We start from the raw sequence: 72,089 nt of genomic DNA, 5'->3' as shown, positions 1-72,089 counted from the left end.
TTAGGCTCCACAGCACACATAAAAGACACTCTGGGAGTTGGAAAATGACGAAGCTGTTTTTCCATACGTATGTGTTTTTGTGTAATGTCATATTGCTTACCGGGTATTCATACAGACAAGCCAAATAAATTAAATGCATGTATCTATGTCATAAATTGAAGTAAACTGTAGAATGGAAATTTATTAAAGTAATTATGTCAGTACCTTAGAATGGATATATATTTTGTTATCGAAATGAATTTTTATGACTGGCCGTCAATTATTTAAATCTATTGTATGTTTATATTGTATTGTGATATGGGTATTTGAGCAAGAATACTTAATTGGATAAACATAATACATATAATATTGTTACAGTGTATTCATAACTGAAAGCTAAAGATAATCAAATACACAAATTAATTACATACTAGCCAATCTGCTGAACAAAGATATGTCAATTTATATTTCAGTTTCAAAAATAAAATGTATTTCCTTTAAAAGTCACATACTATAGTATAGAAACACTTATGTTCCCAAACAATCAATGTATCATTCATTCATTAAGTCTACAAACGTGAATTATTGACACTTCTTTGTGTTTTGTAAAACGTTAAAAATACTACACAATAGTCTTCTATTATAGCTATTGATCAAGACAAATCCTCACAATAGTTTACACTCATTGCTTAGATGGTTAATTTGATATGATTGATTTTAAATACACACATTAATTAACGCCAAGTAACGCGTTATCAATACTATACGGTACATAGATAAAAGACAATTATGTATATTGTATAGTATTTTATTTAGTATAATATTTTATCATAGCATTATATTCACCGGAAGAATGTTCATGAATTTTATTTTTGATCACACAAAACATGTTTATTCAAAACATCTGTAAGATTTACATAAACATCCAGTTTCTCTTTGAATTAATCATATTTAACTTGATGTGGAGGGTCGTCCTGCTAATTATAGCTTGCTTTAAAATACCTGATTTTTAGACTGATACATCTGGGGAATACACCAGCTTGTTCTGAACATATTTCATTATTCACAGTGACGATTTTACGTTGCTGTTTAAAGTATTCCTGTTATTTTCCTAAATCTTATATCATTTCATTTGGTCCTTCGGTGCTCCACTTAGATAAAGTAGTTCCCTTAGTTCACCTCTTTCTTTGCTACTGAACTCACCCAAAGAAACCAGTTTATAGCCGTTTTTAAGATTTTGGACTTTCAGACTCTGGAAATTTGCAGCTATCAAAAAACGAATAAAAGATACGGTTTTTCGTAGTTCCCAGCCAATCGGAAACAATAAAGCAATCTGCATAATAGTGTTACCACTTTGCTATAAGTAATTTAAAACACGGGAGATCGTAGCTAGATATTTCTATAGATATCAAGATAGTGTAAAGCTGATCTGCCATCATTATCCAATATGTTAATTCTTGTATACCAGCTCCAATGAGTTTAATTACCAGGGTCCTGTTTCTCGAAATCTTAACTAAAGATAAAATCCAAATTTTACTAGATACTTCAGTTTTGATTGGTTAAGCACTAAAATCAATCTAATAGTATCCAATCAAATTACTAACATTTGGATTTTATCTCTGTTAAAATTTCGTGGAACAGGCCCCAGAGTTTGTCATGGCTGTTAGCATCAAGACGGTTCTGCCATTCCTATTCCGAATGTTTACGGCTGCACCAACATCAATTAAAATATCAACACAGGTCATGTATAAGGGATATAACTTTCTACAATCTCTCGCTGATTCTACAGGATTTAACTGTCGTTGATTCAAACCATGCTTTAACATCGTAAATCCAATTAAACATAAATGTAACGCTGTATAACCGTTGACATTCTGTATTAATATCTACAACGGGTGTTTCTGTAAAAACTTCCAATAATTTATCATTCAACAAAAATGCAGCAACCATTATAGGAGTATCGCCCTGTACACTGGTATAGTTAATATCTACTGTACCAGTATTTATCTAATAAAACATGTCAAGAGTGTATGTATAATAATAATAATAATAATAATAATAATGGACATTTATAGAGCGCCAATATACAGCTAGATTAGCTGCTCTGGTGCGATGTTACAATATATTTGATTCTAGCCAGTAGATGGTAGATAGTGTCATTATCATCTGTTGTATCTGTAATAAGTGGTCGTATCGTAATCCTATTAGATACTGGAAAACTTCTAATCGTCCAGACTCCATGGATAACTTTAGGGTATTGATTTTAACATCTGCAGCCCATCGATAGGGTGACCCACCATAAATAAATATCCCCATATATCTCGACAATTACGCCACAATATTTATATATATGCCAAGCCTCAAATCAGTTTCACACAAGTATAGTCATTAAATAAACGATCATGTTGTACTTAATAAGCTATGACCATTAATCATGTATAAAAAATAGACTGAAAACTGGTTCCAAGAGTCGTCCATAACATCCAGACACTTTTGAGTAAAAGATAGGTCACGTGCCCTTGTTTTGAAATTAGTCTCGCTTAACCAGTCTATCGACCATTCTACGTCTGATTGACAGGTCGGGATAATCAAGACTACTTTTTTACGAAACATAACAGAAAGCTAGAACAAGAAATTGAATTTAGAAATAAGCACGTTAGGTAGCTCAACAATCGTTTTAAGAAGCTTGTAAAAGTAAAATGAAACTACTGCTAGTATCATGTTCCTGTCTAACCCGAGTGATTCAGAGATATTATTTGTACTAAACCAAAAGAAGCCGCTCTTAACGGTACAATTAATGATAAAGCGATTTAAAAAATGAAACGAACGTAATTTCTAAATCTGCTGTAATAACCAAGAAGCTTAATTTTACTGCTATTCAAAATCGTCAACAATAAATTTTTTACGGCTGTAATAGTTGATAGATTTGTAGAGAATTGCACGTGCCATGGCTATTTATAGTATCATACTGTCAGAAAGTTGGTCTCGGCACGGCGAATGTGCACGCTTCAGTGGTAGTCTCGAACTATCAGCGGTGGACTGTATTTCTGTGAGTACATGGGTCACCCTACCATCGAACTAGATGTCTTATACACGTATGTTATTCTTAATCCATGCAGATGGTTTCTTATTAATTTCATATATATTGTCCACAAGTTTACTAAATTGTCATTTGTGCTTGATAACGATAAGAGGATACTTGTCGAAACGTCGTGCTTTTAGAATAAACTAGTGATTGTATCCCATAAAAACTGTGTTCTGTTAATTTGTTCCCTGATCGCTAAATGCCACTTAAAGAATATGTTTGACATGAATAGTTTGTTATGTCCCCTAATCTAAAGGCTAAAGAATAATGCTTACGTTCTGCTCGTTCCATCTCTTGATGATGGTGCGCCCGTGATCCTATCCTCCATATCTGATAAAATATATACAACTTATTGAGGATTGAGGATTGAATTCCCTCGCCAACATACAACTATCAAAATAGTGGTTGGTACTGTTGAGGATAGAACTCAGTATTTATATAAACTAAGATGAATATTCTCAAAATGTCCACTCAACACATTCCTGGATACCCAGCTATACCAATATTGAACATTCTACCCCAGCCATGGTTTTCTAAAGTTCCAACATATCACTCTACTTTCATATATCTGAAATATATTGGTGATTATGCTATAATGTTGATAGATATAACAATCCTTACCACAGTTTCCCCAAGTTATCGCCCCTAAATGAATGGTCATATTGAATTTAATAAGTTATAACCATTTATGTAATAACCACTTTATCATTAAAAGTAGGAAGGGTGGATGGCAGCATAATTGAACGATTGCGCATTAGATCATAACGTCTGTCAATAATTCAACTGATGTGGATGTGATACCTAGCGGGTACACGACGAGGAGAAGGGTCGCCTGTCCATCGTCTTGGGTTTTCTCCAGAGGCCTACAGTTTCCACCCACTTCTTAAGATCCTACGCTACTCATAAGAATCTTAGAACATCTTAACAGGGGCTGGGCTGGGCTGACCTGCCATATATTATGCACGCAAACTCTAATTGATTTAGATCGAAAATCAATAATTCCATTGTGACAACTATCCAGAAATCAATTTATATAATTGTATTATCGGTATAAAAGTTATCACCTTATTACTGTGGAGTTTCTGAAAGCCATATGTTTTGAAAATAAAAGGGCCAAACTTATCTGTAAGCATATATATATTTATGTTCTTTTGTTTTCTTTCATGTAATCGGTATGCACCAAGATCTATTAGATTTTTTGTAAAGCTGAATGTCGTAATAGTAGTTATTAAAGAATACCTCAAGTCAAGACTGCATGGTGTATGTATATTCTGCATGTCATGTTTGTAATGACCATTCACATATTATGAGTGGTAAACAAAGTTTACTTATGTTTTCAGAAATCAGACAATTCAAGAATAATGAAAGGTTATTGCTGTTATTCTCATCAAATACTTTGCACTGATATTTATTTCCAATAACTAATAATGGTGTTTTGTAGTACTGGTCAAGACGTATTATATTTGTGACAGTTCCCAATGAGTCAAGTTATTTGTCGTGAGTGTGTTTGTATTTAGACTTAAACCGTTGTACACAGTCAGAATGATTTTACGTTAACTAAGTAAGGTTTACTTCGGGGTAAGTAGTGGCTTGTCTCCGATTGGCCATTATTAACTAAGTATTGTTTTACGTGTATATACACCCCTGAATACATCATCGTTGATGCCATTATTGAGATAGGCCATCGGACGACAGTGTAAGACATAAACAACCCTTCCCGATGCGACCGAAATACATAAACGTATGACCATTGTGTATGGGAAGCAGGGCTGTCGGTAATTTTTCACAGATGATTAGCAGCACTGCTAATCAAAAAGTCAAATTTTGCCAAATTTGATTAGCAAATTTAAAAATTGATTAGCAGTTTTTCAGTTTCAACATAAAACGCCTAAATAACAAGATTATTTTAATTTTAATTGATAACAAATGGTTAAATTTCATTCTTAAGATTTTTGAGAATTTTAGCACTTCTACAGGTAGCTGTGAACATTTCCGAATGAATGTAGACTTTTGGTTAGGCCTTATGTCTGGGCAGTGACTTCTTATTTCTTCTTTAGAAAACAATTTCGTCTGCTTTTTATCGTGTGTTATTATTTTTGTTCAATCGTAAGCACGCGGTATTTTACGAATAATCTCGATTATCTAGACGTACGCGATATAAACAATAAAAGTTTACGGGAATTCTTACTTTGATTTCTCATTTTACAATACGTTTACACATATTTATTTTTTATATTTTATTTACAATACGTCTGGGATACACTGAATTTAATTTTTTTCAAATTGAATACTGATATAATTACTCGTAATTGACATGTTTCGCAACGCGAGTGGTACTACTTGTTTCCCTATTTCCGGTTTAATAGTCCCGATTCATAGAGTTATGTCCCTGTATTATATAGTATAATGAATTGAGTCTGGGTAGTTTGAGAAGAAAATGTCACACGGAGAATTCCATTTTGTTTATAAAATTGATATTTTATATACTGAAAGCGTTGAGAAATGTGGATAAATCTTTGTGTCAATATCCAAAATGACAGGCATGTTAATGATTCGCAGTTACTGCGAATCAAAAACTTTAGATTTTAATTTTTGATTAGCAACGGACAAAATATGTATCGCAAATTGCGCTGCGATACTGGTTGTCGGCAGCCCTGATGGGAAGGAAGCCCCTGAATATTCTACTGTTGTAAAATGATTAGCTGAGTTTAAGCAGGGTCGCAGCTCCTTGAACCGACGATGGTGTGTCCTCACTGTGCCCACTTTTGATTAATCCAATTAAGGTCTAATTAGGATTAGTGGATTAAGCGGATTAGGATTAGGTGTTATAGGTAATTAGATAGAAAAAAAACCCAAATATTTTATGTAATTTATTTTTTATTTTTCGATGTTTTATATATATTTAATAAAAATATAACATACATGGATATATCATACATCACATTAGCACTTTATAATTTAATGAAAATATAACAATTTTCGATGTTTTATATATAAAATATTTAATAAAAATATAACATACATGGATATATCATACATCACATTAGCACTTTATAATTTAATGAAAATATAACAATTTTCGATGTTTTATATATAAAATATGTAATAAAAGTATATATACATATTATTATATCATTAATACTCGACCAGACACTCGATTGGTTTGTTACGGAAGAACATGTTCAGTATGCTTTAACGTTGAATCATTTAAATCAACGGCACACAACATTAGAGATAAATACATACCTGATACTTCTTCTTGATAGATGGCACAGACTGGTTTGGTTTCCTCTTGCACCTTGGTTTTCATGGCAACGAGAAATTTGTCGACTGCCACCTTGTGTGGGTTAGCAACATGGTTGTGGTTTCTGGAATATTTGGTAATAAAGCCTTGGTGGGTGTTCAGGGTTGCTGGACAACCTTTTATACAACATCTATTTAGTAGTTATTGATACCAAAGAAAGAAAATAACCCTACATCCTCAATATAAAGCAATCGAATTATTTTATACATCTTATTCTGAAAACCCAAAAGATATTTGTCACCATTGCCTTTTTTTATTGTTTTAATGTCAAATACCAAACCATCTCTAAATATTGTTTTATTATATAGACTGGGGATCACGTGGCTAAGTGAGTAAGACGCTGGCTCGCTAGCCTGGAGGTCGGGTGTTCGGTCCCTGCATTTGCCGAGAAAGTTCATCCAGATTTTCCGGCGTGGTTTCCCCTTGTCAGTGATGCAGGATGGAGGGCCTGGCAAGGACAGCTGTCTAGTCGTACACATTGTCGTGCACGTAAAAGAGCCCTTGGCAGTTGGAATTCGATATAAAAGTAGGCCGTATCGCCGCTGCCCGGGCAAAATTTCCCTCATAGCACACTGTATGACGTATGCCCGTCTTCATTAGCCCAGGTTAGGAACAGAACAGTAGGACGTTAAACCCCATTTCATTTCATTTTATTATATAGACTGCAGTGTATTAAAGGAGTTATCAAATATTAATCGTAACAGTCGGTAATTATAAAAAATTCAAACGCTAACCTGGAGTGAAGTATTTGTGCTAGTTAGATGCCCGGGTATATTATTGTAAGATGAAATCAATCTTTATTTTTAAACAGTTGGTTAACATTTCAAATGTTAATGCCTCTTTTATATTAGATGGTCTTTTTCATCGATATGTTTTACAAATTTTTAATATTTTCAGTTTTCTTTGATTTTTATGATCGATTTATTTTATCTATCTTTAATTATTCGCCCTGTACCTTATATACTAGTTCTCTTTTATGTACTGTAGATTTTTTTTAATTCATAATCTTTTAACGGGAATATTTCTTTTGCTACCTTCATAGTGCATAATTAATGTCTTTAGTGCGTGATTGGGTTGTTATTAAATTTAGATATATACTATTCAAAAAAAGTAGGGGATATTTGATTTTTAAGTGTTATTAAAGTCACCTAATGAAACTGACGAAGAAACAAATGACAAAATGATCGTTAGACTAAATAAGGCACAGACTGACCATTATAAGGGTAAAATGATACCCGGGGTCAAACAGCAAAGTTACCACAGCATCACAACCAAGTCAGTAACGGGTAAATCCTCCTCTGTTTGCCAAACAAGCATTGATCCGACGTGGCATACTCCTAATGAGACGTCTAGGGTCATTTTAGTCCAGATTGTCCCATTCCTGTTGCAACGCAGCAGCAAGTTCTTGGACATTGGCAGGACGTTGTTGACGTTGACGTAACCTCTGTCCAAGCATGTCCCAGACATGCTCGATGGGGGAGAGGTCGGGACTCAGTGCTGGCCAAGGTAATGTGGTGATGTTCTGCTGTTGGAGGTAACCTGTAACGATCCTGGCCCTGTGACATCTTGCGTTGTCATCCTGGAAGATGAAACGGCGGCCATGACGTCGTGCGAACGGCACAACATGGACTGCCAAGATGTTGTCCCGGTAGTACTGGCCTGTAACACGCCCTGCAACAACATGTTAAGCCGTTCTTCCACCAACAGTGATGCCTCCCCACACCATAACAGAACCACCCCCAAATCGATCATGTCTGATGACGTTAACGTCTTGGAAGCGCTCGTTTCGACGACGCCACACCCTCCTACGTCTGTCCAAAAAATCAACAGTGAACCTTGACTCATCTGAAAACATCACATTGCTCCAGCGTCGATTATCCCAGTGTTGACAATCCCTACACCAACGACGTCTTGCCTGAATGTGATGATCTCTCAAACAAGGGATCACGCGAGGACGTCGGGCGCGAAGGTGACCCCTATGCAGTCGATTCCGAATCGTCTGGCCACTCACTCTCACACCAGTGTCTGTTTGAAGACGAGCGCTGATCTTATTTGCTGTGATGACACGATTTCTCAAGGCCAAGGTACGGATAAATCGATCCTGGGCTTGAGTTGTCGCCCTTGGTCGACCTGAGCGTGGTCTGTCCTGTACAGATTGTGTATCACGGTATCTGGACCATAGCCTGCTTATGACAGACTGAGAAACATTCATCGTCCGCGCCACAACCGCCTGTGTTGTGCCGATCTGTAGCATGCCAAGGGCACGTAACCTTTCATTTTGGGTAAGCCGACGCATATCAAAATTTGTTTTCTGGTCACTAAAACAATTAAACTGATGTTTCCACCCTGGAATTCAATGCCACAATGACTGTAACATTCAAAGTCAGAGTCGTGCAAATCTTGGGTTGGACCCCCATGATGATCCCAAGCATCACCTGCATTCCATGCGGTAGCTATTGGTGCGTTTGGGCGTCACATGTAACTGGAAATGTTTCTTCTGTTAGGTTCTATAGTGACTTTTTTCGTAGTCATTTGCATATTTTAGTATTATGCCCCCAAAATCAAATATCCCCTACTTTTTTTGAATAGTATATTTAAACAATATGTTTGTGGGCATGCGGTAGGGACATTGTGTTCATATATATTATATTCTCAGTTCTTCTTAAGATTAATTTTGGAAAGTGGGGATGGGGTTGGGGGATTTTGTTATTAATTGATTTTATTAGTATTGGAACTAATATTCCAAATGTCTCAGGGCTTATTTTAGGGTTTTTATTTTTTCCAATTTAAATAGCTATGGTTTTATTTTATGATTGTGGGGGGGGGGGGCGTCATTGTACAACACAATTTTAATAGTACTAGAATTTAGAATTAACTTTGTTTATTAACATTCCAAATGTCTGTTTAGTATTGATTTGGCATTAATTTAATTTTTCATATCATTTAATGAATAAATAATGATTTAACAAACAAATTTATTGTTATATCATTTATCGAACATAGTTAAAACTGCTTGGAAAAGGTTGTTATACTGGATATAAATTGGTAAAATACAACAAAAGTTTTTGTTGGTGGTTATACAAAAGTTTTTGTTGGTGGTTATACAAAAGTTTGTGTGAAACACAAGTTTCAACACAAGTTTGTGTGAAACACAAGTTTCAACACAAGTTTGTGTTGTTTGATAAATTTTAACACAAGTTTCCTGCTGTTTCAACATTTAACACAAGTTTCCTGTTGTTTCAACATTTAACACAAGTTTTTGTTGTTTCAAGTTGGTGTTGTTTCAACACAAGTTTCTTTTCAGTGTATGCATTCAAAAAATATCTTTCTGTTTATTGGGGTATTCACCTGGCATGTAAATCACTTCTATTTGTGTAATTAACATAATAGTGTTAGATTAAGTATTATTCCTATTTTGTAATATTTATTTTATATTGTAGGAATAAAGAATATGCTAAAGGAAACGATATTCCAGTTGCATAAATATATTTCCCAAACTGAAATCTGTAAACTCGACCTACTCTTATGTTTTAAGAAATCGTTTAATGCTGCAATCGTCAGAAAAGAACTGCATGTAGAGTATACTGAGGTTATGTTGAAATGTATTGAGTTAGGTTGGGATGAGGCAGTGATATATATGCTTGATCATGGTGTGGGTAATGATTGTTATGATAAGGTTATGCTGGAAAGCGTAAATAAATCTTGTTTGAAAGTTGTAGAATATATGATAGATCGTGGCGTTGGTGTTCATTGTATAGACGACAAACAACACAACCTCTTACACATTCTACAGACATGTTAACGCCTTGCATTGATAAATTAGTTAGTGCAGGTCTTGACATAAATGAGATAAACGACCATAACGAGACAGTGATATTAGCGGCTGCTGGGGCAGGTTTACTTCAAGCTGTGTTATATTTGATTGATCATGGCGGTGATGTTCATTCTGTTGATAACAGAAAACAAAACCTTCTTCTTAAAACGTTGCAACATTTCATTGATAACCATCATCAGTGTCTACAGGAAGAATTGCTATTAACTTTAACACAGAAGATGCTTGAATCAGGAATATGTATAGACCATAAAGATGAAAATAACAATACAGCTATAGGTAAAGCTGCTAGGTTGGGATGTAGGACCGTTGTTTTCTATTTATTAGATCGTGTTGCTGATATTTATGGCTTAAATGATGAAAAGCAAAATTTTTTACACCATATTATTAGTGCTAAATATCAGTTTGATAAATCCACAATTACAATGGACGAGGGATTATTAGCTTATTTTACGATGTTGATAAAAAATAAAGGAAATGTCAATCAACAAGATAACCATGGTAAAACACCACTAATGTATGCATTTGGGCAGGCTGGTGTGAATTTGTTGCTATACGAAAACCAGGTTCCTGACTTGAAAGTACTGCTGTATTTAAAAATTGACACTTTACTAAGCGAAGGTGTGAACATTAACGAGGAAAATGTCAAAGGACAGACTGCTTTAATGATAGCAATATCTGAGAATAGAAACATCAGTATAATACACCATCTAGTTTTACGGGGTGCAGATGTTAACATAACTATACTGAAGGTATCGTTGGAGTCGCAGCGTTTAGAGGTGTTCCAGTTTTTGATAGGATTAAGACCACGTATTACAGATACAACAGATGATGGTGACAATATCTACCATCTACTGGCTAGAACAAACTATAATACTACTGTCGAAGAGTTAAATTGGCTGATCAACCATGTCGACCCACCCACTGATGCGCATGTTACTAGTACAGTTGATATTAACCATACCAACCTACAGTGTGATACACCTTTAGCTAGTACAGTAGACATTAACCATACCAACCTACGGTGTGATACACCTATAGCTAACTCAGTAGACACTAACCATACTAACCTACGGTGTGATACACCTATAGCTAGTACAGTAGACATTAACTGTAGCAACCTAGAGGGTGGTGCGTCTAATACAAATACAGTTCATATTAACCATACCAATATACAGTCTGATACGCCTATTACTAGTATAGCAGATATTAGCCATACCAATATACAGTCTGATGCGCATATTACTAGTACAGTGGATATTAGCCATACCAATATACATGTACAGTCTGATGCGCCAAATGTACGCACCATAGGTATTAACCATGCCAATGTACAAGACGATACTCCTCTAATGATTGCTGCCTTTTTGTTGAATGATAAATTCTTGGAACTTTTTACACAAACACCCACTGTAGATATTAATTTACAGAATGTCAACGGTTATACAGCGTTACATTTATGCATAATTGGATTTACTATGTTAAAGCATGGATTGAACCAACGACAGTTAAATGATGTAGTGACGAGATATTGTAAACAGTTATATCCCATATACATAACCTGTGTTGATATTTTAATTGCTGCTGCTGCTGACTTAAACATTCGGGATAGGAACGGTAGAACTGTTTTGATGCTAGCAGCCATGAAGAACGACAGAACTCTGGTAAGAAAATTCCTTGGGACTGGTGCAAGAGTTGACATATTGGATAATGATGGTATATCAGCTTTACAATATCTTGATATTTATAGGAATGTCTATGACCTCACTTGTTTTAAATTATTTTTAGCATCGGTTGGTAACTCTATGCTGGATCTACATTTTTTTTGTGGTAATACTATTATGCAAACTGCTTTATTATTTCCAGTTTTCTGGGAACCAAGAAAAACTGTGTCTTTTATTCGTTTCTTGATAGCTGCAAATTGCCGTCTTCAGGGTCTGAAAGCCCAGCATCTTGAAAGCGGCTATAAATTGGTTTCTTTGGATGAGTTGAGTAGCAAAGAAAGAGATGAGCTAAGGGAACTACTTTATCTAAATGGAGCACCAAAGGACAAAATTATATCAACAGTGAATTTTGATGCGCAGAATATGAAAGATCACCACGGGACATCTGTACACCCTCGCCACAAAGACAGGTTTAATAGTTATTGTAATAGTTTATCTTTAGTGTGTCTGTGTAGAAGAACTATCAGGAAATGTCTTGGGTTAGGAATAAAAGAAAAGATACAGAATCTCGAGGTTCCTCATTTAGAACATTTTCTGCTATTGAAAGACGTCCTTCCTTCTAAATACTACAGTATTGATTTATTTGATGATGGTTTTAATGACTACGACGATGATGATGATTATTTTGGCTATGATTTAGATCAAGATAGGGATGGTGATTACAGTGCGTATAAATATGAATATTATACATTGATGACTGACAAAGAAAAGGACACATACTTAGAAGAAGCATGTGCCGAATTGCTAAGTAATGCATACAATCAAGAAAACAGAGAGGAGTTTGAAGAGGAAATAGAAAGGATGGCAGCAGCACGGGAGCGTTTTTATGATTATGAGGAGGTTGACGAAAATTTGTATAACCCCTGGTATTAAATGCCTAGTTTAATCATGTGGGTTGGTGGTGGGGGGGGGGGGCGTTCAGTTGTTTTAAATGAATTTATATTTTGACAGTGGTTTAGATACTTTCCTACTCCGTAAAAGCTTGACTTAGTGGTTTAACAGTGTTATTCGTGAACGTGTTTCAACTATTTCTTCTTCAAAATATATTAGCTCAAACAGTTGTTTGGGGTGAGCTGTAAATTTGTTGAAATACTTTTATTCTTCGTGACATATTTCACGACCAGAGATCAAATATTAGGCTGTCACTGAAGCCTTTGAGATTGATCACGTAACGAAATGATTCAACACAAATAGAATACAACAAAAGCAAAGATAGTTTTCTTAATATGTTGATTACAGTTGGCAGTTGAATCTACATTATGTGACAATCGTGGGACTAACTTACACACTCTAATGGATACGTTCTTATAAAAGTTCCAAACATCACTTGTATATTCTAATAACGGTGTGACAATAAAGATTGTGTTAAAATGTATTTTACTTTCCTTAAAGGTGCATTATGTAAGATTTAATTAAAGAGCTGACAGTTCTCGCTATAATAGTTGAAATATAGATAATGAAAGTGGAATATGTTGTACATTTCATTCAAATTACTTCATTCTTAGCGGATTTATGATCGTTTGAAGAACAATGTAGTCCCGATTGTCATTGCTGCAGTTGTTACGATAATAAACAAAGTCTCGATTATCCATTTTGTAATTATATTATTAACTACCAATCCTGTTTAAATCCGTCGAAAATCAAACCCATGCGAGTGTCTATAGAGTTGACTATGGGCTTCTCGTGTGCATAAATGTCTAATTATTGATTTATATAACATTTGAGGCCAAAAGATCTGCATTAGGCTGATTTAGCTCTTACATAATGCATCTTTAAAGAAGCAGGTTTTTACAGGTTATTCCCCTTCACATTATTTTGCAAAATAATCCTAAATATTTATGATAAAATAAATTAGCAAAAAAAGTTTTGATATTCTTTTTGTTTTGATGTTTTATTAGGATTAAAAGTTATCAACCATTTTCTTGACCAAACCGCCGCGGTGGCGCAGGAAATAAGGCACTGGCTTACTAACCAGATGGCCGGGATCTGATTCCGTTGGTGGTCGAGATAGTTCCGGGGATTTTTTAGTAGGGCGGAGGGCCTGACAGGTGACAACGTAAAACCGAGGCCACGTGTACACCCGTGCTCGTAAAAGGATGTTTAATAGCTGGAACCCAGTCGGTGCTGGATAGTAGGACGTTAAACTCCATTCCATTTCCAGGCATACACGATATATAAATCAATATAGCTGATAAATTTATTAGTGGAAATATGTTCAAACCTTCGAGTTGTTGTGATTAGATCTTTAATATACATAAAACAAAGTAGTGGACAAAGTCCAGAACCTTGTGGGACATCGGCATTAGGTTATAAAACATAATAAGTTTTTCAGTAGTTTCTATGTTATATGTTATATGTTATATGTAATTTGAAACTAGCTCAAGTAATTCAACTTTAATATCATTATTAAAAGTTGTATGAAGGACACCAATCACGCATGACATTATTCGTCAATAGTTATTGCGTAATCACCTGCGAATTGCTTTATTATTCAAGAGAAATGGGGTGGGAGGAAACCAAAGAACCCGGAGAAAATCCGTGAGGTTGGACAGACGTCACTACTCCTTGTTACGTACAACCGGGGTATCGAAACCACGCCAGTTGACTCAATGGGTGACCTTATGATACAACCCGCACTTGCTAAGAAATTGGATATCCAACCCACATTAGTCAAGTGTTTACATTCATTAATAGATATAATCTACATGCTAGAGAATTTTTGTATTAGTTGATAATAAATGGTAAATCAGGGGCGGATCCAAGGGGGGAAGGGGTCCAAACCCCACCCTGCTCAGCCACATAAAAAAATTGAATGCCTTGCATCAATGAAATTAAATCACAATGTGTTCCTACATCATTACAAAAATGATTTCTCTTTAAAAAGCTCAATTTTTATGTATGCCTATGTAATTTAGAGACCAGCTCCTGCAAAAATTCCTGAATTTCCGGAATATGGCAGTAAACAAAATATAAACATTTGGTTTAAAGTTAACTGAAAGATGTGTAATAGTTAATATTAGTCATAGTTGAAAGTCTCCATTTTGTATTGATCACGTGGCCGCCATGCGGTTCATTTGAAGGTAATGGGTCAATAACATACGATCGCAGTGGCCATAAACCCTCTGAGATTCCATTTGCAAGTATTTGTGCACATAAACGGTCGGTACTTTAAGTTGGACACAATCGCATCGGTTCGCTTTGGCGACATAAGCGAGGTTTAAGGTGTACGACCATATTGCAATGTGAAAGTAAACAAAAGGTGACGTCATGCATACTCTAACACCAATCTCGAGAATACGGGGCCTAGATAAAAGTTCCTTACTTCTGCAATATCGCCCTGGGTTGTAGGCTAGTCAGTTTAGCCCCGCAAACGAACACATTAACGATTAGGCGGTATGACGACAATGTGGGCGACACAAGGAGAAATTGCAAATTTATCATATTTCATTAAACAGAAACAAGTTTCTACTTTTCCTAGCACATGTCTATGATATCATAACTGCTGAAGCAGTGTTATACCACAAAGAAATTAGGGCTGACTTCTCTTTAAAAAATATAAGAAGTTTTAAAATAAAGATTTTATAATTTTATTCGATCTAGATACATGTTGGTGAACTAAAATAGGTTGAAAATTAAAAGACACAATAACATTCATATCACAGCATCATATAAACACATATCTTACAATAATAAACATTTACACAATCATATACATGTATATTGCACTTCTAGTTTTAATGGGGAAGCAACTCTGGCTGACTAACCAGTGGATCGATCCCGGTGTTGGCCCAGAAAGTTGCTGTAGTTTTTCCATTGGTTTGCAGCCTGGCAAGAACAACGTATAGTCGTAAGGGTGCGAAGTAACACGAGCTCCCGTGTACTCGTTCGTTTGCACGTAAAAGAACTCTTAACACGTTCCATAAATACTCACATCCTTTAATATATCGACTAAATACTATGTTCCATAAAACTCGCATAGAAATGCACCTGGGTCTGCTTAAAGTAAAGCTGATTAAATTTAGCCAAAAGATGGTTTAGCAAAAACTATTAAACAATATAAAATAAGTTTCTAATGTAAATTAAATACACGGATAGCTGAATTATTTGGGCGTAAATATAATCACATAATATAATCAATATTCCATTACTGTACTTCATTTTATAATTTTCACAAAATAAGATAGACGTGCATATAAAGGTCATCAAGTATAAAAAGTCTTCTAAATAAAACGGGGAGTCCCAATAAAAGCTTGAGGTTCCGTGTTCGATTCTGGTTTGGGTCGAGAAATTTCATCCGTTTTTTTTCAGCGCGGTTCCCTCTTGTCGTTCGAATTGGACGAAAAGCCGAGATCATGTGTACACATTGGCTTTCACGTACAAGAACAAGTATAAACAGTCCCAACAAAAGCTGGAGGGCCCCTGTTCGATTCTGGTTTGGGCCGAGATATTTCATCCGGTCTTTTCGGCGGCTTCCCTCTTGTCGTTCGAATGGCACGAAAAGCCGAGATCATGTGTACACATTGACAGTTTGAATGCCCGGACACAATTTCCCTCCTAGCACACTGCATGTCGTCTGACCGTCTTCATTATAGCTCAGTCGGTCCAGAAAAGTAGGACGTTTAACCCCCATTTCATTTCATTCCTCGATTGTTGAATATATACGAAGAGAGAAATGGAGTTTAACGTCCACTCAACACAAACTAGGCCATTTCGGGACTAACATATGATGCATCCACGATGTTGGCCAGGCGACCCTACCACGCCACTTGACTCAATGACCGACCTTATGATCCAACGTGCACGCGTTAAACCATTGGGCCACCCATCCCCCAACTGTTGAATAAGCTGAAGCATATGATGGCAGTCTCGCAGTAACACTTAATAGATTTATGTTTAATAAATAGATAAATAAATAAATATATAAATAAATAAATACTTGTAATTGGGTATAGTATTATTAGTCGTACTAGTATTATTATCACTGTTTTCACTAACCTAAATAAATAACAAGCACTTATATTTTTTTAAAAAAACGAATAACTTACCAAGGCACCATAAAAAGTGTTAGCTACCATCTCAACTTCTCAAAGAAATCGATAAAGTGGTATAACATGTTCCAGAAGGTGCAGATTGTTGTAAATCAAAGTATAAAATTCCCAAGTAGGAACAGTCAAAATAGTGATGGTGTCTTCTCTTTGGACTCGCATACTTTGGTGAGCATTTCTTACAAAAAAAATTAATACTTCCCAACTCTAATAAACTAATAAATTTGAGTTCATTCATTCGGAACACAACGAAATAGGATAACTAAATACAATCTATTGGTCAACATAACACAAATGTAAAACATATCGAAATATGAATAACAAAATAATATGATTAGTAAAACGAAGTATCTTATAAGAAACATAAAACACACTGAATCAGGGATGACAAAATATACAATTGATTTGTAAACATTAGACCCATTGGAACTAGAATAACAAAAGCCACTGACAATGCTAAAACTAGAATAACAAAACACGGCGGTAAACTGCTAAAATATACTGGAAGATGACTAAATACATACTACTAAAACATATTAGTGGCTTGGTAAAATATACAAATAACAAAATACATATCGCAACCATAAACTGACTGTCATTATATAAAATGAATTAAGAAGTAAATAATATGTATATATCATTGCACGCCATATCACTCACAACATTCAGACAAATAAATAACACAACTAAAGGTAGTATTCTGTTATGAAAGCTGTGCTCTCCTTATTTCATATTTGCTTGGGAAACGATTGGATGTGACGGCATTTACGGTAATTGCGTATTATGTAATTACATATTCGTTAATTGCAAAAGACAATTGTCAAAATATCTATTGAGTAAAATTAACAATTTTAAAATGTGTCAACAACTCATATTTACCGTAAGTACCATATGTTAAGGGTGATTACCGTAAATACAGGTATTATTTTCCAATTTAAGCTAGCAATAACGGTAAAAACGACATATTTACGGTAATTCCATGTAACGAGTATTATTTTCAAATTTAAACTAGTATTAACCGCACATACAAGATACGTGTAATTTTCTCAGTTTTCAATTCGAAAAGTCGTAATTACGGTAAATGCCATTTGACTAGAGTAATATTTTCAAGCTGAAAACTCGTAATTACCGTAAATATGACAATTTACAGGTCATTACCGTAAATTTTATGTCAATTTACGGGTAATTACCGTAAACATGACATGTACTAATCTATGAGAGGCATTTAGGATTTTAACTCGTAACTACCGTATATACGACATGATTCAAATACATGCCAATTTACGGGTCATTATCGTAAATACGACATGTACTCGTAACTACCGTATATACGAATACAGCAAACGATTAAACCCATAGCAGATGGGGTCGTAACTATTAACAAACATCTACTATAAATAAATATAATACATCTGGGTGATCTGTAAGATAAATATATCACATCATTCCTACAAATTTTAACACCTCAAGCTTTACATTATGTACACTGATTATGTAAATATATAACTATTGTAATGGGCAGGAGAGAGAATATTATACCGGAAACACTTCAAAATTATAATGAATAGAACGTATCATACCAAAATACTTCAAAATTATAATCAATAGAAAGTATCATACCCAAATTTCTTCAACATTATAATAAATAGAAAGTATCATACCTAAATACTTCAAAATTATAATAAATAGAAACTATCATACCGAAATACTTCAAAATTATAATGAATAGATAGCATCATACCGAAATACTTCAAAATTATAATAAATAGAATCTATTATACCGAAATACTTCAAAATTATAATAAATAGAAATTATTATACCGATATTACTTCCAAATTATAATGAATAGAACGCATCATACCGATATTACTTCAAAATTATAATGAATAGAACGCATCATACCGAAATACTTCCAAATTATCATGAATAGAAAGTATCATACTTAAATACTTCAAAATTATAATGAATAGAAAGTATCATACTGATGTTACTTCAAAATTATAATGAATAGAACGCATCATACCGAAAAAATTCAAAATTATAATAAATAGAAAGTATCATACCGATTTTACTTCAAAATTATAATAAATAGCGCGCATCATACCGAAATTACTTCAAAACTAATATTGATATAAGTATACAATAAAATATCTTTCAATAATAAAACAAGTAAAACACAAGACTAGGTTCAGAACAACCCCGTGGTTTCCAGGAGAAACGTCAAATTACAGTCCTGAACGGTTCATTCCGGTCATGAACGGTTGATTACGGTTAAAAACGTAATGTCTGCAAGGACAGAAGAAGACGAAGAGAAAAAGACGGCGATTATACTCCGAATGTTGCTAACAGACATGGAATATGGGTTTCTCTCTCTATTCCTGTCAAAGTCTTTGCCATAAATGCTCCTGTGTGCATGGTTGTAGAGCAACGAGACGAAGACGGAGACTCGAGCGAAAGGTAGATAACCCTTGACAAAAGACCTCAACCCAGCCCCCTATCTCCAAGTAAGAAAGGATATAGCGAAATAGTTATATTGCCGAATATAACATCCGCGGTATGAAATCATTATATTCAAATAAATCTGACAATTCTGACATTAAATATTGTAATGCAAACAAAATGTTCTATTCACGCCTCCATACACACATACTAGTATATGAATATACATATATATACACTAACTACTTATCACACTTCAATAAATACACATGTACATATCTACATAAATACTTAACACGATATTTCACGACTGGGGAAAACAGTTTTTACTCAACTTTAGACTTACTCAAACTTTTAACTCACTTATAACTTAACGTCGCTGACCGGCATTTGAAATTTTCGGAAAATATCAAATTTTTCACTGTTTATTCCATCCTAAATGTACTCTGTTGTATTATTTACCATTTAATTTAGAAGGCAAAATCAAACGATCGAAGGTAGATAATATTTGTGTCATAATGAATTAACACGATTTTGAATTCCATATTTCACAAGCAACAGTAACCGTCGTTTTGGATGTGTGTAAAGTTGAGTAAACAAACTGTTCATGGCCCTGGGCCCCGTCTTTAATCTCACACTCGATCCCAGCCAGAACTCAAAATATTACTGACGAGTACTTCAAACTGGGCCACACTACTGATTCAAAGGGCGGATGCTACTGGGGAATGCAACCTCTTCCAGGGGAAATGCATACAGACCTTAGTTTACACAGGATTAAAGTGACAGGAAAGATATACACAACCTAGTAAATGGACGGAATCGCGTAGTCCCCCGGCAATACGCTTCTATTTAAAACTTAAATTAACATCATTGAAGTTCAATGGTCCTGTTATTTATAGAATCAAGGGAGGTAAACAATTCGGCTTAAACCAGTCATTGGGTTTCGAGTCCTGGCTTGATGGATATTGAAAGATTTATACAGCCGTTTCACTGAACTGCCACACTTGCATGGGGGTGATGACGTCAGAGTGAACCATGATAGGTTTGGCTACACGCTGAGGTCTTTCAGCGGACTTCGACCTCCACCGTTTAGCATCTACACCAGGAGGCGCTGCAGACCGCGAATCACGTTCAGCCTGAAAGAAAGTATAATATTGGTAAGAGATGTAAAATAAACTGTAACCCAATGATCTCCGTCTATAGCTGGGAGCAAATAACAGCGGTGATGAATTTGTGACCTTAAATTACGTTCTGTTTTGATAATGAGAGAGAGAGAGAGAGCGAGAGAGAGAGAGAGAGAGAGAGAGAGAGAGAGAGAGAGACTAAAAGTCCACTCGCCACAAACTAGGTCAATTTAGGAATAACATTAAAGGTTCAATTTTATTTTGATAATTCTTTAGCAGCGGGAGGAAACTAGGCAATTTAACTTACGGCTGACGCTCTTTCGTCGTCTGTGGTGTTTTTGGAAGCTGTCTGTGGTGTGGTTGGTGTGGAAGGGGGACGGGGCGAAGACTCTTTCTGGAATGCTGTGGGTGGTTTATCTATATCACCAGTTGACTCGCTGCGACTTATAGATGCATCTAATAGGCCAGGATCGGTTGTCTTCAAAGATTCTTTGGATTTCTTGCCTTTTAATTTTCCCTTTATTGTAGAGAATATGTCTATGGGCGCGAAGCCTGTTGGTGCTGCAGGTGGAATCACTTGCATCCCAATCTTTAGTATAGACGAGCCAACAGTTGAATCCAAACTACTAGATTTCTTAAAGAATTTCCTCTTTTCTTTTGCTGTTTTGGGTCCTGGTGAAGTACCTCGTTCACGTTCATCGGGAAGAGTCTTTGGTTTTAGCAATGATTCCTCGCTGGGTATATTCATTTGATAATGCATCTTCTCGTCCATAGATGCCGATGTTCTCATGGCTGGTGCAGAAAAAGTTGTTGGTTGTGCGATTTCAGACATTTGACGCTGTGTTACTGGAAGACTTGATTGGTGCTGATGATGGGCAGTTTTTCTATCCGGCCAAGACAGGTATCCAAACCCTGGCGAAGCAGGTGACTGTTGCTCAAAGAATTTCTTACGTGCTGACCGAGGAGTGAGTCTGTTAAAGTTTGATGGAGCAGGTGCTAATATGGTGTCATCACTTTTGGATCGGTCGTTGTAGCCAGACGTAAAAGATTCGGATGTCGGAAAGGTTGGCGTGGTCGTAACAGAGACGGATTTGTTACTGGGAACTGTTCCGGGCATTGCACTACTGGATGGAGTATCCATAGACACACTTTTTATAAGGGTCTTAGGACGACTATTGTTTCTACTGGATGCATCATCTATAATATCTGTAGACCTGGACAGTCTGGTAGATGGAATGGTTAAACTGGACGGCTGTTGGAAGGGCGATGACTGGAGATGGGAAAACGAACCCCGGTCAAGAGAATCTGGGGTTACAGCTCGAGAAGATTGGGCACTACGAGATCCAGAAGAATAGCTTGGAGGTCTATCTGAGAGCCGTGGTGAAGGAGGAGGTGGTAGGATGGTGGCGGATGTTAATGGCACTGAACTATCGTACGTGATACTCCTTTGAATACTCCTTTGAACAGCCAATGCATTCGGATTGCTGGATGATTCGCTCTTCTCAGCCGAAAGCTGCTCCTTCAGAAGGCTCAATTCAGTACTAGACAAACTCCTGAAATAGCAATGAAATAAAATGAAGTTTAACTTCTTGTGAACAAATTTCAGCCATGTTGAGCTAACACATTGTTATTTATATTACATGTAATGTGGAAACCTGTTCAGCCATCGTGGAAGTCCGGAAAATGCAACTTGAAATGTCTGGATCCCTTAGATTTGGGTAAACGTTCGATTTAATAAAGTTTGATCTTTTGAATTGTAACCAAATTTGACATTTAACTTTCAGTGCCGGGGTCTTATTCACGAAAAAATATAAACTGAAACATTTAAATGGGCGGGGGGGAGGGGCTAAGAGCTAATATTTTATCTAAATAAGCCAATGGAAAGCTTCGTATTAGTCAGTACATACAATGTACCAATCGATGGTAAGTTGCCAAAAAATCAGCCGAGTGGTTTTAAAAAATCACTTTTAGATTAATAGTCTCCAATCCAAAGGATTAACTCGGCGAGTTTCCTGTTCTACGGTTTTAAATAATCAATGAATTGTTGATGAATTGTCCAAGCTTAAAATGTGCCCAAACCGCTTAGAAATATACATCCGGGCACTACATAAACTAAAACACAAGTTTAATATACGGTTATATTTTAACTGGAGGATCAACTACACCCACCCACTTTGTATCTGTTTTATTCAACCATTTATTGTATGTGATATATTATCACTTGAGCCCCCCGTCAGACCAAAGCTCGACGTGTTTGAAATCTAAAATATTTGGCGATCCAAGGAGACTCATAATTTCTAGTAGGTCGTGTTAGGGGGCTTTAGTGAACTACTTAAATGTTGAGATGCACTTAGACTGTAAATGTAGAAACTCAGATATATACAAAGCAGTGAATATTTACCTTCGAAATTTATTTTTATCTTCACCAGTTGAACTGGTTTCATTAGCCAACTGATCAGCAGCGAAAGTTATCTCAGCTACAGACTAAAAAAGCAAATCCATTCATATGCGTAATAAACGACAAATCATACCAGTAGTTAATTGGGGTATAAAACAACAACGACGATGCATAAAATAAAACGCAAAAATATTGTCTTGCATTACAGAAACAAATCGTCCTTTAATTCGTCGACTACGCATGACAAACCTGAAGTTGTATGGGCGGTGTTAGAGGTAGGGTTTTCGTCTTTGAAGTTTGGTGCCTTTTATCATTCTAGTAGTTAATATGCAAAGAAAATTAAATGAAATGAAATGGGGTTTAACGTCCTACTTTTCTGCTCCTAAAGTGGGCTAATGAAGACGGGCATACGCCATACAGTGTGCTATGAGGGAAATTTTGCCCGGGCAGCGGCGCTACGGTCTACTCTTATATCGAATTCCAACGCCAATATGTACACGGGTCCTCGGGTTTTCGTCCCATCTAACTAGACAGCTGTCCTTGTCAGGCCCTCCGTCCTGCATCACTGACAAGGGCAAACCACGCCGAAAATTCTCAATGGTCTTACTCACTGAGCCATCGGACCCCACCTCCCCCACGGTGAAATGAAATGGGATTTAACGTGTTACTGTTCTCTCCGGTTAGTAATTCAACGTTTTACTGGACCAGTGCTACGTAAAGTAACCATCAAAATGTAAACTGTTTCAATGGCATTTAGTAATTGAACTAGAGTATACAGGTCACAATTCTATGGAATACAATTTTTTAGGTTAATTGGTATTATTACTTATTAGCGTACAATTAAATCAGATTACCATTAGGTACACGTAATTAAGTTACATCCCTGGTTTGTCAGCATTAACTTAGCATTGTTGTGTACATGTATATATTGTCCTGTCATATTTTCATTTTTTATCATAGCTTGATAATGACTAGAGAAGCCTAGTCGAAACGTCGCTCAGTAAAAAGCAGTAATTGTATTCCATAGAATTGTGACCTGCATCAAAATGTAGACACTGGCGGTCAATTAATACAGTTCGTTTTTATAACAAAATGTTATTCAAAATCTTTAAACGGGATTGGGGGGGGGGGTGTTAGTCTAATAAAACCCTTTTCCTAAAATGGTACAGATAATAACCAACAAGTCTATAAGTGTCGCTCAGAAGAATCGTAATGTCGATATTCTTATTGAGGGGGTGGGGCGGGGTGTCAGTGAGGTAATGTTTGCAAAACCTAATATCTTTAGGTAAAAAATAAACTATGCCAAGTATCCATATCCATATATATATATATTATGCCAAGCATCCGCGTAACCGTCAGAGGAATAACTCTTTAAATAATATTTTTTTACATATAAAATTAAAAATAAATATTATGTTTTACATATAAAATTAAAAATAAATTACCTCTTTAATGTACTTCAGTATATTCTGCAAAAAAAGAAAATAAGGCACTTGATCTATTTATTCCACACAATGATAATAAATGACGTTAGCAGTATTAAAAGCGATTTATAACCACCATTGTGCGACCATTTATGTTTTGCAATATTAAATTCTTACCTGATGAAGATCACGTGATTGGTTGCCTTTGGATGACGACGTTTCCTGTTCATCTGCCGCAATTAGGGCGCCAATTTCTCTAAGTTTGATCAACTAAAATGCATAATAAAGTAAATATTTATTTGAGAAAATATTGAAGAGTTTAAATATTTGTATACATAACAAAATACCCAAACAAAGGACAAAAGGGTTTTGTGGCTGTTCTTAAAGACAGCAAAAATCTTAAATACAGTGTGCTGTTATGGAAATTTCGCCCGAACAGGGGCGCTACGGGCTACTCTATATCAAATTCCAGCTTCCACGGGATTATTTTGCGTGCACACTTATGTGTACACGGGATCTTTTGCGTGCACACCTATGTGTACACGGGACCTCGGTTTTTCGTCCCATCCGAACGACTAGACAGCTGTCGTTGTCAGGCCCTCCGACCTGCACCACTGACAAGCGCACACCACGCAGAAAATTCTCAATTGTCGTTCTCGGCGAACACCGGGATCGAACCCGCGACCTCCAGGCTAGCGAGCCAACGTCTTACTCACTGAGCCATCGGACCCCCCCACCCCCCGCCCCCACGGTCCCGCACAGAGTCAATATGGGGTTCAGAAGAGGACACAGGGCATAATTCCATGGAATATAACTTGAGAATCCTAATCAAAACGTTCTGTACGTTACTCAGTAACAAACAGTAAACATCAAACAGTAAACATATATGTAAGGACAACAATTATATGGAACATAATTACCGTTTGCTAATGAACAACATTTCGACTATAATATATAATTTTGTAATCTGTAGAGATGTCTGGTCACAATACACCTAAGTAATAAACGGTAATTACATTCCATAGTATTGTGTCCTAGTATTTCGACTTAAATTATTAAATGCCATACAGACAATATTTATCGTATTCCGAATTTTCGAATATGAGCTAATTTGGTCTGCATAGGTATAGAATGTCAATTTTCCCTGATAATTCAAGCAGGAATGTGATTATGGGTCGAATAAAGTATACAAACTTACGCTACTAAGTATATCATCGATGCGTTTGGTGTCGCGAGTATGGGCCAGTTTGGTTTCCATAATTCTTTTTCTCAGATCGTTCTTCTCCCTCAGCCAGATCTCCTGGTCTCGTTCTGATCTCTCCTGTAATTCTTTAAATCTCTGTTGCAAAGCTACAAACTTCTTTCCTAGAACCTCCAACTACAAATCAAACTTTAAAGTTACAATTTCATATTTTTGAATTATATTTTTAAAATGTATTAAAATAAAGCCCTAAAACAGATGGTATCTATAAACAGTCCTACCCTGTTAAAGAATAATCCTATTAATCCTATAATTCACTATTGCCAGTTGAGAAATTGGCAAAAATATCATTTTTAACTTCAAATCCAAACGTTTGAAGATATCTATTCCATGGTGGGGAATAGGAAAACAAGGGAGGTAATTGAGTTATTATTTACGGCGTGAAGATTTTTAAGTGTGAGAAAGATAACCTATGATCGTATAATAGTGAGTTGACTATGGTGGCCCATGGTCGCAATAGCGTTTTTGGGGTTATTTTTTGTATTTCATTTAAAATCATAAAAAATAAAAGTAAAAAAAAAGAAACATTTTTTTTTTATTTTGTAAAACAAAAGAAAAAAAAAATCTTTTTAAAATTTAAGAAAAAAAAATTCTTTTTAAATTAAAAAGAAAAAAAAATATTTTTAAATTAAAAAGAAAAAAAAAATCTTTTTAAAATTTAAGAAAAAAAAAAATATTTTTAAAATAAAAAATCTATATAAAAAAAATTAATAAAATATTTAAGATTAAAAAAATCTATAAAAAAAAATAACATTTTAATTAAAAAAAAATAAATAAGTGAAATAGAAAAAATCAAAAAAAGAATTCTGCACGTGGCCCATCGTCGTAATAGTGTCTTGATTATCCAGACTCAGTATAAAATCAGCCTACGACAGCTATCATTCGACTCGAGTGACCAGAAATACCTCGTGGCCCATTGTTGCTATAGTGTCTCGATTATCCTATGTGGCATAGCTCGAGCGACAAGAAACGAGTTTGTAGTTATCTCCCCTTCCGAAAGGAAAAAGGTAAACAGACATCAACACGTAAAACACAATTTTTCCACCCATGACGTCTATGGACTTGGATATATATGTATTTATACATATGCAAGTCAATAGAAATGTATAATTAATAGACTATAGAAGCCTAGCGTCATTTAGACTAGTTTATCCAGTCTAACTAGAACTAGGCCTACATACATAATGACGTTTGAAGTCATTGACTTTAATGACACCATTCGGCCTACTAGTGCGCAAGGCTTATGTAATGTTTTTAAAACACTTGGTCTCCCTGAGGTCGAATTTCAAAAGTAGTTAACAACTTTGAAACTAATCCTCGAAGTATAGGCCTACTACTACTAAGTAGCCGGGGGGGGGGGGCGAATGGTTAGCACGTGCGCGCTGTATCATAAAGCCTGTCATATCATAAAGCCCGTCATTGAGTCAACTGGCGTAATTTCGAATCCCCGGTTGTACGTGACAAGGAGTAGGGTGACCTGTCAAACATCGTGGGTCTGTCGTTCAGATTATCCTGTACGTGGGATCTATGAAGAACGTATGGTATAGACTCGAGCGACAAGAAACCAGTCTATAGTTACCTCACATCAAGCCACAAGTAATTTTAACTAAAATCTATTAAAATTAAATTTTAAGTTACAATCGATCTTCGTGAAACGCATAAATTTAAAATTTCACTTTGATTTTAAAATCTATGTTAGTGATTTTAGCTTCAGTTTTTGTGAAACCCCTGCTCTCCCTGAGGTCATCGCTAGTCCCCCGCTACGACCACAGGAACGGGTAAGAGGTGCGAAAGTGCAATGGCGGACAACATCAATTTCAAAGACAAAATTTAAATAGAGCATGATAGCCTACGTGGACTTCGTCTGGGGCCTGTTTTACTAAGATAAAATTCAAATTTTAGTATTTGATTGGATAATAGATAATATTAGATTTATTTTAGTGCTTAGCTAATCAAAATTGAAGTATCTACAATTATGTTGACGTGAGATAACTACAGACTCGTTTCTTGTCGTTCGAGTTTATACGTTCTTCATAGATCCCACACATAATAATCGAGATACTACTGCAACAATGGGCCACAAAATGTTTCTGGTCGCTCTAGTCTAATGATAGCTGTATACTGGGTCTGGATACACAAGACACTATTGCGACGATGGGCCACGTCGGGAATTATTTTTTATCTTTTCTTTTTCAATTTTTTTTTTTTCATTTAATTTTTTTTTTAATATTATTTCTTTTATATTTTCTAAAAATATATTTTATTTTTTTTATATATATATATATAGATTTTTTTTTTTCATTTTAAAAAGATTTTTTTTTTTTAATTTTAAAAAGATTTTTTTTTTTTAAATTTAAAAATTTTTTTTTTTTTTTTTAATTTTTTAAAAAGATTTTTTTTTTTTTAAATTTTTTAAAAAGATTTTTTTTTTTTAAATTTTAAAAGATTACTTTTTTTTATTTTGTAAAACAAAACAAAAAAAATGTTTCTTTTTTTTTTTACTAATATTTTTATTATTTTAAATGAAATACAAAAAAAAAAACGCTATTGCGACCATGGGCCACCATAGTTGACAACCTTTTGAGCAAAAGACATAAAAATAATTATGTTTTGACTTTCTTAGAAAATATGAAATTGTAACTTTACTGGTTGAGTATTTTAAAACCCATCAGAGTGTTACAATATCGATTGGCATGTGAAGATGCACTTTTCTCTGAAGTGCTTACATCAGGGTTGAGTTAAAACCCATCTTCACGTGCCAAGATGTCACGACATCACGCCTGGTATACCATGGCATCTGAAGATATAAAACCGTCCGCGAATTATTTATTACATTAAAACCCACTGTACGATATTCCTAGCGTATCTTAAAATCAGTCTTCACGTACCAACATATATCAAAAATGAAATGAAATGAAATGGGGTTTAACGTCCTACTGTTTTGCTACTATACTGGGCTAATGAAGACGGGCATACGCCCTACAGTGTGCTATGAGGGAAATTTTGCCCGGGCAGCGGCACTATCGCCTACTCTTATATCGAATTCCATCTGCCAAGGGATCTTTTACGTGCATTCCAATGTATACAAGGGACCTCGGTTTTTCGTCTCATCCGAAGGACTAGACAGCTGTCCTTGTCAGGCCCTCCGTTCTACACCACTGACAAGGGAATACCACGTCGGAAAAATATCACGATATCACGTCTGGTATACGTTAGCAAGTGTTTAGATAATGGTGGGTTGGAGTATATTAAAACCAATGTTACGATATTTTTAGACATGTCAAGATGCATCCGTCCGAGAATTGTTTAAATCAGAGTTGAGTTAGCGTATCAGAAAAAAAAACCATCTTCACATGTCAGTACGTTACGGTATTACATCTGATATAACTTGGCATATGAAGATGCATGGAAATGGTTATATATTAACAAAGTGTGGGTCAGTCACAACTAAAACGATAGGACGCCAGGTAATTTATTACACGCAATCGTCTCGAAAAACGACATGTATAAATTTTGAAAAGGATCAGATGATAAATAGTCCTTTGATTGTTCACAAGAAATTGTTAAAGGTGGACGGACGGACGGACCTACAGAAGAGTGTGCCAATTCAGAAGTACGAGCGCACACTATGAACCAAGAACTGAACAACCTGCCGCCATTTTGGAATCCATGCGCTATGGTCCAAACAAGGAACAAGCATGTTAATGTATTTTGTCGAATTTGCAGAGTCGTAGCTCCTTTTATCTCAGAGTAACGAGGGTGGCGGGAAGTGTTCTCAGGTGACGGACAATGTATATTTTTTTATGGTCGACAATTTTTTCACCGGGGGGGGGGGGGGCGAAATTTTTGCAAGGGGGGGGGGGCGACCCCCCTAGTTAAGGGCCTGGGGTCGCCTCAAGAAGAACCAAGATTACAAGGTGCTTCGAACCAATTCCTGATTAGAAAATAAAACCCTATAAACATAGTAATATTATAACTTCTTACATCAGCAAGGGCCTTTTCCTTTACTTTTCTTTCACGTTCATAATTTTGTCTTTCCAGGTCTGCTTGTTTCATTAAATCTCGTCTATTAGTTGAGAATTCCGCATCACGTGCTTTAATCTGCTGTTGTAGATCGAGAGCGAGGCTGTGAGCTTCTGATAGCAATCGTTTCTGTTCAGACCTTTCTTTCTCCCAAGTTGTTTCCATCGAGCTCTGTTTATCTCGAACTTTACTTTGGACTTGTGTTGTCAAAGTTAACTGTTCCTGCAACTACAAATCAAAGTAATTTTCACATAAAAATTCAAGAAATACAACCATGGAGATGTTTTTGAATTTCGCAGTTATTTGAAACAAATCAAAGCCAAAATCAAATATTCATATGATCTTTGATTATGGACATAAGATATTACTTTGAAACAATATTTACCAATCTGTATTAAATACAGATGTGTCGACACTCGACAATTGTTTTAGATTGGCGTACCATTATTTCAAATAATCGTACGGGCAATGTGCCAAGCGTACAATATTCATACTAGTTGAAATTTCGGACCCGCGTGACGCATTTCATTGCAAAGCACGTGCGAGTGTCTGTATTTTCAGTTGTTTAATGGTCTCGAACTCAATACATTGCGTAATATATTGAAACAACACTTGGAACTAACGTCCCTCGTGTTGCTTCAATATATTACCTTATGTCTCGCTCTCGACCATTAAACCACACATATTAGTCATTGGGTATTTGTTATGGCATTATTAATTGAAAACACTACAATATTACACATTCTAATTTGTGTATTTGTTATTTGTGTATTATACTGCTTGCATTTTAGAAACGGCCACCAAACTGTTAGCCTGATTATGGACTTCCCCTATGCAGTCTACTATTAACGGAACCGTTTGTTTATATAATAAAACAAGTGATTGTTCTGTTCATGTGTTTCTCAATCGCTAAATGCCACTAAAGATTACTGTTGACTGATCGTAGTTGTTGCGCGCGAGGCAGGGAATGTTAACCCAAGATACCCATTACCCAACATATTATTACAGGGTCTTTTCACTTGATGTTAGACCTACTTTAACTATTTGGCCCGTTTCCGTGTACTCGCTTTCCCGTGCGTTTCGCCAGTTACATGGAAACAGTCCTATTATATTTGCATTAGACCGATTTTTATCGCCTGTGAAAACCCGTGCGGAAACACCACGAAAGCGCGTATATGGAAAACGGGCCTGAATTAGTGACAGACCGGGAGGTCTCCTGACCGATTGTTAATCCCTTGCAAAGTACAATATACTATTGTGAAAGTTGAATCTCTAGAAGGTGGTTAAATTCCGTTCAAAATTTACAAAGATTTGGTGAATAGTAAATTTGTCGACGCACTGCAGACCATATATAGGATATGGTCAAGACAAGTCACTCCTGTCTGATGGATCCGTTATCTACCGTTCAAATTTTAATTTAGTTTTCTTAATTAAACGTTAAACAATTAATCTAGGTACACCAAACCATGAATAATTAGAAATATCCCCAAAAATGAAAATCACTCCACCATGATCTGGAAGCCTGGAATGGGTAAACTTTTTTGTAATATTTCTCGCAAATATGAGTTACTCGGGTAGGTCTTTTGTGAATTACTCAGTATGTACCTGGTTTATTTTACTCTGTAAGTTAGCTCGCTCTATTTCACCACTAGCTCTTTCCGTAGCACATCTGTTGATTAACTCGGATCTTAAATTATCCTGTTCCATCACCTTCTCTTTGAATTCCTGGATCTTTCTCTTCATTTCACGAGCTAATTCACGGGAATCTTCGATCTGTAGGAAAACACATAATTAAATAAATAGTCCCAGACATAACACGTGTAATTCATATTTATTTGACAGACTAGAATTTGACAAAAGCTTGGTTATTTGTAGGACTGTGAATTAACAATTGATAAAAAAAAATTGAAAAAGCGACCAACAACGCAATTTCTGAAATAGGTTTATAAAACACCCGTTCCCAGCGAGCTGATATCGCCAACAAACTACACCTGTTCTATTATTATTTTATAGGTTGACCGACTAAAGCACAACAGACCACACTATATCATGTGCCTATTTTGAATAAGCTATTTTTTTTAATGTACTTAAACATACATTATGCAAGAGCTAAATCTGCCTATTGCAGTTCTTTCTTTAGGTCTGAAATGTTATCTAAATTATTAATTAGACATTAATTAACTTATCGAGACCATAATCAACTCTCGGTGTCATCGCTAGCTTGTGATATTTACTGGATTAGGATCCGATTTGCTGCTCAACTTTCATTCATGATATGATTAAATCATGAACTGGATAGTTGAGACTATGTTTTTTTATCGTACAGACTTTAGTAATGATGATCGAGGCTAGGGCCAAAATTCAATCGCTAAATTCTCGACTCAGACTGAGTCAATTTGACTGAAAATTTCAGCAAGTTCCCTGTATATTATCCAATTTTAACTATGATATTGAGAACAGCTAGCTCTTTATCTAATCTCCCATAATGTATATTTAAGTTATTATTTTGAATGTACTTAAGTTATTATTTCGAATGTACTTAAGTTATTATTTTGGAGTTTACTTTACTTTGGAGCTCTATCACCATTTTACCCGTTGGTTGTGTTTATAGATGGACAGGAAACAGACCATTATATCTGATACTTACACACGTCATTGATTATTCACCCTGTTACCTCTTTGCTGTGTTTTATAGGGACAACGAATAGCATTTTCTGTACAATTGAAACTGTACAATATATAACTTACATAACTTAATATTTGGCAGTATCAGTATCACTCGCCCATTTTACCGAGGTGTCGTGTTTCATGGGGGTGGGGTGGTTGTGTACATTAAGACCATGTTATTTTGGGTATTATTCAACATCTTACCTCTTTTCCATGTTTTTCCAATCTCTGCTTTTCGTCTTCCCACTTGATCAGGTCCTGTGTGTAGGAATCTTTCAACTGCAACATTCCTTTCTGGGCAGCCTTGATTATCTCTTTATCTAATTCCCTCTCTTTCTCCAGATTTTCAACTGTAACTAGAGCCCGACTGTAATCTCTAGACATCTTGTCTATTCTGGTCTCATACCGAACCTTCATGGCTAGATATTCAGCTCTCAGTATCTTCTCCTCCTGCTGTAACCTATAAGCCATCTCAGCCTGCAAATAAAAATGCAACGGACTGGAGTTTAAAATCTTACATTTCTACACCAAGCGGGGAATCGAGTCTACGCAACTTGACTTAATGACAGATCCTATCCACCATTTTATCAGCAAACAACATATAAATGAAATAAAATAGGGTTTAACGTCCTACTGCGCTGCTCCTACTGGACTAATGAAGACGAGAATACGTCATGCAGTCTGCTATGATTAACCTTTTCACCGTCATATCGGTCTTTCGTCAAATCTAATAGACTAGATGATGTTCCTTGCCAGACCCTTCCTTCTGTAAAGCAGGAAAGGGGAAATAATGGACAATTCCACCAGTAAAGTTGACTGGCTATTGCTAGAATATATAGCACTGCGATAAACCTTAGTGAAAAAGTTTACAAATTTATATACATGTACATTTAACAAAAAATGTCACGGACAGTGCAGAGCAATCATATGTCTTTTTATAAATATCAAAAGTTTATGAATCAGTACATTCAGTGTGGTGACCAAATGATACGCTTTTATTGAGGATGTATATGTTCAGATTGAAATTGGGCATGGAATGGAAATTTGGGACTAACAGATAGTAATTGCATACCTGTGCAGTGAGTCGGTCGACCTCTTGTTGTAGCCTGGTACCAATCTCCACTTCCTCTTTAAGCTGCTGGCATTTCTCTGTTAGCTCCATCTGAAGGCCCACCACCTGTTCCTTCAGACCACGGGTATCAACATCATGTTCTGTACGTATATTATGTACCTCACAGGCCAGCTTCTCCTTCTCTTTGTAATATCTCTCTGTATCAGCTTTTAGGTTTAATATGATATCATTCCTGTCCATCGTCGTGTTGATCTCATAAAGACGCAGCTTCTCCATCAGGATATTCAGATCGGTTTGCAGCCCTGAACGATTCTTTTCCCACAGCAGCATTGCTTCATTCAAAGCCTTTCTGGATTTCTCCAGTTCGCCCTGAAGCCGGTCTTTTTCATCCCTGGCTTTTTGAAGCTCACCCTGCGAAGACCGAAGCGTCTGCTTTAGTCTTGCGTTCTCCTTTTCGATATCCGTCTCCGATCCAGTATCTCGGACACAAGATTCGGAGATCTGCTGTTGCAGAATAGCTATGATTACTTCTTTTTCCTTCACACTCGCCATTGTATCTTTGATTTCGTCCTGGAGAATGACCGTTTCTTTTTGCCTTTCCTCCAGATTTTTGTTAAGCTTTTCGATGTATCCATCTTTCTCCTTGAGCCTTTCGTCACGAGTTCGGACGTTCTCCCTCAAATTTCTAATGGTCTCTTCACGTTGCGACACCTGGTTCAGCAGAGTCTGGAAATCGGTATCTCTCTGTCGTATGACGTCATCCTATAAATAATCAGCACAATAAATAGAATTTTATTACAATTTCGCTTAGTTGGTATAGTTCCTTGTTTGTTAATCTAACTTTATGGACAACAAGGGAGTGGGGATACTATGTATATCACAACTACAATAAAAGATTACACCGAGTATGTAAAACTTAGTTTCGTTTATTGAGATGTTGTTCCTTTTTATACTACATTATAATCTACTTCTCTGTCGCCATCAACACGCATCAACACACCGTTCAAGTTCAATAAACTACCCGAGTTAAAGGATTATGATCCCTAAACTCACCAGAAACACTTTTGCATTCACTTCATTCCATTTCGTTATCTTTTATATATTTCAATAATTTTCCACCAAAACTCGGATATTGCTTTATTTTGGGTTGAATAAACCCTTAATGTCCAATCAATACACAGCCCCGTATATGCATACAGATTTGGTTAAACAGATTGCATGCCCTAGACTTACACTAGGGAGAAAATATCTCAACTGTCGATCAGTAGGGTACAGCATTACAAAATTTTTAATGATAAAGGTTGCTTGACAACGAAATTTGCGCCCACATAAAGAATGTAACATGGATAACTTTTTATTATATTGTATATAATCTTTTCTAAAATATGCATATTAATTTAAAATTATATGGTAACTTTTTATTCACAGGCCGTTTCCAAGAATCTAAAAAGCAAGCAAGGGCAATAACTACTATGTACATATAAAAACGACTGGGTGATAAACGAGTGTGTTGAGCGCTCACATGAAATTGTGGCCGACGTGCACTGACGGGCGGACTGGCTGACCGATGGACTGACGAACAAGGGGACTGCAATCTAAGACCTAAAAGGTAAATAATCTGTAAGATCTAAAGGTAAATAATATCATATTACCTGTTCGTGTAAGAAATCTTCACGTCTGTTTAAAGCCGAATTCTTCTCTGAAATCTCTGCCTCTTGTTCCGTTATTTTCTTCTCTTTGTCACATAAATCTTTCTTCAACGTTTCAAGGGTCTGTTTCACCACCGCCATCTCTGTTCCCTGGGATGTAATCTCATTCTCTAGGTCTTTTTTACTCTGTTCCAGAACAGCACTCTTTGATCTCCATATCTCGTTCAGCTGTAAATGAAATCAAATGGGGGCTTAAGGTCCTATCTTTCTGCATCAGCAGGTCCAATAAAGACGGGAGAACGCCATTCAGTGTCTTTGATTTCAGGATGTCTGATTCACTCATTTACACCGAGTAGTGCAGTTGGTTTCGAGGAAGGCAATGGTGCTGATTATGTTGGCAATATTGTTATATTACGTTAAGCACTCGCCATTATTATATGCTGACGAAGATGTTGACAATGACGGTTGACGACCATGATGATGATGATGATACATTAAAGATACCTTACCTCTTCGACTTTGTATTCCAACTCCTCGGCTTTCAGTTTGAATTTAGCACACTGTTCCTTTAATCTACCAATATCAGCTGTGTCAGCAATTGGAGACTGGAAAATTGAAATTATATATACTATTAAAAAACGGCATAAAATAATGTTGTATCATTGATGCCAGCTCCGTACGTCTAGCACTGGCTCAGTAGAAATGTCGGCGAAAAAGTACCACGCGATTTTCCTCTTCCGTGTCTCAATCTTTTCTGTGGTATAAGAACGGGTGACTGGCAAGGCAAAGCGTCTGGACATTCGGGTGGAACGACAAACCAAGATTCCCGTGTATACTATTACCAGAACGATAAAGATCCGCTCAAGGTGCAAGAGCAAAATGTTCCTAATAGCACAATGTATATGGAATATGCCCATCTCTGTTAGCATAGTTTGGGCACAAACGCCAAACACCATTCCATTTCATTTTCTGTCTTTGCAATGTATATTAAATATAAATATATGATTAATAATTACCCGTGGTCTGGGTCCTGGTGAAGCAGAGAGTGACTTAGCTGAAGAGACTTCCAGTTCGTTTTCCGGTGTTTTTTCATGTTCGGACATTTTCTGTTCCAACTTTAAAAAGAAAGATGAGTTTGAGAAACAAACTAATATACACAAACATGGTATTCGCAAGGAGCATATATATATTTGACCATTTGTTGATCGTAAACAGTTCATTCAATAGACTTTCCACTGGAACGTTTCCTGTAATGATAGCATTTACTAAATAACTGTAGATTTACCTCGTCACAGAGTTTCCCATAGTCCATTCTTAGTCTCAGATTTTCTTCTTCCATTATATTTAACCTCTCCTTGAATCCTTTTATCTGATCTGTAGCTATGCGCATGTTTTTCTGATGGTCTAATAACTGTAAAAGACAGGGACATATATAACACTTTGTGAAGTTAAGAAAGTTCATTTGTATCGGTGGTTAGACTATAGGGTGCTCGATTGTCAATCCGGAACGTTCAGAATTGCAATGGGGTGTCACGGAACTGAGCTACGTCACAGTTTTACCAGGCCCCAATACAACTTTAATATGAGCAGAATTGGTTTAGCTGTGGTGATTGTTCGGCATAGCATAATATTCAGTTCGCGCATGCCTTATTACCCGATATTCAAGTATTTACTCGATTGCCCCCCCCCCCCTCCAATCTGATCTGCACCACAGATAAGTGAACTTTCTAGGCCAACACCGTCATCTAACCAGAGTCCACTGAGCCAGTGCCGTACTCACCGTGACTCTAAGATTAAAACAAGGGGTAAAGGTCAGTAATACCTCATCCTGTAATAATTCCTTTTCACGTAGATGTAGTTTGACGTCATCGGACATACCAGACGTATGCGTGTCGGGATCAGCCAGACGCAATTTCTTCTCCACTGTATGAACTTTCTGACGCTCTTCAGCTAAAAGGCGCTCTAGTGACGAGATCCTCTTCTTAAACTGGCCCTAAACAGAAATACAATCAATCACGGTTTTAAAATCAAATACGAATTTAGGCCGCCGTAATTCAGAGCTGACAACTGCTAAATAAAACCTCGTGGCTCGTATAATTCCCTCTGGGCCTTCACATAACACCATTTCACTATTAACTGCTTTATATAAGGTCATGATCACAGATGTGTTTTCCAGCTTTTTCAGACCGGATTGTTCCACTGCTTCTTCTTATCTCGGGTCGTTTCATTTCAATCTGGGCAAGTCAACGGGATATTTTAACATATAATTAGTTAACGAATATTTCATAGCACATGGATTTATTAAAATCAAATACAATTCGTAGACTCTTATTTTTGACGTTTTTGTTCGGAATAAAACAACAAATTATCTTATACACAAGAGATATGGAAATAAGACCACCATGTCAACATTAATTGAAATCGAATGAAAAGTGTAGAATATACCGCGTTCGCAGTCTATGTTTGACGCGTGTCAATAAATCTGACATTGACAGATATAAGGCAACATGCCCATTTGCATTAAAACCCGATTATAAATGTTGACTCCATCGCGATCAAAAACTATTTTTAGGGTATTCTGCAATGTCAAAGTCAACAAGTTTTTATACAGTTGACGAATCACGTTCCAATTCATCCGCGATATCATAGATATGGCAACCAAGCGCCATTAAAATCCAATGAAAAATCTATCGCGTGCATAAGGAAGTGTGTACGTATGGAGGACGGGCAAACGGTCGGGCGGATATGGGTGACAAGAATAAATAACACCACAACGTTTAATGTCGATGTATAAAAACACCACACAATCGATTCTTACCTCCCAGTCCCTGTTGACAACCATAGATTTATCTCCCCCTAGTGATGGTAACGAAGGTGGTACGAGGAAGACGTCATCACTGCCGACACTGGCACCACTTAAAGCACTAACGGCACTAGCACTTCGTTCTGAAGGTGATGAATGATGTTGATATTGTTGTTCTAGTTCTTTCTCGGCTGTTTCAGCTCGTTCATTAACAATATCCAATAAATTAGTTAATACAGAATTTTTATCATGTATCATCTCCAGTTCCTGAAATTAAACCAAATTAAATGGGGTTTAACATTCTACTGTTCTGTAACAACCGAGATAATGAAGACGGGCATGGAGCATGTATTCCAGACAGCGGTGTTTCCGTCTACTATTCGAGCGAGAGACAGAGAGAAATGGGGTTTTTAACGTCCACTCGACACAAATTGGGCCATTTCGGGACTAACATATGGTCTTTAGCAGTGGGAGGAAGCCGGAGGACCCAGAGGAAACCCACGAGGTTGGACAGGCGACCCTACTCCTTGTCACGTACAACCGGGGAATCGGAACCACGCCAGTTGACTCAATGAAAGACCTTATGATACGACGCGCACGTACTAACCATTCGGCCATCGAAGTCCAACTCCCATCCGAACGAATAGACGCTGCTCGAATGATAACTCTAGCCGCTAGAACGCCCAAAAGAACTTTCAATGTTGTAAAAACAATAATTTTTGAAAGTAATTATCGGAAATCAGTGAAAGTTTTTTCTCTCGTGAACATGAACACTGCTTAAAATTCATGATTACAAGAAAATTTATGGACAATATCACTGCCAGCTATAATAAGAATTCGTTAAGAATTATAGTCCTTTTCGTCTAATGAAAATAAACATTGTTTATAAATTTCAGCTTCCATAATGGACGGCCTGATTAGCGAGCCAGCGCTTTATTAACTAAGCCACATAAAAATAAAATGGTGTTTAGCTTTCTCCACCGACTTGGCTAATGAAGATGGGCATATGCCATACCGTGTGCTTTGAGGGAACTTTTGCCCCGGATCGCGGCTCTACCGCTTACACTTATGCCGAATTCCAACTGCCAAGTGTACCTTTATGTAACTCCAGTGAGCACACGGGACCTTGGTGTTCGGTCCCATCCGTCATGCACCACTGACGGAGGAGCCATGATGGAAAATCCCTTGAACTTTCTAGACCAACGCCAAGATCGAAGACAAGACCGCCAGGTTGGCAAGCCAACGCGGCTTCCACTAAGTGACAGTGTCTCCGTATGACAATATAAGAGGATGGCATATTACCCGCATGAGTTCTAGTTCTGTATTCTGACTCTCGTCTTTTAGTTCTTCAATCTCCTCCTGCAATGACGTCACTTGGACCTCTAGACGTATGTTCTCACTTTCTTTGTCACGTAGCTTGCTCTTGATGCTATCTGAAAAATAAATAAATAAACGATGCTTTCAGAAAAATAAATAAATAAATAAATACATGACCCCGAGAATGTTTTAGACCATGCTATATGAAGGTCAAGATCATTTATTAGTTTTACATTCTCAAAAATCAATCTTGGGCTGTTTACTGCAATTAACGGTTAATTGGGGGATGAGGGGGGGGGGGTAACCGTGTTTATTATGTTAATTAAGTTTAATACGAGGAACTAATGATGTAAGCTGCAGTGGGAAAGCGTGCAGGGCTAGTAGGCAAATCTTGGGCTCCGGGGTAAGCCCATACTACTCGCCGTGTTTAGTTTGATTAGACCTAATCCCACTCAACACTGCTGTAACGAAAGCAAATTTCTGTTCCAAATTATGACTGGTCAATAGTCGGATTAACAACCGATCCCTAACTGCGTGACAGTATCATTTTGGGTTTAAAACAGAGTTCCAGATATGTTTACAAAACGTTACGCCCAATTTCGCCGTTTTTAATACCTTAAATTACTGTCCAAAGTTTTAGGGAAGACCTCAAATTAAACGAATGGCTGTCATGTTGCTGTACGGAAAGAATGGACGCTCTCCCTCAAAAGCTCAAGTATCAGAAGTCAATCCAGCAATGGGCAGAGGGGGATTTCTCGGGCCATTGGTTCAGGAATATTGGCGAAGCCGGGTATCAAAAGACTCGATAATAAACAAAACATCAATATAATATGATAAAATATCAGTAAATCAATGAATTATCACTAAGGACCATCTTTTCCGACAATCGCCATAACCAATATGCACAATGAATTAAATATCGATTTTATACAAAAATAATAATCTTAAGGTGTAATTAAACATACATTATACAACAGCTAAATCTGCCTATTGTAGGTCTTTCTTTAGGTCTGAAATGTTATATAAACTGTTAAACATGCATTATACAAGAGCTAAATCTGCCTATTACAGATCTTTCTTTAGGCCTTAAATGTTATCTAAATTATTAATTAAACATTTATTAACATGAACAGACATTAATCAACTCTCCATGGCATCTTATGTGTCGGATTTTCATTGGATTTGAATCCGTTCTGCTGGTCAGCGCTCATTCACGATTAAATCCAAAAATGGATACCGACTTTAGTAATGTTGATCGAATCTAGGCCTAAATTTCAATCGCTTGTAATTCGGTTCAGAGTGGAGCAATTTGACTGAGATTTTCAGCGTATCCCCTTTATATTATCTAGTTTTAACTATTTTAGTTAGAACTGGCAGCTTTTAATCTCATCTTCCATAATGTATCTTTAATTAGACATTTATTAACATGACAAGACCGTAATCAACTCTCGATGGCATCACTAGCGTGCGATATTTATTGGATTAGGTTCCGATCTGCTGTTTGACTTCCATTCATGATTAAATCATGAAATGGATAATCGAGACTATGTTTTTTTTATCGTATCGACTTTAGTAATGATGATCGAGGCTAGGCCGAAAATTCAATCGCTAAAATCTCGGTTCAGAGTGGATCAATTTCAGCAAATTCGCTTTACGTTATCTTGTTTTAACTATTATAGTGAGAACTGCCAGCTCTTTATCTAATCTCCCATACTGTATCTCTAACTCCTTAAACCTGTATCCAAAATGTGTAAAATTACATTTATAACGATTAACTCGTTGATGTAGTATACCTCTACCCTTAATGGATTTTACAACAAGTATTTATATAGTCTATCTGTTTTTCAGAATAAAGGAACATTAGTTATTGTATAAGTCTGAATTAACTAGTTTTATGAGATATAAACTGTTATACACAGAGAGAAAGGTTGTGTAATATATTTATGGTGAAGACGAAGTTAATAAAGACAGCAGATGTTATTCTAGGTTATACATCTTATTAACAACCCAATTGTATAACGGTGGTAATGCGAAAATCTTCTGAAAACAGAAGCAGGCCACGCCCACATCCAGTATAATACTTGATGTGGGCGTGGCCTGCTACTGTTTTCGTACGCCGTACAATCGCTATGCTTATTCTACAAATTGAAAACAAGTATGGCGATTATGTAGGGCGGTAATTTTTTTTATTTAATTATTTCTGTAGTTTTGTAACCGGAGTTCAGCTTTAACCAATGAACAATATAACAGATTAATATAGAACACAGTTTTTATGGGATACAACGATAAAAGGACACTTGTCGAAACATCAGGCTTTTAGAATAAAACTAATGATTGTATCCCATAGAAACTGTGGCATTTAGCACCGAGAAACACATTAATAGAACACAATTTTTACGGGATACAATCACTAGAAAGGGCTTTTCTAAGTTTTTGAAACTTGTGCTCAATCCTTTTGATATTTGTCAATAAAATATGTTTAAACTAAACCAAACGATAAGAGGATACTTGTCGAAGCGTCGCGCTTTTAGAATAAAACTAATAATTGTATCCCATAGAAACTGTGGCATTTAGCGATCGGGAAACACATTAATAGAACACAATTTTTACGGGATACAATCACTAGCTCACCAAACGATAAGAGGATACTTGTCGAAACGTCGCGCTTTTAGAATAAAACTAGTTATTGTATTCCATAAAAACTTTGTTCTATTAATGTGTTTCCCGATCGCTAAATGTCACTCAAAGATTAAATAGAACAGACCTTTAAGGCCACGCCTAGTAAAGTTTTAAATGTGACGTCACATCATACGGCGCCGACAACACGTGCGTTGTTTACATAGGATGTAGTAATACAAACTGGTAATGGCGTCATTGACGCCTTTTACTCATTTTACTCCTCCGCACTCTATTTTATATACCCATTCACACTAATATTTTTCTATCCAGATATACTTCAAAAAACCATTATTATTGTTATTAATAATTTAATGAAATTGTTTTAGAAGTTAATTTTGTGAGCTAATTAACTCGTCCCGATGTCATCCCTATCAGTGATATTTACGGCTGATCAGTTTCATAAATAACAATAAACTACTTCAATAGTCGGGTCAAAACGACCAGATCCGTGACCATTTCTCGGGGAACAAGATTTGACAAGGTTTGACGATGGTTTCTGATTAAAGGAGCCGTAGTGAAGATATTTGTATTTAGCTACCTCTGAAATCTACGGACCAACTCTAGAAGAGCTGAAAATCCAAGTGAGTAAATATTAAGAACCTGGAATTTTTAAAGGAATCACGACTGCTGTTCTTGGTTTGAGATTACATGTTATTATCCTATGGTAATTTGTGTTGAAGGGGTCAAACCAATTCCATAATTAGCATTATGTAATTCGCTACTTTCTTTTTACTTAACACCAATTAACCTCTAATAATTTCATATAACTCAAGTTCAATGACACTTAGAATGATTTTTAACCCAATTTAAAAAAAGAAATAGAAGGAATTTAACGCCAAGATGATACGTGTTATTTTGAGAGTAACATATATATTTACACATGCGTGTAACGTAGGGAAGAGTAATTATTGCCCCATCCCGGTTGGTGCAAAAAAGTAGGACGTTAAACCCTATTTCATGCATTCATTCCTTTCCACCTTTCCGTCAAGCGACCTGACTCTGACTTGACGCTGACATGTGCGCTATAGTCTGTATTTGACAGGATCCAGATTTCCTGAAATGTGAGGGGGGGTTATTAAAGCTAATTGTCTTAATGCGCAGGTGCATTGATAGCAAAATGATAATTAGTGTTGCAATCGGCTCCACCAAGCTTATTTGCAACCTACTATATATCATGCTGCTTTTACGGCAAAGACAGTTAGTTAACGTGTTCAGGAAATTTCAAAACATACGAAATCTAGAATTTACGACGGGTATAGTGATGTGGTCGGGGGGGTTCGATAGTTCAAATACCGGGAAGTAAGGACAATAGTCAGAAGATTGGATAGTCCATACATGCTGTGGAAGACTTTAAGAGATTCTAACACAAAATTAAGCATTTTTTTCTCCAAAAAATAACGGAGATTGGCCCTTTAAAGAAAAGGGCCAAGGCTCCGTCCTCTAGTGTGCTATGAGGGAAATTTTGCCCGGGCAGAGGCAAAAAAGCCTACTCTTATATCGAATTCCAACTGCCAAGGGATCTTTTACGTGCATTCCAATGTATACACGGGACTAGACAGCTGTCCTTGTCAGGCCCTCCGTCTTGCATCACTGACAAGGGGGAACCACGCCGGAAAATCTGGATGAACTTTCTCGGCAATGCAGGGATCGAACACCCGACCTCCAGGCTAGCGAGCCAGCGTCTTGCCCACCTAGCCACCTTGATCCTGGTCATTGGACGATAGCACATCGATTAAAAAACATACAAGAGCTAAATCTGCGTATTGCAGGTCTTTCTTTTGGCCTGAAATATTATATAAACTATTCATTAGACATTTATTAACATGAAAAGACCTTAATCAACTCTCGATACCATCTTGTGTGTCGGAGTTTCACTGGATTTGAATCCGATTTGCTGTTCAACGCTCATTTATGATTTAATAAAAAAATATTGGATTTATCGTACCGACTTTAGTAATTATAATCGAGGCTAGGTCTAAAATTCACACGTAAAAATATAGGTTCAGTGTGAAGCAATTTGACTGAAATTTTCAGCATATTCCCTTAACATTATCTAGTTTTAAACTAGTATAGTGAGAACTGCCAACTCTGTATCCAAACTTCCATAATGCCCCTTTAACGGACAACACTTATTTACAGTGGGAAGGCATCGTCACGACGTAAACTTTGCTTAGATATTTTGGGGCTAAAATGTTATTTGGGTTGGTCTCCCCCATCCCTGGGGGATCACATGGCTAAGTGGGTAAGACGCTGGCTCGCTAGCCTGGAGGTCGTGTGTTCGATCCCTGCATTGGCCGAGAAAGTTCATCCACATTTTCCGGCGTGGTTTCCCCCATGTCAGTGATGCAGGACGGAGTGCCTGACAAGGACAGCTGTCTAGTCGTTCGGATGGGACGAAAAACCGAGGTCCCGTGTACACATTGGCGTGCACGTAAAATATCCCTTGGCAGTTGGAATTCGATATAAGAGTAGGCGTAGCGCCGCTGCCCGGGCAAAATTTTCCTCATAGCACACTGTATGACGTATGCCCGTCTTCATTAGCCCAGGTTAGGAGCAGAACAGTAGGACGTTAAACCCCGTTTCATTTCCCCCATCCCTCCCACGCTAACCGGAGTATTTTATCTATTTTGTTTATCAATGTTTATTACCAGATGTACTTGGACTATAACATGCTGGCAATTAGCGTCACTTATTGTAATTATTAAACTACTCTATTCTGGCTAATTGTTTACACGTGGTGACTATTTATAGAAACAGATATTCCACAGCAAAAAATACAAAATATGTAACAAATAACTGCCACTAGCACTATCTTGATCTGTAAATGAAAATAATTGTCGAGTTGACGGGTTTGTAATATATTGCCCAGGGGCCTGTTTCACGAAATTTTAACTAAGATAAAATCCAAATTTTAATAATTTGATTGGATAATATTAGATTGATTTTAGTGCTTAGCCAATCAAAATTGAAGTATCTACTAAAATTTGAATTTTATCTTTAGTTGAGATTTCGAGAAACAGGGTCCAGATGATGTTTAATAAGCAGTAATTGTATTCCTTACAATTGTGACAAGACAACATTGTCCACAGGTTACGCATAGAGCGACTATGGTGTATGAGTAACCTGTGTGGCATATAGGTATATACATGACACCTGAAAATAAAGTTCATCAACACTCTATGATGTTTGTTTGTCATTTAGAATCGCAGATCCATATTACATGGTTCATATTAGATCACATGCTAAGTTTGAGACAAATCGGTCAAATCATTATTGAGATATAGACGTTTTTCAACGGTTTAATGAATGTCAAGGACACTTATGGACTCCAAGGTTATTTTGATATTGAATTTGATATTGATCAGAATTAATCACATGTATTATGCCCCCGTCAGACCGTGGTGGCATCCTTACTGCGCTGCTGCGACCGTACGGCGACCAGAAAATGCACAAGGTTGCCGGAAAACGTGAACACAACGCGAGAAAATTTCCTCAAAAATTACAAACTTGAAAAAAGTCGCGTTCTCACAGCTTTCCAGGTCAGATCGCAGAACTTTGGAGTTTGTTTTGAAGATGCTCAAAACAAACGCCGTGACTCGGCGATCTTTGGCGACCATGGAGACCACAACACGATATCTGGCGTTTCCAGCATCCTTTAGCACGCTTATGGCGATCGTAACGCGATCTTAACGCGCTCTGGGACCATTTTCCGTCGCGGTAGCAGCGCAGTAAGGACGCCAACCCGGTCTGATGGGGGTATTACTTTGTAAGAGTGACTCGGGGATTAAGGCGCTAACTTGCTACCCTGGAGGTCCCGCGTTCGATTCCTGGGTGACGTGATTCTCCCCTGTCGGGTGGTGCGAAGAACGGCGTCCAGTCGTTCGGATAAATAAACCGAGGTCCCGTGTACACATTGGCGTGGACGTAAAAAATTCTTGACAGTTATATTTTGACATAAGCGTAGACCTGATAGAGAAGAAAACTATCACGTTAATGTTTCATTCGTTTGTGATAATCCTCATTTGAAGAGATTTAAAGGGGGATTACTCACAGACAAGTTCATATATAGGGAAAACTGTTCGATGTTTTGACTCGGGGATCAAGAATGTGACCAGCGAGGTGGCATACACGTATAGGATTTGAGTGGAGTGAAGTCAAAACGACTGCAATGCTAGGCACGTTTATTTGTTCGACATTATTTCGATGAAGGCATGAGAATGAAATACGGCCTGGAGTTGCGCCTGAATTACCCAAACTGTTCTTGGATTCAGAGACAAATGATAAAGATACAGAAGGAACCAATGGCTTGATGCAGCGTGAATTCCAAAATTGCATAAAAAAGGAATAATAAATACAACCTCCCTATTCAATTAAAAGTAAATAATTTTTTAAGGTGAACTTTTTTTTATTCCTAAATGGTGTGTGAAATTAGCCATTTATTCATTGACGAAATATAACAAATGTGTTTGTCATTCATTTCACTGTTTAAATACCGTAAATTACTTTAAAAATGTACATAGAAATTGAATATCGTCAATCTATAAGTGGAGTGGACTAGGAATGGAAGTAGGTGTGGTCGTGGATTCGAAGTGAAAATGGGAAGGGGTTGGGTGTGGGATTGGCTAGTGGGACATTAAGACATACATGGACTGGAAGTGATGGTTGGGTGGATGTGAAAGGTGGGGGGGAGATTTGGTTGGAAGTAAGTTTGGATGAGGGTGGGCGTGGAATGGGAGTGTTCTAGGGATTTTTAAGTGTGGAAGTGATGGTTGGGTGGATGTGGAAAGTGGGAGGGAGGAGGATAAGATTTGGTCGGAAGTAAGTTTGGATGAGGGTGGGCGTGGGATGGGGGTGTTCGTGGAAATAGGGAGGGGTTTAACGTCTTACTTTTCTGCACCAGATTTTCGTACCGTCTGATTGTCTAGACGCTGTTCCTTGCGAAGCCCTCCATCCGGCACCACTGACAAGGGGAAACCACTCTGGAAAATCCCGAGTCACGTGGGAATCATACTTGCTGAATCATACTCGGGACAGAGAACCGGTTGATGGACACCTATACTAAATATTGTATTATTTTTTCAAGGTTTGAATTTTTATTTCATATGACAATCCCTAAACTAGCAATTGTATTGTAATTTTGTGTGTTTCTCGGTGATATTTATTTCATGATACTAGGCCTGGTGGGTATTAATAAGAAATACTACGGTATATTTTGTATTATGTTTTTTCAAGGTTTTTATTTTTATTTCATATCACCTGTTGTTGTCATGTTTACTTTATATTATCAGTAGTTAAACATCTAAAAATAACAATCCTATACATTTAATTCACAGTCTTAACCACGGCATGACGGCTAAAGCTCGGCAGGTGGCGCTTCATCAGACTCCATCTTTGAATTTGACTCCATGTCAGCTATCGTTCATTGGTATAAATTACAAAAATATGGACTCATTCATCAGGGCAAAATGAAATATATGGGTAGGTTGTTGGATTCGCAAGGTAAGATTGGATAGAAGTAACTGGGCCAATAAAAAGATTGAAATCTTTATCGGAGTTTGTCAGACTATCATTAAAGATACATTATGGGAGATTAGATAAAGAGCTGACCTCGAGTTCACAAAGCATTCTCAGACTTAAGTTAAGAATTTACTCAAAATTGTTCTCCTTATTTTAACTAAAATATAGCCGTTTATAAATGTTTTGTTGTTTTAATGGATCAAAGATATTTCTCATAAATAGTGATTGAAAGTTGAGTAAATTCTTAACTTAAGTCTGAGAATGCTTTGGGAACTCGGGGCCTGGTAGTTTTCACAATAATAGTTAAAAAAAACTAGATAATGTAAAGGGAATTTGCTGAAAATTTCAGTCAAATTGATCCTCCCTGAACCGAGTATTTAGCGATTGTAGTTTGGGCCTAGCCTCGATCATCATTACTAAAGTCGGTACGATAAGAAACATAATCACGGTTATCCATTCTTTGTTTTAATCAGAAGCAGGAGACCTGGTTCTAATCCAGTAAAAATAACACAGGCTAGGGATGCCATCGAGAGTTGATTATGGTCTGGATAAGTTAATTAATATCTAATTAATAATTTAGATAACATTTCAGACCTAAAGAAAGACCTGCAATTGGCATATTTAGCTCTTGCATAATGTATGTTTAATATGAGCGGGACATAAAATGAAATGATGTTTAAAGGAGCTAAATCGCTAACATTTGGGACCTAGAAATTCACAAAAGTGGGTCGCAACGCATATAATATTGTAATATGAATGTATATAAACTGATTTACATTTAATGGTTTCCGTTTTTACTCCAATTTCAAATCAGTTATGTTCGGCGAAATAAGTCAGCAATCTCAATCGAGTGCAAATTTCTAGCGTCTAGTTATTCTAGTCTACATAACTCCATTTGATTTGGTGCAATGTGTCTAGCCTCGTCCCTCGAGTCTCTCAATACAACTGGGGCTGAAGCGCATTATGGTACACGATTCGTGTACCAATGTTAAAAAAATTATTTCATCTTAAATATCGGATATCAGAAGCTCATCTTTTCCCGGTAAGTTTACATCATCAATGTTGATTTAAATTGACCAATAATTCGTGTTTTCGATGTCGAAGATTTGGGAGGATTTTGAGTTACGGACTTAGGTCCTTTAACTTCCTGCTGTTCTGTCCCGATTGGGTTAATATGGAGACGTGGATGTATGGCATGTGCCCGTCTTTATTATATCCCCGTCAGGCCGGGGGTGGCGTCCTTACAGCGCTGCTGCGACCGAACGGCGACCAGAAAATGCACAAGGTCGCCGGCAAACGTGAACTGCACAATGCGAGAAAAAGTCCCAAAAAATTACAAACTTGAAAGAGCCGCGTTCTCACAGCTTTCCAGGTCAGATCGCAGAACCTTGGCATTTGTTTTGAACATGCTCAAATAAACGCCGTGACTCGGCAATCAATGGCGACAATGGAGACCAAAGCACGATACCTGACGTTTCCACCACGCTTTTACCACGCTTATGGTGATCTTGACGCGCTCTAAGACCATTTTCGTCGCAGTAGCAGCGCAGTAAGAACGCCACCACAGTCTGACGTGAGTATTAGGAAAGTAGGACGTTAACCCACCCCAGGGAGAGAGAGAGAGAGATGGAGAGAGAGAGAAGGGGGGTTAACGTCCACTCGACACAAACTAGGTCATTTCGGGACTAACACATTGTTCAATTTTATTTCAATCCATAATTCGCTTGCTCGTAGGGGTCTTTAGCATTGGAAGGAAACTGGGGGACCCACAGAAAACCCAGGGGGTTGCACAAACAATCCTACTCACGTACAAGCGGAAAATCGAAACCACGTTACTTGACTCAGTAACAGACTTTTTGATATAACCATGATGTAGAGATAGTAGAATGTTACACTAATATGATTATTATCCCAAACACCATTTTTAGTTATTCTGAATTCCCCAAATATTAACAGCGTCAGCTCTAAACTTCAAGGTGCCAGACTGAATGTTGACCTCATTTCTTTAAGTTAGTAAAGTATTAGGTATTGAGTTACTACTTGTTGTACATCTAAGTAGTTCAATAGAGCAATCTATAGGTTGGTATGTTAGTCATTACTGTAATCATACATATGTACCTACTTAGATTTTTTACAGATACAGTGCCATCCCGCTATGTATATAGAACATATATCAAATGTCAACAAAGCGAAGAATAATCCGCCGAAATCAGAAGTGTAATGAAGTGATATAAATGTATCTAAAGGGTTATACAATCAATGGGTTACAACCTACTTTTATGTAATACATAATCGGAGTCGTATACGATATCAATACTAATAGGAAATGAAATGGCTGTGAAGGAAATTTTGTCCGGACAGCGGCGCTACTGCTTACTCATATTTTGAATTCCAACTGCCAAGAGTTATTTTATGTGCACAGGGCCTCGATTTTTGCCCCACCCGAACAACTAGACATTGTCCCTCGCTAGACTCGGTTCCGCAAGACTGACAAGCGGGGGCCAAGCTGGAAAATCCCGATGGACTATCTCGGCCAATGGGATCGAAAACGGGATCTCTAGGGTAGCGAGCAAGAGTCTTACTCAGTGAGTCACTGTGGCTTTCACACAAGTGAATAAATGCCCCCCCCCCTTCCTACATTTGTGTTAGGAAACAAAGTTGCACTGTGTATACCTAACAATAAAAAACCTCTCCCCTAATGTAATGTTATACGAAATATAGATCAACTCTCTCTCTCTCTCTCTTTCTCTCTCTCTCTCTCTCTGTTAAACTGTGTATTAATGGAGAATGATATACATACAACATGTTTATGATATACATCCATCATGTTTATATAAGTAATAAATATCTATGTATGTCTACATCATAAATTCCTACTCACTGACTATTCCTATAATATACCCGCTCTATTTTAGGCGCGTTATGTATTAGATTACTTTGTTGATTTCGATTTAATGCTCAATTACTAAAACACTAAAGATCAAAATCGGTTCAGTGGCTGCCGAGATAAATACATTTCTATACTACGAAGTTAAGCCCCGTATTCTATATTCAGACGAAAAGGGTGTTTTTTTTGTTTTTTTTTAAAAAAGCACAAGATTTCTTTGTTTATTTCAATTTAATCGAGTAATACGCGGTTTCTAAAGAACTAAAGACGACAATCGGTTCAGTAGTTGCCGAGATAAATACATTTTTATACAACTAAGGACGAAAATCCGTTCAGTAGGTGCCGAGATAAATAAAGCCCTGTCGGCATCCTACATTCTTTGTTTATAACGATTTAATACCCAGTTGTTAAAAAATTAAAGAACTAAATCGGTTCAGTAGCTGCCAAGATAAATACATTTTTATACAGAGTTGTTCTGCCATTATCCTACACTATAGAAGTTAGTTGGTCACTGGATATAGGCATTGTTATTATTTTATATCATTTAATTTATAACATACCATGTCCCTTTTTACCCCCCCCCCCCCCCGCATACAGAAGTTACGCTGTCTACAATTAGCTCCACTTGAAAACAGACACGAAACTAAATGGCCGACATTATTCGCCGATTTTAGTCGAAAACACTAAGTATACCTCGAAGATTTTGAGAACTGTTTATTCTGCTTCCCCGTCTTCATTAGCCCAGTTTAGGAGCAGAACAATAGGACGTTAAACCCCATTTCATTTATTCTGCTTCCATTTTTAATTAAAATTAAATCGAAGATGGTTTTGTAGTCTTTGTGTGTATAAAAGATTTGAAACGGATTTGAAACATGTTATCAAATAGTATACGGATCTTTTACTATGGCGACTATTCAGGGCAGAGATCTATTCTCAAAGTATATAGTTCTCGGTGTGCAGAATGATCGTGTCGATACAATTTACAAAGGAGTCTGACATTGTGCGCTATCATTGCCCCAAATAATAAATGGTATTTGTATGGGTTTCATCCATCTGCCGACCAAATTCCATTCTCGTGAGTGTTGTCAATATGAGCATCTTTAACCCGAGTTCAGATTATCAACTATTCATGTTTTAGAGTAAATATTACCTCGATTATTCAGTTCAGTTTATCAACTATTGCGGTGTTAAGTTAAATATTATCTCAAGTATCTAGACACTATTTATTTTCAAATGTGATGGAAGGTTGGTGATTATAACAAACTCACAATAAGTCTGAATGCCTTGCGTGTTAAGTCTGTCGCACATGGACGCGCGTTACCCTGGTGTATACGTTCGAACATTATCATCCCGTCACGTAAGCAGACCGCGGTGACGTCTGAAAGATGACACAACACATTGCCACTGTTGGTACTGGGCGTCCAACTACGTAAGTACACTGTCGTGATGGTAGCTAATGTTTATCACAGATGTGTTTATTTCGTAGTCGAATCTCAAACCGAGGTTATGGTCGAAACAAAAAAATTTAAAAACTTTTCAGTCGGGAGTTTGTCTCCACTGTGACGTCATTTGTCAATACGCCAGGAAGTGGAGTGAAAATGTTTCTGGTACTAACAAATTCCTTTTATAGATAAACAACTCTATTCAATCTTAAATAACTGCTAATTGTTCAATAAATTTACATAGACACGCTTCCACGTAAAATCACCATTTTCGAGCTCAACACAATCTTCCTCTGGGACCAACAAATCTATGGTCGCCATCATGGTTTGACAAAACAAACAAGTGGGCTTATAGACGTCAACCTAGATTTCTCAGATACAAACACAGGGTAAGCAAAGGTGTAGATGGTTAAATTAGACACGTTTTTCGGTACATATTAATCAAACCACATATTACATGTAATAGAGAGAGGGAGAGAAATGGGGTTTAACGTTTATTCGACACAAACTAGGTCAATTTGGGACTAACATATGGTTCAATTCTATTTCAATAATACGCTTGCGCGTAGGGGTCTTTAGCCGTGGGAAGAAACTGGAGAACCTGGAGAAAACCCACGAGGTTGGACAGGCGACCCTATTCCTTGTCACGTACAACCGTGGAATTGAAACCAGGGCCGTAACTAGCTCAGAGCAGCGAGGGGGGGGGGGGGTCTCTCAGGAGTGCTGTAAAATTGATGGACAATGTATATCTATTTTTTTTATGGTCGAAAATTTTGCAGGGGATACGCCCCCCTAGTTACAGATCTGATCGAAACCACGCCAGTTGACTCAATGACAGATCTTATGATGCAGCGCGCACACGCTAACCATTCGGCCATCCAACCCCCACATGTAATAGAGTGCAGTAGTTAAACACAACTGCATTTAATGTTACATTTAAATGAACATACATTCAGACTGATCTTTGAGAGGTATTTAGTAACTGGATAGAGCAATAAACTAAAACACTTATTGATGGAAAACAGCTACTATTTATTTTGGGAGACGTTTAGAAGAGTATTCTCTCAACGTTATCAAGCTAATATTCAAAGTAATTAACTATTATAATACTACTAGCGGATAGCCGAAAGCCATAGGCCAACGCTACCTAGCCTATGTTACTCCCCGGTCTGACAGACAGACAAACGACAGTTACAAATATTGGTATAATGACTATTGAATGTATACTATAACATCTAAGACTTCTATCGTGGTTTGAGAAAATACCCGACTAATTCGAAACAGGCATGGAGTTAGCAAAGGTGTGGGTAGCCTAATTAGGCACATTTCTACGTACAAACATATTGTCATAGTGAAAATATCTTCAACTAATTAACGAATGTATGATATAATACAACAGCTCGTTCGTAAATTAGTTATATTCTATGATGTTTAGTAACACAAATCGATAATACTTCGTTTCGTTATATTTTCGTGTCTTTTTATCATACCACATTAAGGACTGCAACTCTTGCGCAGTGGTGGGGGCGGGGGAATGTGGTTTAACGTACACTCAACACAAATTAGATCATTTCTTCAACTAAAAAGCGAGTGTATGATATGTTACACCAGTTTGTTCGTAAATTATTTATATTTCGTGATGTTTAATACATCGTTTCGGTATGTTTTTTGTTATCATACCATAGTAAGGACTTTACCTTTTGTTCAGTGATGGGATTTACCACCCAGATTTGTTCAACTTATGCTGTTGGTTAAAAACAAAGCATAAAATGATCATCAGATCTATTACTTCCATAGACCGAATAAGCAAAGCTATAAGCACTGTCGTGTGTCGTACATGAAGTACAATTTGCTTACTTTTTCTCATATTCCTGAAGCAATGGCCCGAGAAATCCCTCTCTGGACATTGCTGGATTGGCTTCTGATACTTGAGCTTTTGAGGCGGTGTGTGTATTCTTTCGGTGCAGTCAAATCTATCCCAAGTACAGCAACATGACAGCCCTTCGTTTAATATGGGGTCTTCCATAAAATTTTGGACAGTGATTTATGGTATTACGGCGAACGTATTGTTCGTCACCAAAGAGTATTGTTTACATTGTATTCGTTTTGAGAGCCTCGTTTGTCAAGCAATTAGTTTTTCTGCAATATACTGTTATGCACTGGTTAATTGGGCTTAATAAAATCGTTATGTAAACATGTTTGTTCCAATTTGGAGCCCTGTTTAAAGCGTAATGATACTGTTACGCGGTTAGCTATTGGTTGTTAATCGGACTATTGACCACTCATAAGTTGGAACAGAAATTTGCTTCCTTTACAGCAGTGTTAAGTGGGATTTGCTCTAATCAAACGAAACACTGCGATTACTTGTACTTAGCTGTTTTATATTGTCAAGTTTGTTCTCAAAACTAGAATGTTTTACTCGAACCTTGTTTTTCTCAACAAAAATCCGTAGATCTTTGGAGTTCGACATAGTGGGGTTTAACAGTAAATGGCAACACTGGAAGTCTCTTATCTATATAACATGTATTTTATGTTCAGTTTTATAGATAAAAGAGATACGGTATATAATATTTATATCTTAATTCATGTTTTACTATACACCTTACATCTGTATATACACAAACTTTGATACTCGGGTTGCCTTATTAATTTCAAGAGATGGAACTGCGGTTGCACAGTGAGTAACCCGCTGCCTCGCTTACCAGGAGGTCCCGGGTATGTTCAAGGTGTTGACCCAGAAAGTTACTCGGAATTTTCCGGAGAAGTTACTCGGATTTTTTCCGGCGTAGTTTCCCCATGTCAGTGGTACAGGAACGAGGGTCCATAAAGGATTAGTGTCTAGTCGTTCGGGTGGAACGAAAACTGAGGTCCAGTATACACATTGGCTTGCACGTAATTGCACCCTTGACAGTAGGAATTCGAAAAAAGACATGGCCGTAGTATCGCTGTCCAGGCAAAATTTCCGTCATATCACACAGCATTGCTAATGTCCGTACGTATTCATTAGCCCAGATGGCGCAGACAGTAAAGTAGAACGTAAAACCCGATTCCTTTCAATTCATGTTATGCAGTATGCACATTATATATATATATATGCATTGCCTTATTTTAAGTGTACGAGTTTGCTCCCAAGAAAAAGAACAATTACTGAAAGTTAGAAATGAAATGAAACGGGGTTTAAAATCCTACTGTTCTAATGAAGATGGACGTACGCCATACATAGTGCTATGAGGGAAATTTTGCCTGGACAACGGCACTAAGGCCTACTCTTATATCAAATTCCAACCGTCATGGGATCTTTTACGTACACACCAATGTGTACGCGGGACCTCCCTTTTTGGTCCCATCCGTACGACTATACGTTGTCCTGCAATACTGACAAGGAGGAACCACGCCGGAAAATAGATGAACTTTCTCGGCCAACGCAGGGATCGAACTCGGGACCTCCAGGTTAGCGAGCAAAAGCCTTACTCACTGAGCCACCGTGGCTCCTCTGAAAGTTGGATTATGACGAAGAGCAGTTGAATACGCCACCGCCCGAGTAAAATTTCCCTCTTAGCGTGGCGTATGCCCGTCTTCATTAGCCCGGGTTTGTGCAGAATAGTATAGGATGCCAATCAGTAAAATAGCAAGATCAGTGGCAGATCGTGTTTATATCTGACTTAATATAGCAAGCATGCAAGACAACACGGGCAAATATGTGACATATTATAGTAGTGTCTGCGCGCTATTTTGAAACACATAAATCGCATCATTTTTAAGCAGTTTATCTGAAATTCAAATAAATGTTACCGTTAGTTTTTTAAAAGCGTTTGCTCTTTTTATAAGTTCAACTATAATGATTAGAACAACCATGTTTGTCGTACAAAGGCGTTTGCTCTTTAATTTTTTACTTTTAGCTACGATTAAAACAAACACACGAGACATGTTTGTTCACGTAACAAGTCGTATTTTTTCTTAAATATATTTTCGAATCGTCCTACCTGCTTATTTTACTGACGTCATAAATGATGTGTAAATGATGTATCGTCTCTTTGTACTAACACCCGAACGAATAAACAAACAAACAAACCTTTGATCAATTTCCCGTTTCTACACACAAACACGTGCATTATACAGCACATGTTATTTATATTACCGCATGCTTGATTTATACCTTTGTGCTTTCGATTAGTTTCGTAATACTCAAATAACAAATATTTTTTTGATCCAACATGGCGATAACCCCATTCCACAGAACCACATTGTATTCATCTTGTTTATTCATTTATGCAATTCTCATCATTTTAACATATGTGCATGCAAATATACATTTTTAGAGTTATATATCCGTGCGATTCGGGAGTCATGAGGTCTTGCTGCCGGGTCAATAGATGAAATGAAATGGGCTTTAACGTCCCATAGTTCTGCTCCGACTGGGATAATATAGAAGAGCATACGCCATAAAGTGTGTTATGAGGGAATTTTGCCCGGTCTACTCTAAAATCAAATTCCAAGTACAAAGGGATCTTTTACGTGCACGCCAATTTGTACACGGGACCTCGGTTTTTCGTACTATCCGAAGGACTAGACAGCTGCCCTTGTCAGGCCCTCCCTCCTGCATCACTGGAAAGGGGAAACCACGCCGAAAACTCCAGATGAATCTTCTCGGCCAACACTGGGAGCGAACCCGCGACCTCCAGGCTAGCGAGCCAGCGTCTTACTCACTTAGCCACCGCGCGGCTCCCTCATTCGATTCGGGCGTTTGTCGACAGCGTTTCTCGAGATTTTCCGGGTTATCCTCCTATAGAGACTGGTAACTGGTAAGGAGAGAGAGATAGAGAAAGAGAGAGAGAGAGAGAGATGGGGTTTAACGTCCACTCAACACAAACTACGTCATGTGATCCAATTTCATTTCATTAATTCGCTTGCGCGTAGGGGTCTTTAGCAGTTGGGGGAAACCGGAGGACCCGGAGAAAACCCTCGACGTTGGACAGGCGACCCTACACCTTGTCACGTGCAAGCGGAGAATTGAAATCACGTCACTTGACTCAATGATAGACTTTTTGATGCACCGTGCATGCCTTAACCATTCGGCTGGTAAGGGAAATCATTCAGAGCACTTTAAGGAACCCCTTATCGTTGAAAATCGAAATAAGAGTACGCCACAAAACACCTCGTTTGTCTGCATCCATTAACCCGTTTGACGTTAAAACCCTTTGTGACGGAAGTGCTGTCGCGTTGACCGTGGTAGTGTTGTCTTATGACACTGGACGTACAGCGAAAATATTCGGTGGTTCGAATTCTTGGGTGATCATAAAAAATACCTTCTAGAATGTTAACTCCCAGTTCCTATTTGTCATTGGCAACGCCTAGCCACCATGCTGATATACAATAAAGTTCAGGAAGGGGACGTGGGAATTGTTTTCATCTTGTTTCATACTTTACCAAAAACGAATGGTCTAACGCTTGGGCTCTAGATCTGTCATGGAGTCAAGTGGCGTTGTTTTACGTGACGAGGAGTAGGGTCGTCTGACCAACCTCGTAGGTTTTCTCCGGGTCCCCCCCCCCCCTATTGCCAAAGACCCCTATGCACAAGTGAATTATTGAAATACATTTGAACCATATGTTAGTCCCGAAATGACCCAATCGCGATTTTGGTCAAAAGCCGTGTAGCAATTGTCTTTACCCACTATGGCATGTTTATATCGACATATTGGTTATCAACATAAGACCAATATTTCAATTCCTCCCGCCCAAACCCTTTGTTTGTCAGTCCCCCTGGACCACCACCCTTGGCAAGAAAGGACCGACCTCTCTGCCCATATCAAATTATTCTATCCATCCATTTAAATCACCGCGTCAATAGACACACTTCTTTCCTATAACTATTTCATCAGAATTAGTAGACCTATCCTAATGTACATGTAAATAATAAAAAAAATGTATGCCTTAACATACGTTGCTTAGTTTGTTATATGGATGACCGACATTAGTTCCACATGCCCAAAGAGTTATTAATCCAAATTTCTAAAAATATAAAAAATTTTTTAAAAATTATAAAAGTTAAGGACTCACCGATCTCGTCTTCAAGGTCGAGGATAGTCTCCATTAAGTGATCTCTAGAATCCGATGCCGCCGTTGTATCGGCGGCGACAGTTTTATCCATAGCAGAATCATCCTTAGTTTTCGAGCTCGAGTCCACCTGAGCCGTACTTTGTTGTTGTTTTAAGTCTGCCATTTTTTCACGTAAACTTTTGTTTTCTTCCAAAATTCGTTCAAGTTGTTTCTGGAGGTCACGTGACCCATAGATGCCGTCTGCTATTGATGGCGAAGGAGGATTTTCTGTTGTCGGGGAACGAGGAGTCCGCGTCAAAGTTTGTAAATTATCCGTCAGAACTTTGATTTTTTCCTGTAAATTCTTGTTTTCGTCCTCTAAGCGTTTACCCTTATCTCGCAATTCTATGTTCTCAATAGCAGCATCGTCTGCTTGGATTGATGGCACGCGCTGAAGTAATCTAAGACGCGCGTTCTCTTCTGCCAACTTCTCCGCTTCTGCACTAGAACTCGCCAGACGATCTTTGAATAATTCCGCCTCGTGCGAGACTATATCAATTTGTCTACGTAGATCAGCGATCTGCGCAATGTGAGGTTCGCTGTCTAAAGATCGCGCTTTCTTTAACTTCCCTTCACGAGCTTTCGCTTGAGCTTGGGTGCTCAATCTTTCAATCGCGCGATCTTTTTCTATGATCTTCCACCTTAGATCGTCGCATTCGATTGTCATTTCTTTGATCTTGTCAAGATAGTACGAATTAGGACTGGGTGGAGTCGGAACAACGCTCAGCAATTGTTCCCTGTGGGCGAGTTGTTCATTTAAAACCTTAATCTGGGTTTGTAAGTTTTCATTGATCTGTTCCACGTCGGTGATTTTACGATGTGACACGGACAGTTCCTGTTCCAGTAAACTAAGTTGTAGTTTGACTTCTACGATATTTAATTCGTCCTCTGTGTCAGTATCATCTGTCATACTAGAATCACTATCATCTGAAATGTAATTCAAATTTAAAACAATTAAATAAGAAACGGCAATTCATTTTCAATTTAACAATACATGTATCATATCTATGTATTATTTGTATGTACATGTACACATTTATAATATATTAGATGTACTTGTTGTCTATGTAATGGATTATATTAGATGTATTTGTTGTCTATGTAATGTATTATATAAGATGTATTTGTTGTCTATGTAATGGATTATATTAGATGTATTTGTTGTCTATGTAATGTATTATATAAGATGTATTTGTTGTCTATGTAATGTATTATAAATTAGATGTGTTTGTTTTCTATTTAATGTATTATATTAGATATATTAGATGTATTTGTTTTCTGCGTAATGTATATTAGATGTATTTGTTTCTATGTAATATTATATTAGATGTATTTGTTGACTATGTAATGTATTATATTAGATGTATTTGTTTTCTGTGTACCGAGTTTGATCCCGATGTTGCTCGGTATTTTCCGGCGTGTTCCCCCGTGTCAGTGATGCAGGATGGAGGTCCTGGCAAGGATAGTGCCTAGTCGTTCGGATGGGACGGAAAACCGGAGACCAGCGTACACGTTGGCGTGGAGGCAAAAAAACCTTTGACAGTTTCAATTTCTCCCACAGCACACTGTATGACATAATAATATGCCTGTCTTCACTGATCTGGTAGATGCATAAATGTAAGACCTTAAACACCATTTCATTCAGTCATTAAATATCAATTCGTTTTTCTTAAACAGGCATCATGTAAGAGCTAAATCTGTCTATTGTAGGTCTTAAATGTGCCTTAAATGTTATATGAATTATGAAATAGACATTTATTAACATGATAAGACCATAATTTACTCCCGATGCCATCGGATGAGTTCGATTTTATGTAGATTAGATTGTAATTTAAAAATGGAGAAGCGAGGCTAAGACTTGAATGACCAGTACGGTGGTTACGATCAATGTACACATCTTGTCAAAACTGCAACCATTGATAACTTCTCTCAAAATAAAGTAATTTGAATAAAATTTTCAATATATTCATTTTGCATTATCAATTTTTGAAATACTATGGCGAGAACGGCCAGCTCTAATTTCTTATTCAATGTTGTCACCCATACTAGAATCACTATCATAGGCAATTTAAGTCAAATTTATAAAATTCAATGAGAAACAATTTATTTTTAATTTAATTATATGTCATTTGATTCAAATTTTAAATATTATTTAATTTTCTTCTTTTAAAGTAGCTAAGTCTCAATATCATCAAAAATCTTCGACATTGAAAACACGAATTATTTGTCAGTTCAAATCAAAATTGGTCTTGTGATCTTACAGGGAAAAGATGGGCTTCTGATATCCAATATTCAAGACAAAATAAACATTTTACCATTGGTACACGAATCGTGTACAGTAATGCGTTTCAGCGCCATTTGGAACAAGGGACTCAAAGAACAGGGCTAGATATATTCCACAAGTAACGTCAAATGGTGACGCTATATTCTTATCCGGAGAGCATGCGCAATAAACCAGACGCTAAAGATTGCCTTTCACATGAGACTTCTGGCGTATTTTGCCGAACATAACTGATTAGAAATTACAGTAAAAACAGAAACGATTGAATGTAAATAGAGAATCTCCTACCAGTCTTTTTTGATATCAAAAAAGACGAGTATGAGATTTTATTTATCACCCAATCCCTTCTTACGTGCACAAATAGATAAATATAATTCTTTGCTGTAGATTTAACTTTTACTGAACATTATGGCGTAGTGATACATCATTTTTTGACAGCAATTCAACCATTGCAAAGTCCTTTATATTGACCCAGTGTTTCCATCAAGGTCAATTGAATAACAATAGTTCATTTTTAGTAAAAAAAAGTTACTTTAAATAAGAAATGAACTGTTTTTTGAAAATAAAAAAAAGTAGTCCCCCTTCAACTGACCAATCAAAGGAGATATCGCAGTAGATTATGAAATATATCACACAAGCGATATCTACTGTAGAATGTATTATTGGGTGATAAATCAGTTTGTATACATTCATATTACATTATTATATGCGTTGCGACCCATTTTTGTCAATTTCTAGGTCCCAAATAATAACGATTTAGCCCCTTTAATTCTCTTGTTAGCATCTCTGGAAGTCAGGTTCAGTTTTCTGACAATCTAGGCTTAATCTGTACTCAAATTGATTATTCCACGTTTAATTATGAAAACAGATAATTGATTAAATTGGTTGAAACTTACTGCCCTTGTTAATATATAAAGTCACTGATCGTGATTTGTATTTATCAGACAATATCTAATACTGATTATTTAATATTTGTAAATGAAATGAAATGAAATGAAATGAAATGGGGTTCAACGTTCTACTGGTCCGAACTGGGCTAATGAAGACTGGCATACAGTGTGCTATGAGGGAAATTTTGCCCGGACAGCGGCACTACGGCCTATTCATATATCCAATTCCAAGTGTCAAGGGATCTTTTACGTGCACTCCAATAATGACACGGGACTTCGGTTTTTCATCCCATCCGAACGACTAGACAGCTGTCCTTGTCAGGCCCTCCGTCCTGCATCACTGACAAGGGGAAACCACGCCGGAAAATCTGGATGAACATTCTCGGCCAATGCAGGGATCGAACAACCGACCCCCAGGCTAGCGAACCAGCGTCTTACCCACTTAGCCACCGTGATCCCCTTTACATATGTATAAGAAAACAAAACAAAAATATCAACGGTAGATAATCTCCCAGCTAGAATTCAACGTATTAAAAAGAGGCCCATCAAAAAATCATTGCGAAGGATTGCCAGTGGCACTAGTTGTTAACCATATCCAGTTTATATCGCATGGATAGGAGGGGAGCCACGGTGGCTAAGTGGGTAAGCCTGACTTCCCCTTGTCAGTGGTGCAGAACCGATGCCTGACAAGTACAGCTGTCTAGTTGTTCGGATTGGACGAAAAACCGAGTTCCCGCGTACCAATTGGCGTGCATGTAAAAGATCCATTGGCAGTTAGAATTCGATATAAGAGTAGACCGTTGCGACGCTGTCCGGGCAAAATATCGCTCATAGCACACTGTTTGGTGTATGCTTGTCTTCATTAGCCCAGTCGGAGAAGAACAGTAGGACGTTAAACCCCCCTTTCATTCTTTACTTCACGATTGATAGTATTACAGTTTTAATTAAATTATCTATGTACATTTTTAAAGTAATTTACGGTATTTAAACAGCGAAATGATATGACAAACACATTTGTTATACTTCATCAATGAATAAATGACTAATTTCACACATCATTTAGGAATTAAAAAAAAGCCCACCCTGAAAAATAATTTACTTTTAATTCATAAGGGAGGTTTTATTTATTATTCCTTTTTTATACAAGAAATTTTGGAATTCACGCTGCATCAAGCGATTAGTTCATTCTGTATCTTTATCATTTTTCTCTGAATCCAAGAACAGTATGGATAATTCAGGCGCATGTTCAGGCGAGGGGTCTTTTCTGGACCATCACCTCCTCGTGCAGAACATAATAATATTTCTTTCTCATGTCTTCATCGAAATAACTTGAAACAAGCACACATGCACACCAGTACAACGTTAAAGCCAATTCCAGTTCCATTTCCGTGTGCAGAGGATGCCGAACGATGACAAATCTTCAATGCATCATTTATTTTGTAAATACGGTACGAAATTGGACTATTTTTATAATGATATTCCTTTTAGAGATACTTATCACGTACTACCATGTGGTGCGAAACCGCACCAGATGACCTGGTGACATACCTCATGATCTAACGCGCACTCGTTAGACCCCTCAAACACCCAACCCCGCAGGCACTCATTGTTAAAAAAAAGACTTTGCTTTCTACAGTCACTGGTTAAATTGGATAAACGAAATTACATTTAATAAACAAACTGACTTGTGTGCTATAACTCATGTTTATACAATATACAATATGTTCCTCTGTTTATATTAACACGCCTGTCCAACCTCGTGGGTTTTCTCCGGTTTCCTCCCACTGCTAATGACCCCTATGCGTAAGCGAATTATTGAAATAAAATTAAACCATATGTTAGTCCCGAAATGACCTAGTTTGTGTCGAGTGGACGTTAAACCCCATTTCTCTCTCTCTCTCTTATATTAACACATATTGTTATAGTATTCTATATATAGATTCTAGCCAATTCCCTCTTTATAGACTTGTAAACAAGTAACACATTCCTTTAATAATCTTATCATGTAAACAGAACAACAACAATATATGGGAGATAGTTTGGCTCATTATTCTAATTTATAGAAGCACGTCAATACCAAGCCTTTTGTTCTAATTCCTTTAATAACCTTGTCGTGTTTAGCTCATTATTCTAATTTATAAAACTTTGTTAATACTAGTGAAATCGTATATGGAAGACCAAACCTTTCGTTATTCTAATTATTGTAAATAGAACAACATGTACGTCAATAACAATATATGGAAGGTCATTTGGCTCATTAAACTAATTTACAAAAGTATATCAATAGCAGTGAAATTGTATGTGGAAGACCAACCCGTTCGCTGTTCTAATTCTTAATCAATTATTTATTTGGTACTTCCAGATAAATCATATAACGAAGACCAACCGTTCGTTATAAGTATTCCTAATTTATCATTTTATACGACAATATGCACGATCAACCTGTTTGTCCAAATGTATTAGTTTTTACGACAATGCCACTCCAGTGTAGTCGTATATGGAGCATCAATCGGTTCAGTATTCTAATTTTGATTTCTATAATGTATATACCCATTTAACCGTATATGGAAGCCCAACTTTCCTTTATTCAAATTACAACGGCATATACCGTTTACACCAGCGTCAATGTAATCAATTGTATGCTTCGAGGGAAATGTTGATCGGACAGATGCGTTTCACTCTAATCAGTCAAACGTTCTTTTGCGTGCACGCCAACGAGCACACATACATGTGGGCCTCGGTTTGTTGTTCCAATGGGACGACTAGACGCATTGAGCATTGGCTTTACCACGACTCCCGTCCTGCAATATTGACAATGGGAAAACAGATTGGAACTTTGTCGGCTAGCATCGGGATCGACCCCAAGATAGTGGGGAAAGTGAGCCACCTCCAGTCAGTTAAATAAATTAATTTCTAACTTTCACAGGCCCGTGCATAAACTTTATAAACTACAATTACTTTAAAACTGACAAGGAGAAATAATGTGAAGATATATTGACAAATAGAATGATGTTTAACGTCTTTCTTTCAACACAAATCGTAATGAAATTGGGCTAATGAAGACGGGCATACGCCATTCAGTGTTCTATGAGTTAAATTTTACCCTGACGAAAGCGCTATAAGGATCTTTTACGTGCATGCCAATGTGTACACGGTACCTCGGTTTTTCGTCCCACTCGAACGACTAGACATCTGTCCTTGTCAGGCCATCCGTCCTGCACCACTAACAATGGCAAATCACGCCGGGAAATCCCCATGAACTTCCTCAGCCAACACCGGGAGCGAACCCGCAACCTCCAGGCTAGCTAGCCAGCGTCTTACCCACTTAGCCACCGTGGCTCCCAGTACAAATCGGGAAACATATATGAAGACAAACCAAAGACATAACTTACTGGGATCAGTAACGATGATTTTAGGTTTATCAGAACTTTCTTTTTTACTGGCTTTCGATGAACCTTTCGATGAACCTTTCGATAGTTTCTTTAACTGGACGTTTAATCTCTCATTTTCCTCCTCCAACTCGTGTAATTTCTTTCTCATCATCTTCGTCTCTTCTTCAGTAAATTTTAACTGTTCAGTGAGATCGTTTTCTCTCTCCACACTATCAAACAGATCGCGAGTAATCTGTGACATTTCTTGATCACCGCTTGATTGTTTACCAATTCGACCCAGTAAGGACTGAAAATAAAACAAAATAAAATGAAGAAAGGTTCGAAATTATGGTGACGGTTCTCATACAATCTGACATTTCTTGGTCGTCACTTGATTAATTACCAATACTACCCAGAAGGGCTGAAAATAAATCCAACGGATCGAAATTCTTTTACAATATCCTATCCGGACTGAAAATAAATTGGAGAACAGTTCAAAATTATTTTAACAATGCTCAAAATGGAATATTGATCATCCTATCTTTATTTTGTTCAGAAATAATTTCCTCATTAGAATAATGTCCATATACGTATTAAATCGGAAAAAATTGAAGAACAGTTCGAAATTATTTTAACATTGCTCATATATAGATGGAACTTTTATTACAACTCATGTTCCATCTGTACAATAATTTTCCAATAGAATAATGTCCAAAATAAAATATAACCATTCTATCCAGTAAGGACTGAAAATAATTTTAAAAAAAAAACAATTCTATCCAGTAATTAGGACTGAAAATAATAAAAAAAAAAACAATTCTATCCAGTAAGGATTGAAAATACAACAACAATTCTATCCAGTAAGGACTGAAAATACAATAACATATCTATCCAGTAAGGACCGAAAATACAACAAAATAAATTGAAGAAAATTTCCAAAATATATGAACTTTTATTGCAACCCCTGTTCTCACTGTACAGAACTAATTCCGCGTTTGAATAATGTCCAAAGACCTAGTATAACAGAAATTTTGAAGAAATCTTCGAAATTATTTTGTAATTGGTCATGTATTACAACTCTCGTTCTGTTTAGAAATATAGAAGACCATGACACACCATGAATAATCCCCATTATGCAAGTCATTTCGGCAATCCGACAGAGCCACAACGAAGTGAAATGTTGTCACTTTAAAAATATGAATTAACATGAAATAAATTTAAAAACGCGGAAAAAATACATTTGTAACTGATGATTGATTCAAAGTTGGAATCACGATGTGATGTTACACCTCTAAAATAATCATTTTCGTCTTCCGTACTTCCAAATTCAAACTTACATATTTTATCCACACCTTTGGTTTAAATCACACAACATCTTACAGATATATATCTTTATAGTTGTCATTATATGAAATGATCGTAATTATGGAAACAGTTTTATATAAGCAGTTTTGCTTGTTACTGCATCCTATTCACTTATATTCTCTTAAATGATAAATTGTAAATATTAATGTTCTCCTGAATAAAATACCGTTTAAACCAAATAAAGTTAGATTATACATTGTCCTTATTTAGAAATTTTGGAAACTAATTTGTTATAATATGCAATGAATGAATATGCAATGAATGAATGAATGAGTTAGACGAAAGCACGACATTAAGAAATTTATAATTTTGAATCTGATATGCCATAGATAAGGACCTTGGTGATTAATTGTGCAGTGATTATTAACCTTTTCGCACATACATTTTTCGACGACAATCTTTAGTACAAATATGTAATTCCACCCCCCCACCCCCCCAAAACATTCCCAAATATCCAAACATAATACCCTGAATATAAATATCCATTTTGAGATCTTAATTGGTTATAATTATTCATTCATTGCATATTATAACAAATTAGTTTCCAAAATGTCCAATGAAATGAAATGGGGTTTAACGTCCTACTGTTCTGCTCCGAACTGGGCTAATGAAGACGGGCATACGCCATAAAGTGTGCTATGAGGGAAATTTTGCCCGGACAGCGACAGTACGACCTACTCTTATATTGAATTCCAATTGTCAAGTGATCTTTTATGTGTACGCCAAGGTGTACAAGGGAACTCTGCTTTTCGTCCCATCCGAACAGCTAGACAGATGTTCTTGTCAGGCCCTCCTTCCTGTATCACTGACAAGGGGGAACCACGTCGGAAAATCTGGACGAACTTTCTCGGCCTAAATGTACAAACCCGAAATACAAATTTTATGGAATACAAATACTATGGAAACACTTTAATACTATCCTAGATCACACTGATATAAAGGTCAATATAATAACCAAAGTCAAACATCTTGGTCTCATTAACAAACCCTATTATATAAATAACACTGATTGGATCTTCATTTATCATATGATGTTATTCCAATATATTATTGTTTATTATGTTTCTATACATGTTTATTGATGTATGTGTATGTTTTGTACACTGTTCTTAATGGACATAATATGCAAATATAAAAGTTGAAAGTTGAAAATTGTAATTATTTTAACTAAGTTTTATATACATCGGACTAAATTACGATATGAAACACTAAATATAAATAAATATGAACCCCTCTTAATAGAAAATGCTAAACTGGAGATAGAAATATGTCGGGAAAAATATAGAAATAAATGGTAATATTATTTTAAATAATTTATAGATTACTAGAACCTCTTGCATACCCATTTCCCATTGATGGATTTACATTCAATACTAAACTAGCCTTCTTTCTTTTATTTCTGAGTACTGTAGGAACCCCTTTTAATAAAACTTTATACAGAAATGCTTGTTATACTTGTAAGCCCATACGTAAAAAAATACAAATTATTTCCCGCTCAGAGTTTGGGAACTTATCACAGAGCCTGAGAACTAATTTACGCTCTAAGCTATATTATTTAATACTAAAATTTGCATCCCTTTCATGTTGGCATTTGTTACATTCGCTTAAATGTTTGTTTAAATGCTGGACAGATGTGAAATAGTGTCGCAAACTGAAATATGGATAAAAACACACATAACATTCCGTTTTGTCATCCCAGAATCCACGGTGGCTTGCTGCGTATGACACACACTCGGAAACCAGGCGGCCCCGTGTTATCCTGGTGTTGATCGGTAAAGTTCCAACCTAATTTCCTTTGTCTATGGTGCTTGACGAAGGACCTGGCTGGGAAAAACGTAAATTTCTTTGTATGCCATTGGCAACACATTGCAAAAGATTTAATTTATTTAGAGCCAAATTTCTCTTTTACCCCGTATTGTAATGATTAAAATGTTTGAGTATTTTTAAACAAACTACCGTTATCAATGATATTTTCGTTGTTAACACGGAAACATTTTGTTATCAACGTAATGTAATAAGCTTATCAATTTTGGTAAGTTATCTGTAAGTCATAAGTACACTTAACATGCAGTGTTCCGCGTGCAAATATACATGAATAATATAAACATGCAGGCGCCTTTGTCGGTCCAAACGGCACCTCTCTTTATCAGTCAATGTAACGTGAGTCTGGTTGTGACCTAGTGAAGCAAACTGAAATACGGATAAGAACACACATATATTGACTTACTTAGGTAATTTGCATGCCAAAACGTTCAGCTGTTTCGACTCGTTATCCGAACGATTTTAGATAAGTTGCATACAAAAGGTAAAACATCTAAGCAAAATGCAATGTATCTCTAACTCAATATCATCCACAGTCGAATACTACCGGTGTAGACTGGAATAACCAGACACCAAATACTGCCATTCATTTTAGACCCTTCGCCAAACATAACTGATTAGAAATTAGAGTAAAACATAAACGATTGACAGTAAATCAGTTTATATGTATTCATATTACATTATTATATGCGTTGCGACCCATGTGTGTCCATTTCTAGGTGCCAAGAATAGCGATTTAGCTCATTTAATCGCGAAATAACTACCCAATATATCATTCATTTTGGGTAACAACTAATTATTTCCTTATAAAGTGTTGTGTACTAATTGTAACACTCGCTTTGTAGATAGATTGCAAAAAGAGTTTTTGAGTTTGCGCTCGATGAGTTTCGAACAGTTCACGTTTGGGAAAACAGCCATAGCACTGAGGAAAGTTTTAAAATCACTGTGTTTTCTTTCTGTCTCTCAAAATGGCATCTCGACAACTCAGTACAGTGTAAAGGTGACAGGCTGTTCGAATGGGGAATGTTGGGATGTCAATGAGGACCATCAACGTTCTGGTGGACTTCGCAGTACGTCATCTTTAACGCTAAGTTGAAAAACGAACGGTTTCCTCACCGCCCCATATCATACAGAACTGTTCATAATCGGCCAAAATCAGTTGGATGTGGAACTAATAGACCTATCAGACGACCTCTCCAGGCACTGTAACCCAAGGCTATACGACGGGCGTGGTGCCGAGCACATCATCATTGGAAAATGGCAAAATATTCACTGGTCGGATGAGAGTAGCTGTCCCTTGTTCGTGACGGATGGCAGATACGGATATGTCGATGTAGGAATATGGCATATGTACCGAGAAACGTCCTAGAGCAGGTTGTATTCGACGGCGGCTGTATGATGATACGGGGTTGCCTTTGATTTGGCATAAGTACAGAGCAACCTCCGAGGGCAGGTTTTATTCAGTGGCGGCTGTATGATGATATGGTGATACGGGGTTGCATTTCATATGACCGAAAGCTTCCACTCGTAACAATCAGAGGTAATCTCAGTGACAAACAGTAATACAAGAAAGATTCCAAACAGGGATATAGCTGTGTGAACTTTATAAACAAGTGCTATACACCAATGTATCAAATTGAATTAAATATCTGAACTGCACTTTCATTGATTGTAAAATTAACGGAATCCTACGAAACGTGAATTTGATCTATGACCTTGCTATATACAGCAATGTACCAACCTTCAATCAATCAATTACCTCATATATAAAAAAAATATATATAGCTATCCAGACATCAGGGTGAAAGCTTTGAATTTCGGCATATGTTACAGGAGTTTCGGGATGTGCATTATTACTACTCATTGTACTAAAAATGCACGTGCATGAATAAAACACCGTCGATCCTAGTTAAGTCAAACCCAAGTCCTATAAATACAGTCTCTCGAGTTCATGTACAGATGTTCCAATAGCAAAGTGGTACCAGGTGTTCTAGAAATAGTAAACATAAGGCAATATGGATTATGGAACACTGACACCCAAATCACATCTGAATCCAAAGAGAGGAGGGTATATTATATGTCACACGTTTCGTTTAGGGGATGTCTGCTCTTTGAAAATAAAAACTACACAACTCAGAGCACCATCTTGGACTTGGCCTAAATGAAATGAAATGGGGTTTAACGTCCTACTGTTCTGCTCCTATACTGGACTAATGAAGACGGGCATACGCCATACAGTGTGCTATGAGGGAAATTTTGTCCGGGCAGCGGCACTATCGCCTACTCTTATATCGAATTCCAACTGCCAGGGGATCTTTTACGTGCATTCCAACTGTCCTTGTCATGCCCTTTCTCGGACAATGCAGGGATCGAAGGACTTGGCCTAACGTTACACTTATTCATTTGATTGATAGTAAAAACTAATCTCTTTTCAATGGAAGAAAACCTCATTTAGTATCACAAAATTCATTTGATTTCTGACACACGCAGTATTTAATCTATGTATTGTCGAGATAACTCCTAAACTATATTATATTCAGAGCTGAGACTGGGTGGTGGATTGGGGTCGCAGGGTCTTGTATTGTTTGCGCCCTAACCATTATATGTACATTATGTTGTTGAGGTATTGTATTGCATCCTGTTATGTTTTCGTGATAGATGTATCAGTGTTTCCTATTGGTAATCAATGACCTTGCTGTAATTTGACGTCAGAGCAACGGCGTCATGATTGTTATAAACTAAAGTAATTGTTGGCAGAACATGGGTGGTTTTTTTCTGTAGAATTTATTAAGTGAAAGTTTGTACAGCATATGGTATTGTTTATTGGTGTAAAGTATCGAATTGTGTAGCCACACACGACTCGTGCCAGGTAAGTGACGATGGTCGCTGAAGTACAGGAAGGTTATATGCTAAGCAGTACCAGATCGACAATGGAGCCTAGTAGGTCACGGACCCCCAGGATTCCCAAGGACATAGGCGTACTAGCTGGGGGGCGGCCGCCCCCACCCCCCATTTTGGGCACCAAATGCTGGGAAAATCTGGGCACACAATTGTACACAATTATTATTATGTAACATACTAAGAACCTAACTACATTTTTTGGGTACCAAATACCACCGCCCCCCCCCCCCCAGTCAAAAATTTTCCCGCACGCCTATGCCCAAGGACCCCAAAACAAATGTAAATCATGCAAAATGAAATGGGTAAAGGCTTGATCTTAGGAATTCCGAACCATTTCGAATAGAACCGCCGAACCCACATCCCCTTAAAGGACCTCAGATGATTAATCCGGTTCTGACGTTGTGGAACTGGGGTAAGCTACTCTACCTTATCTGCCATGCTTCTAGTGACTTTTCTTTTAAATAAAAGCTCAGTTACTAATTCTTTGGCTCACTAACCAGGAAGTTCGATCCCTGTATTAGCTGAAAAAGTTTCACAGGATTTTCGAGCGTGGGTTTCTCTTGTTAATGGTGTCGGGCGGAGGGCCTGACAAGGAACGGCGTCTAGTCGTTCGAATGGGACGAAAACCCTAGATCCAGTGCAAACGTTAAAGAGCGCGTAAAAGTATAGTTGAAATTTGATGACGCGTGTTCGGAAACACCGCTGTCCAGGGAATATTTTTTATATGGCACCCTTCATTAGCATGGCGTATGCCCGTCATCGTTATTCCAGCGGGTGCAGAAACGTCAGCAGTTAAATCCCATTTCATTTCAATTAAAGTGATATTGCCAGTTGTCGTTATATAATACTGACCACACTCTGTGCACAAGAGCCATTATTACGGAGTGGGATTGGATGTCCGAATGGTTAGCACGTGCGTGCTGTATAATACGGCCTGTCATTGAGTCAACTGGCGGGGTTTCGATTCCTCGGTTGTACTTGACAAGGAGTGGGGTCGCCTGTCCAACCTCGTGGGTTTTCTCCGGGTCCTCCGGTTTCCTCCCACTGCTAAAGACCCCTACGCGCAAGCGAATTATTGTAATTATTGTAATAAAATTGAACCATATGTTAGTCCCGAAATGAGCTAGTTTGTGTCGAGTGGACGTTAAACCCCATTTCTCTCTCTCTCTCTCTATTATTACGGAACTGTTTATCAAATGAAAGTTTTCTATATTATCTAGAACTATTTTAATTACATGTAATTTGATCTGAAGTATTGTTTACCAATTATGTTATTTGTTAACTTGTTTCATTGTGTAAATACAGTAGTGTCTGATTCTATAGTATGTCGTTATAAAGGTACAATGAAAATAAGCAACGTGGTCATGTACGATAAAATTATTCGATTTAACTAATGTACATGTAAATCCACTTGATCTTGCTTATTTATGAATTATTCGTTTTAACTAATGTCCATGTAAATTAACATGATCTTGTACTATTTAATTCACGTTTAATCCAACGTGCTCTTTTGATTAACTAATGCACCTGTAAATCAATATGATCTTACCCATTTATTTATTATTCGATATGACTAATGTACGTGTAAATCAACAAAGTCTTGGTTATTCGGTTATTATCAATTTAACTCATGGATGTGCATATGAACATGGTCTTGCCAATTTAATTAGTTTTCAATTTAAATAATGCACG

General features: G+C 37.1%; 1 protein-coding gene across 1 annotated transcript; it reads right to left on the bottom strand.

Moving 5' to 3' along the window:
* Positions 1–15,495: 15,495 nt before the first annotated feature.
* Positions 15,496–64,612, bottom strand: LOC126814131 (centromere-associated protein E). Its single transcript, XM_050539193.2, has 19 exons — positions 64,332–64,612; positions 57,730–58,695; positions 39,133–39,263; positions 37,846–38,097; positions 36,850–37,020; positions 36,313–36,438; positions 36,044–36,142; positions 35,537–35,632; positions 35,031–35,255; positions 33,379–34,140; positions 32,511–32,783; positions 31,245–31,412; positions 29,601–29,867; positions 25,554–25,733; positions 24,533–24,625; positions 24,377–24,400; positions 22,935–23,017; positions 20,841–22,086; positions 15,496–20,545 (listed from the first exon to the last, which is right to left on the bottom strand). The coding sequence occupies exons 1-19, from the start codon at positions 64,570–64,572 to the stop codon at positions 20,384–20,386; spliced, it is 5,565 nt and encodes a 1,854-aa protein (XP_050395150.1). The 5' UTR covers positions 64,573–64,612; the 3' UTR covers positions 15,496–20,383.
* Positions 64,613–72,089: the final 7,477 nt, after the last annotated feature.

This window comes from Patella vulgata, chromosome 1 (assembly GCF_932274485.2).
Source record: "Patella vulgata chromosome 1, xgPatVulg1.2, whole genome shotgun sequence".
NCBI classification, from domain to species: domain Eukaryota; kingdom Metazoa; phylum Mollusca; class Gastropoda; family Patellidae; genus Patella; species Patella vulgata.
This window is presented reverse-complemented; position numbering and strand designations above follow the sequence as displayed.

What these genes read in the sequence shown, in the direction of transcription:
- LOC126814131 (XM_050539193.2), bottom strand. Translation starts at nt 64,572, where the DNA reads ATGTCACAGATTACTCGCGATCTGTTTGATAGTGTGGAGAGAGAAAAC. An exon ending in CGACCTTGAAGACGAGATCG is followed by an intron (nt 39,264 to 57,729) that starts GTGAGTCCTTAA and finishes TTTATTTTTCAG; the next exon opens with ATAGCATCAAGAGCAAGCTA. An exon ending in AGGAAAAGGCCCTTGCTGAT is followed by an intron (nt 25,734 to 29,600) that starts GTAAGAAGTTAT and finishes TTTGATTTGTAG; the next exon opens with TTGGAGGTTCTAGGAAAGAA.